At 52.4% G+C, this 70,114-nt stretch overlaps 1 protein-coding gene across 4 annotated transcripts; it reads right to left on the bottom strand.

Moving 5' to 3' along the window:
- Window positions 1–21,226: 21,226 nt before the first annotated feature.
- Window positions 21,227–36,478, bottom strand: LMO2 (LIM domain only 2). 4 transcript variants are annotated; one of them, XM_070071915.2, is made up of 4 exons: window positions 36,175–36,334; window positions 35,251–35,470; window positions 29,081–29,296; window positions 21,227–22,267 (listed from the first exon to the last, which is right to left on the bottom strand). In XM_070071915.2, the coding sequence occupies exons 2-4, from the start codon at window positions 35,289–35,291 to the stop codon at window positions 22,048–22,050; spliced, it is 477 nt and encodes a 158-aa protein (XP_069928016.1). In that variant the 5' UTR covers window positions 35,292–35,470; window positions 36,175–36,334; the 3' UTR covers window positions 21,227–22,047. The 4 variants fall into 4 exon arrangements, with proteins under 4 accessions (XP_069928016.1, XP_051681896.1, XP_051681895.1 ...); XM_051825936.3 differs by lacking the exon at window positions 36,175–36,334 and adding an exon at window positions 35,709–35,865; XM_051825935.3 differs by lacking the exon at window positions 36,175–36,334 and adding an exon at window positions 35,594–35,755.
- Window positions 36,479–70,114: the final 33,636 nt, after the last annotated feature.

Below are 70,114 nucleotides of genomic sequence, written 5' to 3'. Positions count from 1 at the left end.
CCCAATTGACCACAACAGCCGGAGCTACGCTGATCCGAAGCCCGGAGCCAGGAGCTTCTTCCTTGTCTCCCACGTGAGTGCAGGGGCCCAAGGACTTGGGCCATCTTCCACTGCTTTCCCAGGCCATAGCAGAGAGCTGGATTGGAAAAGGAGCAGCCAGGACTTGAACCAGCATCCAGATGGGATGCTGGCACTTCAGGCCAGGGCTTTAACCTGCTGCGCCATAGCGCCGGCCCCAGGGATGTGGGTTCTTAGCCACTGTGCCAGACATCAGCCCTCATCTGTGTTTCTAAGATGAGGTCGCTGAGGGCCCTGGAGACAGGGTCCTAGGCAAAGGTCACGCAGTGCCATCTGCTCTGGGTCTGCCCCTCACCCACTCACTCTCCGATGGGCCCCTTCTCCCTCTGGGACTTGATGGAGGCGGCAGAAGCTTCACGGGGGTGGAGCAGGTTCCACCTCTTCCCTGCAGCTTCATGGCCACGGTCATAACCCACGAGAGAGCCTTTGCAGAGGCTCTCTCGCAATATCACAGCCTTGCCCCGCACTCCTTGGGAGGCATACAGGAGCAGTAAGGGCAAGCAGCGCCCCTGGGCAGGTGGCAGGAAACCAACGGGAAAAGGCGAAGGCTCCGAGCCGAGTCGGCTGCAGGTCTGGCCTGCCCTGGGCCAGCTTCTCCTCCAGCTCCGGCCGCGGAGATTCTGCTCTGGTTTAGTTTGGAAGAGGGCGGTTTCTGTCCTCTTCCTACCAAGCATCCCCTCCCTTGGTGCGCTGGGGTCCCAGGTGCGCCCAGCCTGGTCTCTCATGGGTCCGGGAGCCAGGTCCTCTCAGGAGAAGGCGGCACCAAGGAAGAGGAGGGCCCGCAGGACGGCAGGAGTGTGTGTGTGTCGGGGGGGGCTGTTTGATAAACCCGGGTCTCTTCCCTGTGGGAAGCAGGGGCCCCTGGAGGAGGAAGCGCGCGTGCGTGGTGTGGCTCAGAGGGCAGGTGTGGCCACGGAGGCTGGAGGGTTTTCCCTGATTCGTCTGGGCTCCTGCCCTCCCCCACCTCCATGGTTGGTGGATTTAGCCTCAAGAGACTGAGTACAGCTCTGTCCTCTGCTCAGGGACGAGTGTGCAGAGTCTCCGGCTCCCAGCCCTTCTGCAGAAGCTGGGATATACGTCATGCTTCCCTCTCCTGTGTTCCCACTCAGCGGATGAGTGAGCAGTGCAACATTGCTTCTTCTTTGGCAGAAGATGGAGAGCAGCGAGAGCTAAGCCTCTGTGGAGCTGGGATTGGGGCAGTCAAGTATGGCTATCCAGGTTGGGCACTGCACAAGTGCTCCTTGTATAAGAGGGCAGCATTCACATCAGAGACATTCTGAGAAATGTTTGTATATTTTTACAGGAGAGGGATGATTTGCGTGTTTTTATAACCTCCAGCAGATGGCAGTAAAGTATCTTGTTTTTTAAGAGGTCTCCTGGATCCTATTTGGCTTCCACTCACAAAGGAAAAATGAGTCCATAACCAAACCCAACAAACCCAAGAGCAGACTCACATCATCTAAAATAGCTGCTTCTGGGGCCGGCTGGGGCTCACTTGGTTAATCCTCCGCTTGCGGCGCCGGCATCCCATATGGGCGCCGGATTCTGTCCCCGTTGCTCCTCTTCCAGTCCAGCTCTCTGCTGTGGCCCAGGAAGGCAGTGGAGGATGGCCCAGGTCCTTGGGCCCTGCACCGCATGGGAAACCAGGAGGAAGCACCTGGCTCCTGGCTTTGGATTGGCACAGCGCGCCGGCCGTAGCGGCCATTTTGGGGGTGAACCAACAGAAGGAAAATCTTTCTCTCTGTCTCTCTCTCTCTAACTCTGCCTGTCAAAAAAAAAATTAAAATAGCTGCTTCTCAACAAGAGACCACTTTGCTAACTGTTGTGCTGGTAGACACTTTAAAAAATGTCTATTCCCTATTGTTATTAGTATGCTAATTTAATATTTCAGACTGCATTTCACATCTGCTGTTTGTTTGCTGAGCCCAAAAGGCATTGCTGAATTCCCAACTGAAATCTACAAAAATTTTCATTATTATATGAATCACCATCAAATTATATGTGCCCAAATCATCCACAAAAGAACTTCCATGTGCATCAATTAGAGTTTATCACTGAAAGATCGGGCAGTTATGTATTGGAAATTGCTTGTTGCTGTGGGCATCCTGTTAGTAAAAATAGTCATACCTGAGGGTACTGAGCAGCTTGCCCAGTGTTTTATTTTGTGTGTTACATGCATGTGAGTTTTAAGACAAAATACTACTTTTTTTGCTCAGATACTACACAGGAATTTTTGAAGTGACTTTTCAAATCAGAAAACAGGAAAGGAATAAGAGAGAAACAATTAGAGCATTTAATACATTTTTGGAGAAGAATGGTGAGGCAAAGGGTGGGAATTTACTGTTGATGTATTTTTTAAACTTATTTACTTGGGGGCCAGCGCTGTGGCGTAGCACGTTAAAGCCACAGCCCATGGTGTCACCATCCCATATGGGTGCTGGTTTGAGTCCCAGCTGCTCCTCTTCTGATCCAGCTCTCTGCTATGGCCTGGGAAAGCAGTAGAGGATGGCCCAAGCCCTTGAGCCCCTTCTCCCATGTGGGAGACCCAGAAGAAGCTCCTGGCTCCTGGATTTGGATCAGCCTGGCTCCGGCCATTGCAGCCAGTTGGGGACTGAACCAATGGATGGAAGACCTGTCTCTCTCTCTCTCTCCCCCTCTCCTCTCTCTCTCTCTAACTCTGCCTCTGAAATAAGTAAATAAATAAATAAATAAAATCTTTAAAACATAAATACATAAAATAAAGTGATTTATTTATTTATTTGAGAGACAGAGAAAGAGAGAGAGAGCAAGCTCTGATCTACCGGTTTACTCCATAAATGGCCAGGGCTAGGGCTGAGCCAGGGCCCAAACCAGGAGCTAGGGTCTCAATGTCCGTCTCCCACGTGTGTGGCAGGCACTCAACCTCTGAGCCACAGCACAGCCTCCCAGGGTCTGCATTCGCTGCTGAGGTCAGGAACCGGAGGCCAACATCGAACCTGGGCACAGCTGTGTGGAGCACGGGCATTGTAACCAGCACCTTAACCGCTGGGCTAAATGCCACCCGATTGCCGATAGCTATGTCAAGGATAATTTGAGGGAAAAGCAATAAACTGAATTTTTTCTCTCAAGTTACCTGACTATGTAATTTGAATATCTAACAATGAAACACTCTAGTTGAAAAGTGTCTACAAAATATATATAAGGGGGCCAGCGCTGTGGCGTAGAGGGTAAAGCCACTGTCTGCAGTGCCGGCTTCCCATATAGACGCCGGTTTGAGCCCGGCTGCTCCACTTCCGATCCAGCTCTCTGCTATGGCCTGGGAAAGCTGTAGAAGATGGCCCAAGTCCTTGGGCCCCTGCACCCATGTGGGAGACCTGAAAGAAGCTCCTGGCTTCAGCCTGGCCCAGCCCGGCTGTTGCAGTCATTTGGGGAGTGAACCAGTTGGTGAAAGACTTCTCTGTCTCTGTGTCTGTTTCTCTCTCTCTCTCTCTCTCTCTCTTTTTTTTTTTTTTTTTTTTTGACAGGCAGAATGGACAGTGAGAGAGAGAGACAGAGAGAAAGGTCTTCCTTTGCCATTGGTTCAGCCTCCAATGGCCGCTGCGGCCGGCGCACTGCGGCCGGCGCACCACGCTGATCCGATGGCAGGAGCCAGGTACTTATCCTGGTCTCCCATGGGGTGCAGGGCCCAAGCACCTGGGCCATCCTCCACTGCACTCCCTGGCCACAGCAGAGAGCTGGCCTGGGAGAGGGGCAACCGGGACAGAATCCGGCGCCCCGACCGGGACTAGAACCCGGTGTGCTGGCGCTGCAAGGTGCAGGATTAGCCTAGTGAGCCGCGGCGCGGGCTCTGTTTCTCTCTCTGTAACTCTATCTTTCGAATAAGAAATTTGTCTTGAAATTAATTTTCATCAAATTTAACTACTCTCAGTATAGGTAAGAAGTTTTCATAAATTGTTTATTCGTGAATTTTTACTGATGATCAAAATTCTATTCCTCTGCCTTAGCCACTTCTGTTTTTCTCTCTACTGTGAATTCAGGGATGGGAATGAAAGCCGGGCAAGGCTGGGCAGTGTTTATCACACAGCGCTAACAGCTGGGGAAATGGGTTTCAGCAAGAGTGTCGACAATCCAAAGTTGAAACGTGCCGTGGAAGAGACGGACTGGGACAGAGGTGACAGGAAATTGAGAAACAGCGTAATGTGCACCAAGTCCCCAGGACTTGGCTTTTGGCAAGGAGACACCTACAGGGAACAGTGTTCACGTGGCAGGATTTTCCCCAGATTTCACAGTACAATGGCACATGGACACCAGATAATCTCATACATTTTTAGGCAATGAAATGTAAAACCCAATAATTAGAATTTATAGTAAAGGCAACTGAATTGATCAGTTTTGAAAAAGGCAAGAAATTCTATGTATTATTCTTGATCCTTTGATACAATCCTTGTTATAAGCCATGTAGAATAGACAAAACTATTAGAAGTATGGCCCTCCAAGGAGCAAAATGTTTCGTAGGTGAGTGCCAGGTGGGGCGGGAGCGGGGGGGCTGTCCAGCGGATAAGAAAACAAAGGAATGCACAGGCACATTTATAGAGGGCTACTTGGAGCAATCCAATCTAAAAGAAGTTGGAGTCAGCAATGCCCCAAGAATGTGTAAACATAACGGATGGCAACAGAAGATTCTTGAAAGAAAATTCTGGGGTGTTCTATACTTTTTGTTCTGTATCTTTAAATTTGATCTCCAATGATGCAGGAAAAAATCTGTTTTGACAGCACAGAGGTTTTTTTACTTATCACTCAAGACTATATAACCACTCCTTTCTTCCAACCAAATGTTGGTGTGTATTGAAAAGGCATTTTCTGAACATAAAACTTAAAATCATGTTGAATGTGGAATGGGAAAATTGAGCAGATGCCCTTTCTGCTACTAAAACTTAATTAGAAGCCTATGCATTGCATGCTGATGATGTAGATAAAGCTGCAGACTCCAAAATGCAAGTCAGACGCAGCCTTCTGAAGACATCCTCTTGAAAATGCAGCGCTCAGTCCTACCTAGATGTGATGACAATGTTAATGCTATAAGCCAGATTAGGAATTCTAAGGCACTGTATTATCATTCCCTTGGATGCATATGACCGGTCTAGAAAATGTTTCCAAAAATTAGCTTGCAGTATTTACAGGAAGCTACTGTTGCTCTTCAACAAACCATAGAGTGTCTCCACTCCACAACTTCTCCAATAAAACAATTCCAGGGGCCAGCACTGTGGCGCAGTGAGTTAAAGCCCTGGCCTGCAGTGCCAGCAATCCCATATGGGTACCAGTTCCAGTCCCGGCTGCTCCTCTTCCCATCCAGCTCTCTGCTATGGCCTGGGAATGCAGTAGAAGATGGCCCAAGTCCTTGGGCCCCTGTACCCGCATGGGAGACCCGGAAGAAACTCCTGGCTCCTGGCTTCGTATCAGCGCAGCTCCGGCCGCTGCGGCCATCTGGGGAGTGAACCAGCAGATGGAAGACCTCTCTCTCTGTCTCTACCTCTCTCTGTAACTCTGTCTTTCAGATAAATAAAGTTTAAAAAAGAGAAAAACAACCAAAACTCTATTAAAAAATAAAACAGTACCAAAGGAGGGAAAAAGATTCCTTCCAAATGATAGCTCCACGATCAATCCACCTATGACCCAAAATCTATTTCTATTTTTCTGTACTGGTGACAACAATGATCTTTGAAGAACTGTTGGGGAGGAGTGTGACAGTCTTTTCAATGTCTTAAACCAGTTTTTCCCCTAATTTTCCTGTGCATACAGAGCACCAGGGCATCCGTGCAAAATTGCAGAGTCTGATTCAGTCATTCGGGTTTGGGCTGAGTAGCTGCCTCAGCTGCCTTTTTGTAAAGTGCTCTTTTTTTTTTTTTTTTTTTTTTTTTGACAGGCAGAGTTAGACAGAAAGAGAGAGAGACAGAGAGAAAGGTCTTCCTTCCGTTGGTTCACCCCACAAATGGCGCTACAGCCGGCGCTGCACCTATCCGAAGCCAGGAGCCAGGTGCTTCCTCCTGGTCTCCCATGGGGTGCAGGGCCCAAGCACCTGGGTCATCCTCCACTGCCTTCCTGGGCCACAGCAGAGAGCTTGACTGGAAGAGGAGCAACTGGGACAGAACCAGAGCCCCAACCAGGACTAGAACCCGGGGTGCCGGAGCCACAAGTGGAGGATTAGCCTAGTGAGCCACAGCGCCGGCCGTAAAGTGCTCTTTTTAAGATTTTACTCATGCAAAAGGCAGAGGCAGAGAGAAACATCTCTCATCTTCTGATTCACTTCCCAAATGATTGTCATAACCAGGCCAGGCGCTGGGACAGAAGTACTTGAGCTGTCACCGCTGCCTCCCAGGAAGCTGGAATGGGGAACGGAGCTGGGCAGCCCCGTACGGGACGCAGGCCTCCCGAGCAGCAGCCTAACCAGTGTGCTCCTGCCCTGAGTCTGCGTTTTTTTTAAGATGTATTTATTTGAAACATAGAGTGACAGAGAGAGAGGGAAAGACAGAGATGGAGAGAAATCTTACATCCACTGGTGTCGCTCCCTGTCTTCGTGGAGGAACGACACAGGACCCTGCGCTGTTCTTTTGTCTGCTCGGCCCTCCCCAGGTTTGCTGCTGGTTCTTCCCGGGTTGGCTGCTGGTCCTTCCCGGGTTGGCTACCGTCCCTTCCACCTCCGTGGAAGGGCGGTTCCCCCTGCCACATTCCCCACTTCCGCGGGGTAGCAGCACACCGCCGGCCGGCTCTTTCGGGGGCTGCACAGGTGTTCCTTTTAGATGTTCCCCTTAGATGTTCCTGGTGCATGTTGTCTCTCTCCTCCTTTATAGTCCTCTTCACCAATCCGTGCTCTGCTACCCACACGCCGAGTACGCTGCTCTCCCCCAATCAGGAGCAGGTCCTACAGTTTATTGGTTGAACTGGAGGCAGCTGCGTAGAAGCTGTTTCCCTTCTCAGCGCCATATTGTGGGAGAGCAGATGCATAGAATAAGTCTTAATTCCAGTAACTTAGTCTAGTCCGAGTTGCTCCTCACAGATCCCCCTTTCTTTTTATTTTTGGCGTTGATACGCGCCTGTCTTCGGTGCCCCGCGGCACACACTCTGCTCTGCTTGCTGGAGTTGCCCACAGGTGCTTACAAGTCCTATCAATCAGGCAAACCGAATCCGGGTCCTCTCTTCGCCATGTTGTGAGGAGGTTTTTAGGCGCTGATGCGTGCCTGAGTTTGGTGCCCTGCAGCGCATGCTCTGCTCTGCTAGAACTGCATGCAGGTGCTTACAAGCCCTACCAATCAGGCAAACCGAATCCAAGCCTTCTCATTGCCGTCTTGTGGGGAGACTTATTAGTGTTGATAACGTGCCTGTCTTCGGTGACCTGCAGCCGCCCACAGGTGCTTACAAGTCCTATCAATCAGGCAAACCGAATCCAAGCCTTCTCATTGCCGTATTGTGGGAAGACTTTTTGATGTTAATTCGTGCCTGTCTTCGGTGACCTGCAGCCGCCCACAGGTACTTATCGTCTTACTAATCAGGCAGACCGAATCCAAGCTCTCTCACTGCCGTGCTGTGGGGAGGCCTTACTTTTCTCTATTTCTCTACCTCCGGGCATTCCTATTTCTCCTATTTTACTTCTATCTACCAGCATTCTTATTTCTCTCATTTTACTTCTAAACTTCTGTTTCTCTTATCTTCGCGGCTTCCCGGCGCCCGCCCCGAGGCTGCTTCTCGGCGCCTCACCGCCCCGCGGTGGCTTCCCGGCTTTGCGCCACTTCAGCCCGCGCTTCTCTCATCTGCGCGGCTTCCCGGCGCCCGCCCTGCGGTGGGCTCCCGGCTCTGCGCAGCTCGGCTTCGCGCGCACACTCCGTGGTCTCCACGCCCTTCGCGCCCACACCACGGCCTCGCGCCAGCCCCGCGTTCCCTATCTATTCACGCCCCGTGCTCTCTCTGCATGCGGCGGCTTCCGCAAGTCACACAGCGTAGCTTACATTTCCGCCACCACCGGCATTCAGTCCAAGTTCCCCGGACTAACCTGGAGAATTCCAACCTGGCGGCCCACGTCTCTGCCTCTGGTTCCAGATTTTCGCCTTTTGCTCCCCAGGCTGACTTGAAGAATTCCAAGCTGGCTTACGTCTCCGCCTCGGCCTGCACTCACGGCTTCATCCTCCCTAACATTTTTCTCTACCCGGTATGTTTCCCTAAGTTTTCTTCCAACAATATTCCTCCCTCATTTCTCCTGGCCTCTCCCCACAGTCCGTATCCAAGTCTAAGTTTCTTATAGGTTTCACTTTCACTTTCAACCTGCAGTCCGTATCTGAGTCTAAGTTTCTTCTTGCTTTCACTTTAAATCCTAACTTCTTTCCCACAGTCCGTATCCGAGTCTATGCCTAGGCTTTCGATAGCTTCTTCCGGCACCTTTTCCATCCGGCTTTCCCCTAGGCTCTTTGCTAGTCTCTCTCTCCGGTATTTTCCACTTCTTCCCGTTTCTTCCCTCCTAGGTTTCCTATCCGAGTCACGGCACCATTATGTTGCTCCCCCTCTTCATGGAGGAACGACACAGGACCCTGCGCTGTTCTTTTGTCTGCTCGGCCCTCCCCAGGTTTGCTGCTGGTTCTTCCCGGGTTGGCTGCTGGTCCTTCCCGGGTTGGCTGCTGGTCCTTCCCGGGTTGGCTACCATCCCTTCCACCTCCGTGGAAGGGCGGTTCCCCCTGCCACATTCCCTACTTCCGCGGGGGAGCGGCACACCGCCGGCTGGCTCTCTCGGGGGCTGCACAGGTGTTCCTTTTAGATGTTCCCCTTAGATGTTCCTGGTGCATGTTGTCTCTCTCCTTCTTTATAGTCCTCTTCCACCAATCCCAACTCTGCTACCCACACGCCGAGTACGCTGCTCTCCTCCAATCAGGAGCAGGTCCTACAGTTTATTGGTTGAACTGGAGGCAGCTGCATAGAAGCTGTTTCCCTTCTCAGCGCCATATTGTGGGAGAGCAGATGCATAGAATAAGTCTTAATTCCAGTAACTTAGTCTAGTCCGAGTTGCTCCCCACACACTGGTTCACTCTCCAAATGTCCCTAACAGCTGGGTCTTGGCCGTCTGAGTCTCCTACGTGGGTGACAGGGCCCCAAGCACTTGGATCATCATTCTGATCCACTTGGGAACTGGATTAGAAACAGAGTAGCAAGCCCTCAAACCAGGACCTGATGTGGGACTTGGGCAGCCCGAGTGGTGGTCTAACCTGCGGCACCACAGTGCCCACCCCGCATCCCACATCCTCTTTTTCACTTTTCCTAAGATTATGTCATTTCTTTGAAAGGCAACGTTGAGAGAAAGAGAGATTGAGAGATTGAGAGAGAGAGAGAGAGAGAGAGAGAGAGAGAGAAGAGAGGTCTTCCATCTACTGATCCACTCCCCAAATAACTACAATAGCCAGGGCTGGGCTAGGCCAAAGCCAAGAGCCAGGAGCTTCCTCCAGGTCTCCCATGTGGGTGGCCGGGGCCCATCCTCTGCTGCTTTCCCAGGTGCATTAGCAGGGAGCTGGATCGGAAGCGGCCAGGACCCAAGCAGCTGTGTGGATTTGCGATGCCGGCTGGCAAGCTGTGGCTTAATCTGCTGTGCCCCAACGCCGGCCCCGGGAGAGGATTTGTAATGGGCCTCTAGACAGATTGCTGCAAGGACATCTATGGCACTAATGGAAACAGGATTTTTTAAAAATCACACATCTGTCTCCTGGATACTAAGGCAGACTAACCTGCAAGACTCAGGGACCGCCTCCTCCTCCACCGAGGGTGGGCATCAGCAGCTGCCTCCCAGGTGGACTTCATCAGTATGGAAATGCAGAAGGGGCGGCCCCAGCCAGCTGTAGGGACAGCCCAGGGTTCTGCACTCACTTGGGTGTTTTCAGCCCTGGGCCTGGTGGGGGAAGGTTTGCTGGGGTCTCCCGCGAGGACTCCCTCATCACCAACAGAGGCTCAGAGCCATGGGAGGCCTGACCCGCACAGGTTTATGGGAAGAGGCGGATGGATTAGAGGGCGGAGCCGCAGGGCCGCACCTGGAGGCAGTCCCGCACGCTGAATTCACAGAACTCACAGTAGGAGCCTGGGCATCATGTGCATGCCCAGGGATGCCTCGGGATGCTGTCTTCCAAGCAAGCTGCAAAAATTGGCAGGGGCCCTTCTGTGTGCTTTTGATGTGTCTGGAATTCAAATCGTCTGATTCTAAGATGCAAGGACATGGGAAGCACTAGGCTACCTCGTAAGGATGGGAAGACAGCAGAGGGCTGCGGCCCATGTCCACAGAAGTGGTGGCACTGCCACCATCCGTGAGCCTCAGGGCTGGTGCCCGTCCTCGGGGACATTAAATTAAAAAGTAATGCGGCCGCTCATTCCTTTCTCCCCTACTCCAGGCAGTGAAGAATGGGGAAAATGGAACAAAACCCTTGACTGAAACTGATCTGTCTTTTGAAAAAAATGAGACCAGCTCGCTCAGAAGTGCCATTTGAATATCTGGTGCCATCGCCACTGGCTGTCTCGGCTTGGAGATTTGTCTTGGTTGGAGGATGGCGTCATTATTTCTCCGAGGTGTGATGGCTGGGAGGCTGCTTCCACAGCAGCAGGAGACCTGGGGAGCCCCAGCCCCAGCTGCCTCTGTTATCTGCCGGATCACAGGGCGAAATTTCCACTAGAGAAACTGATAAGCAGCTTCTAACTTTATTTGCTCAACTCGAGTGCCCTTGTTATTTTATTTATGTATTTGAGCCCCGTTATCCGTGGCACAGCACTCTGGGCAGGGCGTGCGTGTTGTTTGCTGGGATTTCCGGTTTGCTCGCTGTGGTGCCCCCCTGGGGAAAAGGAAATCGTTGGTCTTTCCCTTCCAGCTTCCCGCATCCCTGATTCTTCTGTCTCATTGAACCATCCCCGGATGGGGAGCCTTCGCAAAATTCCAGGGTACCTTGCTCTCCTCTTTCCTACAAAAATCACTATTTATTTATTTATTTGAGAGACAGAGGGAGAGAGAAAGCTCTGCTGGTTCCTTCTCCGGATGGCCACGATGGCAGGGGCAGACTGAAGCCAGCAGCCAGGAACTCAGTCTAGACCTCCCGCACAGGTAACAGGAACCCAGCTACTTGAGTTGCTGCATTGCCTGCCAGGGTCTGCATTAGCAGGAAGCTGGAGTCAGGAGTCAGGACCTGAACCCAGGTCCACTGGCGTGAGAAATGGGCCCGCCCCCTGACCAGGGTCTCAACTGCCAGTCCAGGTGCCTGCCCTAGTCACGATCCCTTAGGATAAATTTGGCAAATTGAACATGTTGAGTCTCCTTTAACCTAATAGTTTTCAGAATGTGAACTTGTCAATAATAATTGCAAACAACTACATTTACTATGTGAATATTTGGCTCTGATGCTATATTTATTTTCACAACAACGTGGATAGGCAGGAATTATTATTCAAGTTTTACAATTATAAGAAATAATTTATAATATGCCTTGTTTCTGCTACAGGGGTACCATGCACAGAGAGACAAAAAGGGATAATGGATGGATAAAAATTCATCAACAACATGTTCCCAGATCCTGCCTGTTTCACAGACTTAAGAATTTAGGGCAGAGGCCGGCGCTGTGGTGTGGTAGGTTAATGCAGTGCCGGCATCCCATATGGGTGCCAGTTCTAGTCCCAGCTGCTCCACTTCCAATCCAGCTCTCTGCTACAGCCTGGGAAAGCAGTAGAAGATGGCTCAAGTCCTTGGGCTCCTGCACCCACGTGGGAGACCTGGAAGAAGCTCCTGGCTCCTGTGCAGCTCCGGCCGTTGTGACCAATTAGGGAGTGGACCAGCGGATGGAAGACCTCTCTGTCTGCTGCTCCTTCTCTCTCTGTATAACTCTGACTTTCAAATAAATAAATAAATCTTAGAAAGAAAGAAAGAAAGAAAGAAAGAAAGGGAACAGCTGAGACATGAACCGGTGCCCACGAAGGGTGCTGGCGTTGCAGGCTGCGGCTCTACCCACTGTGCCACAGTGCCGGTCCCGGTGTCCGTTATCTTCCACGAATGCCATGTAGGAATGCAGTCAGGAATCCACTGTGCGATGTTCTGATTAACTTACAGATCTCCTGAGACAGGATCACACCCAGCTGGCACTGAGAGCATTATTCCTTCCTAATTAGCCGTTGCTGTATCTGAGCTGTCACACCTGGGCCGGAACAGCCCAGCGGGGGCAGGGTGGGGTGGGGGGGTCCTGGTGTGCCCAGCAAGGCTGACAGGTGGGCCCAGGTCAGCAGCAGCCCCGGGGAGGCTGTTGGTCCCCAGCGGCAGTTCCCTCCCCGGGAACACCTGCCACGCACTGGTGGAGGAGGTATTCTCTCCTTGCCACGTGCTCTTTTGGGAATGAGAATTCAACCAAAATGTCCATTGCGACTCAAGGTCAGGATTCCTCATGGAAGGAAAAAAAGGAAAAGATCCTTTATAAAAACAAATAGCCCCTCGAAATAACCAAGAGTTGCACCTATTGCAATCCTGAAGAGATTCTTCAGGAAAATGAAATTGTATCTCCTTAGGGCCTGCTTGCTCACGCTTGTGCACTCTCTCGCTTTCTCTCTTGCTCGCTCTCTCTCCCTCTCTTTCTCCCTCTCTCTCTCTCCCTCTCCCTCTCTCTCCCTCTCTCTCTCCCTCTCTCTCTCTCTCTCCCTCTCTCTCTCTTGTGTATGTATGTGTCCTGAGCAAGGTAAACTGTTCTTGTATCCAAAAAAATCTTTTTTAAGGACAGAAAGTGAAGGCTGGGCCAGCTCTCTGGCATTTATTCTACTACCTTGCGTTGCCACTGAACGGGGTCAGGTGCGGGGTGGGGCCGGGAGGGCCACTCTGTGGGGCCTCCTTTGTCCACACAGTCTGGGGAGTCAGGTGTCCAGCCTGGCAGATCTGGAGGTGTCACCTTATCTGCATCCCAGGGAGGACGGGATCTGGGAAAGCAACTCATACTAACCCAACTCACGCGAGATTAAATTATCACTCAGCATGCACTTTTGACATTTGGAAATCAAATTATCCAGGGAATTGGCCATGCCTCGGGCCAGCTCTTCCTGTGGGGAGCCCCCGGGGGAGGCAAACTGCGGCAGGGAGAGGCTTAGAGAGTGTCCGAGTTGGGGACTGAGATGTGTGACAGCCACTCTGCAAAGTGCTGCATATATGCTGTTTACTTGGGTCCTCATACAACTATAATATTCTTTTTATTACCTCACACAGTACCTGAGGCAACTAAGACGCAGAGAAGTTGATTAGATTGGCCAGTGTCACACAGCTATTGTGTGTGACAGTTCCATGGTCCAAATGTACAGAAAACGGTATATTCAAGCATCTCCTAGCTCTGCCCAGTGGGGGCTCATATTTAGTTTTTTTAAAAAATAAGACTTGTTGGGGCTGGCATTGTGACACAGCAGTAAAGCCACTGCCTGTGATGCCGGAATCCTGTGTAAGCACTGGTTCAAGTCCCGGCTGCACCAATTCCAATCCGGCTCCCTGCTAATGTGCCCAGGAATGTAATGGAAGATGGCCCAAGCGCTCCAGCCTCTGCACCCACATGGGAGACCTGGATGGAGTTCCTGGCTCCTGGCTTCAGCCTGGCCCAGTCCTGCCAGTTGTGACCATTTAGGGAGTGAACCAGTAGGTGGAAGATCTCTCTCTCTCTCTCTCTCTTTCAAATAAACAAATAACTCTTTAAAAATAATGATAAAATAAAATAGGATTTGTTGAGGTATAACTTACATATGATAAAGTTTCCCCATTTTGGACCGGCGCCACGGCTCACTTGGCTAATCCTCTGCCTATGGCGCTGGCACCCCACGTTCTAGTCCCGGTTGGGGCTTTGGATTCTGTCCCGGTTGCTCCTCTTCCAGTCCAGCTCTCTGCTGTGGCCCGGGAATGCAGTGGAGGATGGCCCAAGTGCTTGGGCCCTGCACCCGCATGGGAGACCAGGAGGAAGCACCTGGCTCCTGGCTTTGGATCGGCACAGCGCGCCGGCTCTAGAGGCCATTTGGGGGGTGAACCAACGGAAATAAAGACCTTTCTCTCTGTCTCCCTCTGTGTGTCTAACTCTGCCTGTCAAAAAAAAAAAAAAAAAGTTCCCCCATTTTGAGTGTTCACTCAATGAGGCTTAATGAACTCACAGTCGAGTAACCAGGACCACGCTTGTGAGACCCAGCAACCCCCATGCCTGGTTCCTAACAACCATTGGTTTGGCTTCAGGCACTGTAGTTTCTCTTTTCAAGAATTTCAGGAGAATGGAAGTGGTCTTTCCCTTGCTTAGTGCAGATGCACCCGTAGGGCTCCCCCGGCCCTTGGTTGCACAGTAGCTATAGGGTCCAGTCAAAGCTCTGGCCCATTTTGGTCAAGCTGCCGTCGACTGAGCTGTAAGTGTTCTGTACGCACTCAGGCCCCAAGTTCCCCGACCAGACACGTGTTCTGCAAGTGAGTTCTCCCAGCCCAATACTTTCTGGAAGGGGAGGGGTTTGGTTTGCCTCTTCCTACTGAGACAAGGAAAGTCCTGGCCCAGGGTAAAGGATTTCTTACACTGCGAGTGGGGATTCGTGGGCTCGGCGTTTATTGTAAATTCAGAAACTGGCTAAGTGGCAGCTGGAGCTATTTTGCTCTCTGGGGAAATTTTGTCCTGTCTCATCTGGAGCCCAGGCAGAGAATGCAAACTTGTCTGACATCTTCAGTGTCTGCGGCAAGACTGTTCTTCCCGGTCCACCCTCTCCCAGGGGACAGGGCCGGTGCTCTGTCTAACCTCCCCCTGCCAGCAGCCCTCCTGTGCCCAGGGGCCGCTGACCCCACCACCAGCTTGCTGCAATTTTCTAACCACTATTTCTGGACCCAACATTTTCTAAATGCATCTCTCCCGGCGGCTCAGTTTTGCATTTGAGCATCTGCGGATGGGTCTTCGTCATCATTCAGTGTTGTAGCTTATGGTTGGCCTCCAGCCGGCCCCAGCTTAACCTTGTCCGGTTCAGCCTCTCGTTCTGTGCGTAGAGCTGGGTCTGACTCGGCTCCCCGTCCACTGCCCAGCAGTGTCGGCCCTGCCCCCCATTCTCGTCATCTTGTTTTCATGACAAGCCATGGGAGGTAGAAGCAGAAGGGTCACACTCTGTCCTAATGACCCCAACTGATTATATCTATATTCAAATGAGGTTTTCCTTTCCTCTGTAGCTCGGTTCCTCTAATCCAGCAAAACCTCAGAGAACACAGCAAGTTGTGTTCACGTAAACACTAAGACAATATTTCTTTTTAACATTATTCATTTATTTTCATTGCATTGGAAAGGCAGAGAGGTAGGGAGAGAGAGACTGAGAGACCGAGATCTTCCATCTGCTGTTTCACCCCACAAATGCTTGTGAGCTGGGGGCTGCGCCAGCCCAAAGCCAGGAGCTTGGAAGCCAGTCCAGGTCCCCCCTGTGGGCAGCGAGAACCCAACCACAAGAACTAGCACTGGCCGCCTCGTAGGGCGAGCATAGGCGGGGAGGTGGAATTGAAAGTGGGGCCGGCGCCGTGGCACAGCGGGTTAACACCCTGGCCTGAAGCACCAGCATCCCATATGGGTGCCGATTCTAGTCCTGGCTGCTCCTCTTCCAGTCCAGCTCTCTGCTATGGCCTGGGAAAGCAGTAGAAAATGGTCCAAGTGCTTGGGCCCCTGCATCTGTGTGGGAGACCCGGAAGAAGCTCCTGGCTCCTGGCTTCAGATCGGCACAGCTCCAACAGTTGCAGCCAACTGGGGAGTGAACCATCGGATGGAAGACCTCTTTCTCTGTCTCTACCTCTCTCTCTAACTCTGTCTTTCAAATAAATAAAATAAAGCTTTAAAAAAAAAAAAAAAAAGTGGAGCCAGGACTCCAGCCCAGGCACTGCAGTATGGGACAGGGCATCCCAAGTGGCCTTCAACAGCCCTGCCTGAAGCCCATCCCTAAGACAATATTTCTTCAACAAAAACTATGCCTGAGATGGTTAAAAAATGAAATAAGCCATCTTGTTGTAGTGGCTCCTAAGTCATTTTACCTACCTCTGGAAAATTCTGGAATCTTATAATCCCCTGTGGATTGATACTCTCGTGTAACACAGTACAATAACAAGTGGATGACCAGGAAAATAAAATTTTAAAAGACATTGCCTCTCTTCGAGGCCAGCTCTCTGCTGTGGCCCGGGAGTGCAGTGGAGGATGGCCCAAGTACTTGGGCCCTGCACCCCATGGGAGACCAGGAGAAGCACCTGGCTCCTGCCATTGGATCAGCGCGGTGTGCCGGCCGCAGCACGCCGGCCGCGGCGGCCATTGGAGGGTGAACCAACGGCAAAGGAAGACCTTTCTCTCTGTCTCTCTCTCACTGTCCACTCTGCCTGTCAAAAAAAAAAAAAAAAAAAGACATACAAAAGAAAAAGGCTAAATTTAATATCCTTATACAAATAGTTACCCTTTCTGGTTGCTTATCAAAGTTTCTAAATGTATTTAATTATACTTTGATGCCCAACAAATTACCCCAAAACTCAGTGGCTTACTTGACACACTGGTGATTTCTCTTAGGTGATTGCCATGGGTCAGAAATCCGGGAGCAGTGGGTAGGTCGGGGCGGGTTCCCATGAGGCCGCATCCAGCAAGACAGCTGGGGCTGGAGCGTCTTGGCGTCCAGCGGCTCTGTCCCAGGCTTGGCCGGTGAGTGCCGGCTGCCGGCGGGGGTCCTCAGCTCCTCTTCCCCACCGGCCTCTCCAGGCCGCACATCTTTGTGATCACTTGTTAGTGACCCAAGTGACAGCATGCGTCTGTGTGACCTAGCACATTTCCTGCTTTCTGCTGTATCGTCCCAGGTGGACGCGTCGGTCCTATTCCATGCGGGGGGAGGTGAGAATCGCTGGGGACCTCTCAGAGGGAGATCCTGCTCCTATTTTCCATACTTAGCTGTCTGGACCAGATGGTGACTACCAAATGCCTAGAGATAACCCACCCTCGGTTCCCCCTTTTCAAAGGAGGAAACAGATCCTCCCCAAGACACGCTCCCTATTAGAGGCCGAATCAGCGCTCTGGATGCATGATCTTTCTGGGACACTGCTCTCACGGGCTCCGGCTGCACTCACGGGGTGATGGACGGGGAGCGTTTGCCTGGAGCTGCTCAGGAATGAATGAGTGGGGAAGGAGGGATGGGCTGATTCTCCTGGGGTCACCATACAGGATAATTCAGGGAGCCCGGTTCAAAAGCATCACAATGTGACAATGAAAATTGACTTGATTGGGCTTCAAAGATTCTATTAACTCAGAGAAATGATGATTTTTTTTTTCCGGAAGAATTAATACGTGGCCACTGGTAGGAAACGGAAGTGTCTTCAGTGTTTGGAAACCTCTTTTCACTCAATCTGAGATGTGGAAACAAAACACAGCAGCTCCGACACAGGCCCCGGGAACCCTACACACCTCCCGGAGCCAGAAGGCTTGATCTCCGCCCTAGTCACACAGGAAATGTAGAAACCGTAGTGAGCTCGCCTTATAGGCTGAGAAACACCCCGCTGCAGAGACTGGCAGTGAGTGGATTCAAGCAGCGAGTCCCTCTGCACCCCTGCCCATTGTTCACGTTCGGTGGGGGGCGTGTGGAGGGGGCGCTGCTTGCCTGCGGTGCGTTCTTCATGGCTAAGGTCAAAAGTACAGGAAAACTGACAAGCAGACAGTAGTGTGCTACCAAGGGCTGCTCGATCTTTCTCCTCTGCTTCTTTCCTTCTTCAAATTGCACCTGTGTGTTCCTGGGCTTTTGCTCTCTGTCTTGAATCTGATTTGCTAGTTACTCTCAAAATTGCAAAACATTCCATCAATTCTCTCCTATTTATCTACCCAGCCTCTCTCTTACCCGGTCATCCTGTAACTATGCATCCCTTCTTGGCCATGTGTGCAACATTGGCCAAGGAGAGTGATGATATAGAATTTATAGGTTGATTTAAGATAAACCCTTCTTCCCAAATGAAGTCTAATTTTTTTTAAAAATTTGTTTATTTTAATTTGAGAGACAGAGAGAGTCAGACAGATTGTCCATCCACTGGTTTACCCCCAGGCCCCAGTGCCCACAACAGCCAGGCTGGGCCAGGCTGAAGCCAGGACCCAGGAACTCCATCTGGGTCTCAAATATGAGTAGCAGGGACTTCAACCATCACCTGCTCTCCCAAGGTGCGCACTAGCAAGAAGCTGGACTCCGGGGTGGACCCAGGCCTCAAACTCAGGCAGTCAGTCTGATATGGGACACAGGGTCCCAAGCAGCATCTCAGCTGCTGTGTCCAGTGACCGCCCTGCACCCTGACCGCTCTATTTTAACTTTGTATGAGTCCAAACTTGTCTCCAAAAGCAGTGGTTCTACTACAGTCACCCAAGACAGCAGCTGAATGGCAGCAGAAGATGTTAATGAGGTGAAAGGAAGCAAAACACTCCAACAAACGGCTGACCCAGAGCAAGGGCCTGGGAAGGGCGCGGGGGCCGGCTCTAGGCACCTGCTTCCCACATTCGGGCCGGGCCTGGCAGGGGAGACTCCGAGCTGGTGCCTCTCCAAAACTCCTTACACAACCTCCCTCTTCAGGGAGCTGTGGGCTAGACATTTGGGCTCCAGGACTGCCTGTGCATCCATAATTCTGTAAGATGGTGCCACTGGCCAGTGGAAAATGTTAGTCACTGTTCTGTTGAGGATGGTAAATGTACTGGCTGCTTTCCTGAATCTTCCATGTGGTGCACTACAATAGAGATGAAAATATAAAGCTTGGGACCAGCACCGTGGCATAGCGGGTTAAGCTGTCACCTGCAGCTTCGGTTTCCCATATGGGCGCTGGTTCAAGTCCCAGCTGCTCCACTTCCAATCCAATTCCCTGCTAATGCATCTGGGAAAGCAGAAGAAGATGGCCCAAGTGTTTGGGCACTTGCACCCATGTGGGAGACCCAGAAGAAGCTCCTGACTCCTGGCTTCGGCTTGGTCCAGCTCTGGCTATTGTGGCCATTTGAGGAGTAAACCAGTGGATGGAAGACTTTCTCTGTTTCTCCTTCTCTCTGTACCTCTGCCTTTCAAGTAAAATAAGTAACTCTTTTTAAAAAAAATCTATTGGGACCATTGTTTGGTGTAGTGGTAAGATACCTCTCAGGACAACTTCATCCCATAACAGGGGACCAGTGCTGTGACACAGTTGGTTAATTGTCTGCCTGCAGTGCCGGCATCCCATATGGTTGCTGGTTTGAATCCTGGCTGCTCCTCTTCCAATCCAGCTCTCTGCTATGGCCTGGGAAAGCAATAGAAGAAGACCCAAATGCTTGGGCCCCTGCATCTGTGTGGGAGACCCGGAAGAAGCTCCTGGCTCCTGGCTTTCTTTCAGCTCAACTCTGGCCATTGCGGCCATTTGGGGAGTGAACCAGTAATGGAAGACCTTTTTCTCTGCCTCTACCTCTCAAATTAAAAAAAAAAAAAAAAGCATCCCATATCAGAGCACTGCAGTTCAAATCCTAGCTCCACTCCTGATTCCAACTTCCTGCCAGTACCACCCTGGCAGGGGTTGGGGGGACCAGCAGGTGATTCCTAGTTCCCGGCTTTGGCTTGGCACAGTGCCGGCTATTGTGGATGTTTGGGGAGTGAACCAGCAAGTGGTAGCTTGCTCTCTCTCCCTCTCCCTATCCCTCTCCCTCTCTCTGTCTCTTCCTGGGTAGACAGCATTTGTCGGCCTGTGGAAGCATTACTGACTCTCGGGTCGAATAGTGACCATCGCCATTGCCAAGCTTGAGCAGGAGCCACCACATCTCTACAGCTGGCTAGAACAGGTCGCCAAACCCTGTCCCCAGAGCCTCTGACTCAGTCTGTCTGAGATGGGCCTATGGGCTTACATTTTTTTAAAGACTCACATTTTGTTTTTAATTTGTTGTTCGAGAGGCAGAGAAACCAAGAGAAACAGAGAGAGCTCCATCTGCCGGCTTCCTCTCCAAACGCCCGCCAACAGCTGGGACTGAGCCAGGTGGAGCCAGGAACCCATCCAATCCAGGTCTCCCACATGGGTGGCAGGAGCCCAAGTACTTGAGCCACCACGGCTGCCTCCCAGGGGCTGCATTAACAGGAAGCATAGTCAGGAGTCGGAGCCGGGAATTGAACCCAGGTACTCTGATGCGGGACGCAGGTGTCCTAACTGGCATCTTAACTGCTAGGCTAAGCACCCAGCCCCACATCCATGTTACTAGGTTCCCAGGTTCAGGGACCACACTTTGGGAAGCACTGAGTTAGAACAAGCATCCACTCGCTGGCAACCCCTGCCCACCACCTGTGCTGCTGGCACGCAGGCTAATTGGACTTGTCTTAAATAGGCCAGTCTGCACAGTCATATTTCCTCCTCCTAGGGTTCGGCATACCAGAAGTGTCGTCTTGCGATTTCTCCTCTAGCAAAAATCCAAACGCCTCAGGGATGGAGATTTAAAGGCGTCTCACACTCAATTAACTGTAGCTTTAGTTGGGTATTTCTGGCCTTGATAATTAGACACATCTCAAGGTGTCTTTCAATATTTTTATGAAATAATTGACAAGCATAACCTTCATGTAGGTTTGTTCTTTGCTCCTGACTCTTGGGTGAGGGAGCTGAGGTGACGACCAGCAGGTGGCGCTCTGAATCAGTTCATGGCGGCAGCCCGGCTGGGGGTGAAGGCAAACCCGCACAGGGAGGTGCCTGTTAGAAACCCTCCAAGTAAGGTCCTCTTAACCACTTGTCATAAAACACCCTGAGACACACGTCTCGGAAAATCGAAGTGTCAAGCTCAGCATCTTTGCCACATTTCAAACGAGGTAATTACCTTCTCTCCCAAGGGAATCTGTTTTATGTATTTGCGTCCTTTCTAGGTTACACGTTTCCCAAAGGCAATGAGCTTGCCTTCCACTCCTTCTACACAATGCTGAAGAGAAATGCACATTTTACAATAACAATTTAATTATTCTCCATCCCTCTGAGCTACACGATGACCTGTTATATAATTGCCGGTAATACAGCAATGGTCCTCCCTCACAGCAGCCCTTGCAATACATGCAAGTTTTTATTTGACCTAAAAGGAAATTGTTATTTGCGTCTCCTCTACCAGAGATGAAGTAGACCATTTTCCTGTCACCCCAAATTATAAGTCATTATCAAATAAACACTGCATTTTAGTCCATCATTTTTATTAAGTCTGCGGAGTTGTTTTCTTTTTACTACACACAACAAATACTTTGATATAATCTAAGATAATAAAATAGTTGAACAACTTTTTTTTTTTTTTTAAGATTTACATTTTGTATAGAAACGATCCTTGGAATCCCAGCCCTCAATACGAAGGTGTCTAAAAACAGTGATTCATTGTCTTACATCCTTGCCTAAAAGTTGTGGTTTCCATCGTCAACTGAAATGCATCTCCATGCAGATCCCTTTGGGCCCAGAGGGAACGGCTTGGGAAGGTGGCCAAGAACAGGAGGATGGCCACTCTCCTCTCTGTCCTTGCCCGTGTTAGGACAGGGATTGGAACAGACTTGTCACAGATCCAGGAAGGAAAGAAATCAATTGCACATCCCAAGTCTGCAAGCATCAAGGTCACCCCAAGCCTTTACACCGAGCGCCCTCTCTGTGGTGGGAAACTCCCCCAAGGCGGCCCCTGCCTGCTTGCCCCCCAGACGCTCCTCTCTTCACTAATCATTGTCAGTTACTAGGGAGAGGCCGTGGCCGGAAACTCTCCCCAACGGCTGGTCCTCTGTCACCAGTCTCAATCCTTGCCACAGGTCCCTCGAGTGCCATGTCTTGTTGGCCAGGAAGGTCCCATCGTCTCCCAAGAAATGCCTCACCCCACCCGCAAATCCCCAAAGTGCCCAAGAGTGAGGACCCCACGGAGACCGTATCTTCTGGGAACGCCCCCACCCCAAAAGATGCAGGGGGGAGAGGGGGGCTCTGTCCTCTGTCCCTGCCTCGGCCTCAGGGCCCGCGAGGACCCCGGCCTACATCATCCCGTTGGCCTTAGTCCACTCGTAGATGTCCTGTTCGCACACTATGTCGGAGTTGACCAGGAGGTATCTGTCGCCCACGCAGAAGTGCTTCTGGCAGGCGGCGCACTTGAAGCACTCCAGGTGATACACCTTGTCTTTCACCCGCATCGTCATCTCGTAGGCGCGGATGCGCTTGTCACAGGACGCGCACAGACCATCCTGGCCGAACAGCCTGGCGGGAGAAAACAGAGAAGCTACAAAGACGCAGGCGGGGACGAAGCCGGGAGGGAGGCTGAACTTCCACCAGGGTGGCAGGAAGCTGCGAAGCTTCGGACCCCGGGGCGGCGGCCGGGCGAGGTGTCTTATGGGATGCAGAGGGGACTCTGGCTCCTGCCTCGGTGCTTGGCATAGCTGCTAACTGTGCTGAGCTCTTCCGTGCCTCTGGCTGCTCCCGGGGCCTGGACTGGGCTGAGGCACAGCCCTCGGGGCCCCTTGGAGGGAACAGACCGGAAACGGGTGCAGTGAGCATCATGGTGAGCTTCCCACCCTCGATCATGTCATCAGCTTATAAACCCACCCAGGGGGTCGGACTGGCCTCGAATCCCTCCCTCAGCTACAGGGCCCTGCTGCAGGGAGCCTGGTGCAACACTCGCGGTGCAGGTAATCAGGCCTCGGAGACCACAGGGCAAGCTGTGCCAGCATGGTGAAGGGCAGCTCTGAAGTCCCGGGCCCTCCTGTCCCTGGGGGCAGGAGCCTCTGGGGAAGCCGCTCTTCCCACGTTTATGTCGGGTCTCTCCCAGGCCTCAGCTGACCGGTCATTCACTTTGAGCAGTACTGAGGGCCGGGGTGGGAGAGACAACACCGCAGGGCTCAGCACAGTGGTTCTCAAAGCGCTGGGATGGCGACCAGCCGCATCAGCACGGCCTGGGAACTCTGTTAGGGACGCAAAGTCTCAGTCCCCACCCACCAAGCCCACGCGGTGCTCCGGGGAGGAGGCCTAGGGCCTCTTCCAGGTGACTGGTGCAGGGGAGGGCTTGAGAATCAGCTCGCAAGACTGGAGTGACACAAGAGGCACTTTCAAGAAGCCCATGGGAAAAGCAGTTGATGAAAAAAGTATGCATGGATTTCTTTTTTTTTTTTTTTTTTTTTTTTTTTTTTTTTTTTTTCTTTTTGACAGGCAGAGTGGACAGTGAGAGAGAGAGACAGAGAGAGAAAGGTCTTCCTTTTGCCGTTGGTTCACCCTCCAATGGCCGCCGCTGCAGCCGGCGCACCGTGCTGATCCGATGGCAGGAGCCAGGATCCAGGTGCTTTTCCTGGTCTCCCATGGGGTGCAGGGCCCAAGCACCTAGGGCCATCCTCCACTGCACTCCCTGGCCATAGCAGAGAGCTGGCCTGGAAGAGGGGCAACCGGGACAGAATCCGGCGCCCCGACCGGGACTAGAACCCGGTGTGCCGGCGCCGCAAGGTGGAGGATTAGCCTATTGAGCCACGGCGCCGGCAAAAAAGTATGCATGGATTTCTAAAATAAATTTTTTTAAAAGAATTTTTATTTGAAAGGCAATTGCTGGTTCACTCCCCACAATGGCCTGGGCTGGGCCAGATGGAAGCCAGGAGCCTAGAACTCCATCCTGGTCTCCTACATGGGTGGCAGGAGCCCAAGTCCCTGGGCCATCTTTGGCTGCCTTCCCAGGTGCAATAACAGGGAGATGGAGCGGAAGCGGAGCAGCCGGGGACTCGAACCCGTGCTCATATGGGATGCCAACATTGCAAGCTACAGCTTAATCTGCTGTGCCACAATGCTGGTCCCTGGATTTCAAAATGTTGATGCACCCAAATATTAATTCCAGTTTTCCAGGAACTTTTAATTTTCATTTCATTTGAAAGGCAGAGAGACACACATAGAGATTTCTCATCTGCTGGTTCAGTCCCCAAATGCCCACAGTAACCAGGGCTGGGCCAGATCGAAGCCAGGAGCCAAAACTCCATCTGGGTCTCCCATGTGAGTAGCAGAGGCCCAAGTCCTTGAACCATCATCCTCTGCCTCCCATGGGTCACAGAAAGCTGGGCTGGAAGTGGAGGAGTCGGGACTTGAACCAGGCATTCTGATATGGGATGCAGGCATCCCAAGCAGGGACGTAGCCCAAGCATCAAACCCTCGCCCCTCCAGAAACTTGGTGAAGTGCCCTCGTAAGCCCTGGAGCCAGAAGACCAGCCCCGAGTCCCTGAACGACCCCGCTGCGCCCTCGGATTCCTCGGTGTGAATGAAACGGCAGTGATGGCGGCACCCACCTCAGGGACTGGTGGAAGGATGAAACAGCGCATGTCAGAGCTCCCGCAGTGAGGGGCCACGCCCGCGCGGACTGTGCGCCAGCGCTGCTCCAACAGGCCGCTTCCACGCATGGCGGGGGGTTTCGACGTGAAAGCTTTAGGAAGGTTTTAAGCGAATGCCGGGTCTCCTAGGAAGCTCTTACTAACTTCAGAATACCGGAGAGTCAGCTGGTACATTCTGAGAGGTTGCAGGGGCACATGAGGGCGGGCGACAAGCTTTGCAACATTTGGGGAAAATGAGCAGCCTGGTGAAGACGCAGTCTCTGAGCAGGGAGCTCTGTGTTCAGAGTCAGGACCGGCAAGTTCCCTGCGAGGCCCGCTCTCCATCTGAGGATCTGAGCACGTTCGCGGCGCCGCCCGGGAGCTGGCTCATTAGTGGTGGAGAACGCGCATGCCAACGCAGCAGATGGTGGAGCCGCAGGTACCTGCCACACTGGAGGTCACCGAGTGGAAAGACGGTTCTGCTTTCCTGACTGTTCACTAAGTCGAGCTGGGGCCTGAGCAAGGGTAAACGGCTGAGAAAACAGTGTGCCTGGACCGACTCCAACTGCCTGGGGTGCGAGAGCCGTAAGGAAGGAGGCAGCTTATTAAAGGGGAGTCAGGGGGTAAATTACAGCGCACATCAGGCAGCTAATGAAGGGAAGGGCCACGGGCTGACATTTGGGAGACAAGTGCAGGTCCCAGCATCACCTCCGGTGGACCAGGTGACCGGGGCCAACGCCACGGTGTCTCCAGGTTTCTGTGCCTCAAGCTCTAATGCAAGGGAACTGGAAGAGAAGGCCCCTCTAGCCTCCTCCTGCTCAGGTATTCAGAGCCTCTAATAATCGTGAAAATAAGCCAGGACTTGACACTGAACTTGGGGCTCCGGCACCAAACCTGGGTGTCTCAGGCAGAGCCTGGGGTGTAGATTTGTGTGCACCTGATTTACTAAGGATGTGTTTTCAGAGGACACCTGGGAGGCGGAGGAGAAAATGGACAGAGTAGGGGGAAGTCAAGCCCATTTGGAATCTCAGGCAACGTGACTGAGAGGCGAGTTTTAGCTCCGGGACCCCTGGAGTGTAAGTTAAGCCTCCATGTCATCCTGGCACAGGCAGGGATGCAGGCCTCTGGGACCTAGAGTCTGCCATTGTTATGGTCAGTTTGCAGGAGTGATGGAGCAGACAAAGCACTCTTCAGAAATGCCGTGGGGTGGTGGGCATGTGGGGCTTGGGATGCTCACATCCCACACAGAAGTGCCTAGGTTCAACCGCCTGCTCCTCTTCCCATTCCAGCTTCCTGGTGAGGTACACCCTGGAGGGCGGCAGGTGATGGCTCAAGTATTTGGGCCCCTGCCACCCATGTGGGAGACCCAGATGGAGTTCCAGGCTCCTGGCTTCAGCCTGGCCCAGCCTCAGCTGTTGCAGGCATTTGGTAAGAGACCCAGCAGATGGAAGATCTCTGTCTCGCTTTCAAATAAGATGAAAATAAATAATTTTTAAAAGGTTAATGGAAAATGGAATTTAAGATCATTTTATTTTGGCACAGAAGATTTCTGAAATCCATGCATATGAGGTTGGTCTTCAAACAGTTTATAAGAATGCATATTATGAGAAAACTACACAGAGTTCAAAATTTTTTGCACCAACATAAATGTATATTCTCATTCCATTTTCCAGAAACTTTGCAAAGAATCCATAGGGCACTTCTGGCTGTAATAGCTGAAGATACTGGCTGTTGAAAGTACAAGCAGCAGGGGTGGTGGGCAGGGATACCACACAAAAATTGGTGAGAGAGAGAGAGAAAGAGAGAGATATCCAGGGGCCAGCATTGTGGCATAGCACATTAAGCCTCTGCCTGCAAAGCTGGCATCCCTTATGAGTGCCAGTTCCAGATCCAGTTGCTCAACTTCCAATCCAGCTCCCTGCTAATGCACCTGGGAAAGCAGTGGAAGATGGCCCAAGTGTATAGGCCCCTGACAACCACATGGGAGACCCAGAATAAATTCCTGGCTCCTGCTTCAGCCTGGCCCAGCCCTAGCCGTTGAGGCCAACTGGGGAGTGAACCAGCAGATGTAAGATGTCTGTCTGTCTGTCTCTCTCCCTCTCTCTTTCTCTCTCTCTCTCTTCTTTCTACACTCTGCCTTTCAAAAAAAAAAAATGTTTAAGAGAGAGGGAGAGAGAGATCCAAGGGGATCCAGGCTGGATAGCAGCACTAACAGCCCCTGTTAGACTGCCAGCAGCAGGATTGAGGTTCAGCATAGGAGCCTGGGGAATACGTGAGGCCACACGTGTCTGGAAAGGACCAGAACGGCAGGCCAGCCACAGAAAGTCACCTTGGGGCAAGAAGGGCTGGACCCTTCAGAGGACGCAATGGGTCACTCCTCCCACGGCTTTGTCCAAAGGCCCCGCCAGGGGCTGGGTGTTGTGCGCGGCCGTGAAGCCACTGCTTGGGACGCCCGAATCCCCTGTCACACTGCCTGGGTTTGAGTCCTGCCCCGCTCCTGGTTCCGACTTCCTGCCTCTGTGTACTTCAGAGACAGCAGAACCTGGGTACCTGCCACACACGTGCTACTGTGTTCCAGGCTTCTGGCTTCAGCCTGGCCCAAACACAGCTGTTACAGGCATTTGGGAAATGAGCTGGTAGATGAAAGGACTCTGTCTACCTTTCCAGTAATAAATTTAAAACATTTTTAAACAGACCCCACCAGATATGCTAAGAACGCAAGTAAACAAGTCCACAGCGAAACGACCATCCCTGAAGCAAAGAGTAATCTTTTCTCCACTGTCAAGAGGTGTCACGTCTTAAGCTCTCTGCTGCCCATTTTAATAACAATAATATAAATATTAAAGGATGGCTGTGGACGCCCCGGCACCAACACGGAGTTAATTAACATGTTGCCGAGGAATCTAGCGGGGAGAAGAATTATTTCATGTCACCAAGACACAAGTTAATTAACATTGGATTCTCCCAGCCTATTTTTTTCTCTCCTTTTTGAAAATGGAAAAGATTAACAAGCCCAGGCAGCACTGGCTCTGTTCTCGAATGTTATATAAAACCGTAGAGATAGTGAGAAGCTGGGGCTCTTTGACCTTACTGCATCTGCGCTTCATTTAATAAGATTCAAATGATTTGACAGGGATGTCGGCAGGGGCCCGGTGGGACTCGTGTACCAGTCTGCTTTGTGACTGATTTGGCAAACAGGGAGTGAGCAGAACCACCTCTGTATCTATCCCCGATCTATTTTCTTGTGGCTTTAAAAAAAAATAAAATGACCAAAATTATCATCACAGGCACTGAAAAATCCCACTTCTTCTCTCAGAACTGCCAAATTTGCAAGGACTTTATCAGAGAATTTGAGCGGAAGGGAAAAGCCTGTTCCACTGGTCTATGGGTAGACAGATGAGCTTCCCGTGTCCTCATGTTTTCTCATGCAAAATGCTCTGAGGGCAGGTCTGGGAGGAAGAGCTGGCCTAGCAGCCATGGGAACTGGAGTTGAAACACATTTCCACGGGCTGTGGGCTCCTCCTGTATTAGGGCTGCCCGCTCCGTGGACTCCGGGCCACGGGAGGAGGGTGCAAAACCCACAGCTGCACAGCTGAGCAGATCCCACAGCCCAGGGCACAGATGCGGAGTCTGCATGGCAGCTGGTGTGAGACAAGCAATGCTGGGGTGTTCCAGGCAAAGACGCTCGCTGAGTCCTGGAAAGTTCACACAGCCAAGATCGAAACCCAGAGCCTAGGAGATGTCCCCAGCGCCTGTCCCCCTGGGATTTCAGGGTTCCCGCCCTAGCCCTCTCTTCTTCCCCCTCCTTGCTAATCTGACCGACCCGAGGGAAGGTTCTGAGAGCAGCTGATGAGGACTTGACATGCGTGCACCAAGCCAAGGACTTTACCTGCTCCTCTTCCTACTACTGTGATCCCCACTTCACAGATGAGGAAACCGAGGCTTAGGGAGGGTAAGGAACCTCTCCAAGCCACATAGCTGGAACGCAGTGGTGTCAGGCCGCAAAGCCACTACGGACCCCAGCACCCTTATGTCTGTTGACCATCACCTTGCTACCATGGAGCTCCACGGCAAGAATATGCTTTGTTCTACCTTTACCTTCCTTATCACACAATTTTGGAGTCATATCAAAGAGTATTTATAACCTATCTATGTTTCCAGGTACTGAAATGAGCTCCTGGGGCCGGCATCATGGTGCCAGGAGCTAAGCAGCCACCTGGAATGCCGGCAGCGCCAGTTCAGGCCCCGGCTGCTCCACTTCCGAGCCAGCTCCCTACTAATCTGCCTGGGAAAGCAGCAGAAAATGACCCAAGTCTTTGGGCCCCTAGCACCCACGTGGGAGACCAGGATGGAGTTCCAGGCCTCCGACTTCAGCACGGTCCAGCCCGAGCCATAGGGGCCGTTTGGGGAGTGAACCAGCAGATGGAAGACCTCTCTTTACCTCTGCTGCCCTGACTTTCATATCATAAATCTTTGGGGGAAAAAGAGTAAAATAAATTGAGCTCCTAAGAAGCCACCCCCTAACTTATCCATGCAAATACCCCCAGCTCCTGTGGCAGTTCTGTGTGCCCCGCCCCAGCCTTTTCCCAGGTCTGACCCCTAGGGGGAGCCGCTGAGCGCACTTTGGTGGTTCCCACTCCCTGGGACAGGAGGAAGTGGCCGTCAGCGTCCCGGGCAGCACTGGGGGACCAGCTCCCTGACTCAGGTGTCCCCAGAGGGGCGGCGGGGACCCTACCTGAGATAGTCTCTCCGGCAGAGCTTCCGGCCCAGCTTGTAGTAGAGGCGCCGGCCCACCTCCCCCAGCCGGCACCCGCACAGGTCACAGCTCAGGCAGTCCTCGTGCCAGTACTGGTCGATGGCCTTCAGGAAGTAGCGGTCCCCGATGTTCTGCTGGCAGCCGCCGCATGTCAGCAGGGACGGGGGGATCTGCAGCACCTCATCCACGGGTTCCCTGGAGAGAGGCGGAGCGTCAGGGACGGGTCAGGATGATGGAGAGGGGCATGAGCGGGTGAGGGGAGTCGGCCAGCGATCGCTCCGGGCCACACCGGGAGCCTCATTCTGGTGCTTCCCGGTGGCAAAAGCAGAAAGGACGTGGACTGCAGAGGCCCGGGCAACCTCGGGTTCAGACACAAGAGCTTGGGCCTCACACCCCAGATCCTATTAGTAAACGCAGGGAATCAAGGTGTCCAGGGCAACTGCAGGCGGCGCTGCTCCCTTCCCACGGCCGCACCCTTCTCCTTCCCACCCTCCCGTCCTACCTCCTGGTGGGTCTACCTGCAGGCGGCGCTGTTTCCTTCCCACGGCCAGCATCCTCTCCTCCTCCCTGCCCTCCCCTCCTACCTCCTGGTGGGTCTTCACAGTTCTCCTCCCTCCCCCGCCCATACCCAGGACCCAAGGGCACTGCCTCACCCCAGGGAGAGCCGCCTAGGCAGGGCGCTAAGAATCTGCAAATTCCCCCAGGGAATCTGGGTGTCAAGCTCTATTTGCAAACTCCCAACTGCACAGAAGCACACTTGGGGAAGAAGGAGGAAGCGGGGTTCCAAATGATGCTAGCTTGATTTCTCTTCCCAAAATAAAAATTACACCAGACCACTGTGGGGATGCTCCTTATTTTATTATTATTTGGAGTAGTACTGTCACAGAACTTCTGCTTCCCAGCTTTCTTAATGAATCCTTGGAAGCAAATTCCAGATTTTTTAATATGTTTATTTTTGTTTATTTGAAAGAGAGAGTCTTCTAGCCACTGGTTCACTTCTCAGACGCCACAACAGCCAAGGTGGGCCAGCCTGAAGCCAGGACCCAGGAGCTCTACCCAGGTTTCCTACAGGGGCGGCAGGGACGCAACTGCCTGAACCATCAGCGGCTGCCTCCAACGGTGTGCACTAGCAGGAAGCCGAATCAGAAGCAGGCACTCCAACATAGGTGCGGCTGTCCCAAGCAGCAGCTTAACCCACTGCACCACAATACCAGCCCCAAATCCACTGTCAAGCTTAAAATGGACATCTTTCCTCTCATGAAATTTGTACAACAGCAAAACCCACTTGGATAAAGTTGATATGGGAAAGCGCGGGGGAGGGGACAAGAACCATCCAACAGAGAGTAGAAGGCAATCGAGCAGATGCTGAAATCTCATCCAGGCAATCTGTCAACAGGGAACCAGGGACACCTGTTCTTTCATTAAAAGGCCACACGTAGAGGCCGCTGCTGTAGCGTAGCAGGTAAAGCCATCACCCGCAGTGCCAGTATCCATATGGGCGCCTGTTCAAGTCCTGGCTGCTCCACTTCCAATCCAGCTCTCTGCTGTGGCCTGGGAAAGTAGTAGAAGATGGCCCAAGTGCTTGGGCCCCTGCACCCATGTGGGAGACCCAGAAGAAGTTCTTGGCTCCTGGCTTTGGATCAGTGCAGCTCTGGCCATTGCAGCCATCTGGGAAGTGAACAGTAGATGGAAGACCTTTCTCTCTCTTTCTCTCTCTCTCTCTGCCTCTGCCTTTCTGTAACTGCCTTTCAAATGAATAAATAAATAATAATAATTTAAAAAGCCACGTGTAGGGGCCGGTGCAGTAGCGTAGCAGGTTAGCTACTGCCTACAGTGCCAGCATCCCATATGAGTGCCAGTTTGAGTCCTGGCTGCTTCACTTTTTTTTTTTTTTTTTTTTTTTGACAGGCAGAGTGGACAGTGAGAGAGAGAGACAGAGAGAAAGGTCTTCCTTTGCCGTTGGTTCAGCCTCCAATGGCCACCGCGGCTGGCGCGCTACGGTCTCCCATGGGGTGCAGGGCCCAAGCACTTGGGCCATCCTCCTCTGCACTCCCGGGCCACAGCAGAGAGCTGGCCTAGAAGAGGGGCAACCGGGACAGAATCCGGCGCCCTGACCAGGACTAGAACCCGGTGTGCCGGCGCCGCAAGGTGGAGGATTAGCCTAGTGAGCCGCAGCGCCGGCCCTGGCTGCTTCACTTCTGATCCAGCTCCTGGCTAATGGCCTGGGAAAGAGGCAGAAGATGGCCCAAGTGCTTGGGCCTCTGCTCCCACGTGGGAGACCCAGAAGTTCCTGGCTCCAGCTTGGCCCAGCCCCAGCTATTGCAGCACTTGGGGAGTGAACCAGCAGATGGAAGACTCCCCCCGCCCCCTAACTCTGCCTTTCAAATAAAATAAATAAAATAATTCTTAAAAAAAAAAAAAAAAGGCTTCCTATTCATTTTGCTCCCCCGGAGTCTGGACTTTTTTGTTTTACATTTTGGGGGGGGGGGGGTGGAGAAGGGATAACAGTGATGTTTAATTTTAGATGAGATGTTTTACATTTTAAAATAAATAACTTTGGGGCCCGCACTGTGGCATAGTGGGTAAAGCCACTGCTTTTGGCGCTGGCATCCCATATGGGTGCTGGTGTGAGTCCCGGCTGCTCCATTTCCAATGCAGCTCTCTGCTAATGCACCTGGGAAAGCAGTAGAAGATGGCCCAGGTCCTTGGGCCCCTGCACTCCTGTGGCAAACCCAGATGAAGCTCCTGGCTTCTGGTATCGGCCTGGCCCAGCTCTGGCCGTTTCAGCCATTTGGGGAGTGAACCAGTGGATGGACGACTTCTCTCTCTCCTCTTCTACCTCTCTGTAACTCAAATAAATACATAAATCTTTTCATAAATATATAAGCCAAAAGAAAATAAAAGGAAGTGGAAGAACAATTCTAGCACTAAATGGGACACAGGAAAATCTTAGCACTTGTTGGTTTGTGATCATGAACAAGTGCTTTGTAGAACCTTATTCAAGACAAATCAATTTTTTTTTCAAATCTGTTATGCTTTTAAAAATGGACCTTCTTCCAACTGTGAAATTCCCAAAGGGAGTTTACTCCTGGGTACTTTGGAGGAATAAAGCTGAGACTCCTATTTCCAGCAGGTGCTATATCACCAAGTGACCTTGAGTCTTAATTGGCCGGCGCCCACAAAGCTGAGCCCGTGGCACTTCAGCACCATGCGGCCGGCTCAGGCGCCCAGCGTTCAAAACACACTTCGACAACCTCAGGTGCCCGTATCAAGTATCCCCTATGACTATTTAGAAAAGTTAAGTCAAGTTGGAGTTGTTCTAAAAACAAGGAAAGCCAAGCCCAAGCCAGTGTCTGAAAACTTACCAGAGAGAGAGAGAGAGGACACCCTGAATGTTTTAGGAGTTCCCCAAAGCCTGTCTGGTTTCCTTTGAGGACATCCATTCTCCTTTCTGAAAAGTGACTAGCGCCCCCCCACCCCTCTCCCGAACCGCGTCTCTTACTTCCCCGATCCTCGGCCACGCTGATGCTGCCAAGCTACTGAGGAAGAGGAGAATTTGCCCTTCGCTGAGATTGGAGGGAACTGTGCTTGTCACCCACAGGGAGGCTGTGGGGGCCACGGGTTGCACAGCAGACGTGGAGGCTGTGGGGGCCACGGGTTGCACAGCAGACGTCTCTGCATTCGTGAATTCTGGCTGAAGATCTCCCCAGCACGCACCTGGGCAGGTATCCGCGATTCGGAGATGCTGATCTTGATGACCTAAGCTTTGTTTTTTTTATCATTTATTCCTATTTCTACTCTACAATTTGTAATGAATTCACCTTTTTTTTTTTTTTTTTTTTTTTTTTACAGGCAGAGTGGACAGTGAGAGAGAGAGAGACAGAAAGGTCTTCCTTTGCCGTTGGTTCACCCTCCAGTGGCAGCCGCGCTGATCCGAAGCCAGGAGCCAGGTACTTCTCCTGGTCTCCCATGGGGTGCAGGGCCCAAGCACTTGGGCCATCCTCCACTGCACTCCCTGGCCACAGCAGAGAGCTGGTCTGGAAGAGGGGCAACCGGGACAGAATCCAGTGCCCCGACCGGGACTAGAACCCGGTGTGCCGGTGCCGCAAGGCGGAGGATTAGCCTATTGAGCCGCGGCGCCGGCCCTAAGCTGACTTTGGGCAAGTGCACAGCAAGGCATCTGGGGGGATTGGGAGTCTGGGCAGATGCAAAGCAGAGGAGCCCCGGTGCTGGCCTGAGATGAGATGGACAAGGGCAGGATAGGTATTGGCTCCGTCCATCGTCTCCTAACAAATGATAATGACACCACTGGCTCTGGTGGACAATCCAGCAGACAATCCACCACTAATTGGATTCACCCTCCAATTAGTATTTATGTTCCCCCAGAGTCTTTCTGGAGTATTACACCTGCATACCACCACCACCACCACCTCAGTTCCGGCGAATTTTTTGACAATCTTTGAGAGAGGAGCGGGGTGCAGGGTGTGTGTGTGGGTGTGTGTGTGTGTCTGCAGCACTTTCTCAACTAGCCTGTCCATCTCACAACAACCTCTCTTCTCAGGCAACCAGGCAGCAGAGCTAAAGAAGTGAGGGAACTTCAATCTCCTAACCTGAGCGGCTAAGCACCAACTTAAAGAGCAAACATCCTGCAAGGAACGGAACCCCCAGATTTATCTGCTAATAAAAGGATTAGTGCCTGGGTTCTGCTGATGGAAAAGGCATTAGGCACCTCGCCACGCAATTCACTCCCTTTATGGTACCACTATGGTCTTGCCCAGCCTCTGAGAGCTCAAGGCTCAGCTGTCACTCTAGGTTCATGAAAAAGTGAACAACCTCCCCTCCCAACTCTTGATTGCATAGATCCATACTGTTCAAAGGGAACCTTAGTTACTTTCCGCCCAAAGGCCGGGTTTGTTTTGTTTTGTTTTTGTTCTGAGACCCAATTGTGATGGTTAGATTCTGTTTGGATCCTGGTACTTCCTGTGCTATGAGAACACGATGAGCTTTTATGCTGCTAAGGGAGGATGAACTCCAGGTAAATAAACACCATAGGAGGCTGAAATGGAAGTGGGGTGGGGGTGGGGGGAAAAGCAGGAAAGCACAATTCTTTTCAAGCAGGAAAAGAAAAAACAAAACAAATGCCTTTTAAAAGCGCAAATGGACAAGTTATTAACCAGCTCCTTTGGTCTTGTGTAACAAATCCCTTCAAAGGATTAGATGGGGATTTCAAAGGAATAAAAATTCTCAACACCAGACAGCTAACGACTCTAACAAGGGCATTCAGGGAGGGGAAGATGAGAGCTTAAAAACCCTAGTTGCCCACATGAAAAGCGGAGGAGGGGCTTGCGGGGACACACCGGGATAGGCGAACGGTCCAAACCAGCGCTTGGCTCAGCCAACAGGTGCGGCAAACGCCCCTAAGAGCTCTGATCCCCTGACCCGGAACAACACACAGACACACTAAGTGGTGCACTAACTCTAAAGACACGCATCCCCCTGCCTCCCCGAGCCGGGGTCCCTGCGCCCAGATTAACTCCGGATTTGGCTGCTCTAGAAGTCTCTGGAGGCCAGAGCGGGCTCCGAGGTGGACGGTCGGACCCCCTTACCGCCTGTTCCCCGCGTGCCGACACTCGGTTCACCTGCAGATCGCGAAGGGGGCCGTCGGGGACCCCTAGAGGCCTCCCCCCGGGGATGTGTCCCTTTCCAATACCAAATGGACAAAGAGAAAGGGGGCCAGAAAGGGGCGATCGGGGAGAAGGGACCAGAACCAAGCCCTGGGTGCTCTCAGGTCTGCACCTGCGCGGCTCTGAGCCCCCCCCCCCCCCCCCCGCCCATGCCTGCGCCGGTGCAAACTTTCTGGCCCGCGGTGGCTTTGGGGAGCGTCTCGAGCGACCTGGAAGGGCCCACGGAGGCGCGGGATTCAGCCCCGTCCCTACCGCCCTCCTCCCTGTCCCTCTCCAGTGCCTCCCGGAGTCACCCGCGAGGAAGGGAGAGTCCCGCGTAAGGCAGAAGGGGCCAAGGACAGGCTGCGGGCGCGCACCTGGAGCCGCCTCGCGGGCCGCCCGCGCCACCCCGCCGCTCCGGGGCGCAGGGCCGTGGACGCCATGGGGGGGCAGGGACAGGGACAGGGGCAGGGGCACCACACTTACTCGGATGGGTCCAGGCTCTTCCTCTCGATGGCCGAGGACATTGGGGAGGGAGGCGGCGTGCCGGGCGGCGGGGGCGCTCCCTTTGTGGCGCGGGGCTGGCCGGCGGCGAGGGCTCGGACCCCCTCGGATGCGCGGGCGCCGCCGCTCCTGAGCCTCCTCTTGCTCCGGCGCTCCGGCGGCGAGCTCGCCCCTCCGCGCTCAAGGACAGTCACCGCGCTCCCTTCAAACGCCAAAGAGAGAGAGCGAATCACCGGGCTGCGGGCGCGCGGCGGCCGAGGCGGGGGCCGGAGCGCGCAGCCTGGCCCCGGGCGGCTGCAGCTGCCGCCGCCGCTCAGGACTTAACCTTCCATCGCGGTCCCGCCGCCGCCGCCGCCGCCGCCGCCGCCCGGTCCCGCTCGCGCGCTGGCGCCGCCCGCCGGGATGGTGCGCGCCCGCCCGGCCGCCCGAGCCCCTCGCACCTCCGGCCGGGTCGCGGCGCGCAGCTCGCCGCCGAGGGCAGCCCGGGGGCGGCGGCCTGGGGCGGGGAGGGGCCCGTGCGTCTCTCCCCGGGCTTCCTCCTCTCTCGGGAAGGTCTATTTTCGCTCAGCTTCCCTCTGTCTCTGGTTTCATTTCCTTTTTCCTGATCACGATTCAAATACAATAGAAGGAAATCACATTTAAAGAGACAGCTGCCCGCCCCCCTCCCCTTTTATTCTGCCTTTTTTTTTTTTTTTTTTTTTTAAACGGGGCTCCTGGGGATTAGCAATACAAACAGCAGCCGCATCAGGACTGACTTGGTTTCTTAAAGGGGCCAGCGTCGGGGACGCAGAGTGGCTCTGGGATCACCTCTCCTTGGAGAGGAGGCTCGGCTGCCCCCTGGATCATCGTTCAGGGTTTCCCCTCTTCCGCGAGTCCCCGTTGGCTTTAAGGCTCAAAGTAACCCACCGGGCAGCTCAAGCAAGGCAAAACGACCAAAATGGGAAGCAGGCACCCTCCACGAAAGCCGCCGTGACGAGTACCTTCGCGCCCGTCCCGGGTTCGCGGTCCCAGGTCCAGGGGCGCGCGGCGCAGCGGTGCCCCGGACGGCGCGGCTCCGCGGGCGCCGGGCTCGTGGCCGCTGGAGCTGTGCGGGCAGGGACCGCACGCCGGGGCACGCCTGGGCAGGGCTGGGGGCAGTTAATCCCCGCGGGTCCCTCTCTCCATCTGCCAGCGGCAGAATTCCCTCCCTGGGCATCTGGCGGAGAGCATACGCCTGCGACTCAACTGTCTCCCCCCCCCCCCCCCCCCGTAATGCGTTCCCAATGATCCGATCCAGAACATTCCCGAGGTGGGGCAGGCGAAGGAAAAGGAGGCCGACTCGATTTGAGGGTTCGGGTTCACCCCCAACCTCGAGAGCGAGTTCTGGACAAGCGAGGGGCGCCGAAGGCGGGAGGAGAAGGCTGCCCTGGCCCAGAGGCCAACTTGAAAGCTATTGAAAATGTCTGCGTTCAGACGTTCAGATGTTCAGACGTTCCCGTAGGCCTGCTTTTGCTGGAGGCCCGTCATAAAGAGGAAATTACCAAGCACTTTCGGAATCCATAGTTTGATAGGAACAGTAGGGATGAAGGTCACAGGCATTTTATTCCCATTTTAAAGATGGCACTGAGGAGCCTGGATGAACTCCCCCTGAGGCGGCAAGCAAAACCAAGCAGGCTTGGTTTTCCCTGTGCAGGGCCAGATCCTCACTAGTTTTCCACAGCCCAACTAGAACGCACTGTGGCCTGTGTGCCCTCGGCGTGTGTCCTCCCTGTGCTCCAGGGTTGGGTCTCTAACGGGTATAACCAAAATCTCTCGCGCGGCTGTCTACGGAAGCCTTACGCACCCCTTTGGGTCCAAGTCAGGTCTTCAGTACATAAAGGGGTATTAAACAAAACTAAACAATTAGTTTTAATTGTTTAACAAGTCCCTAGATTTTGTAGGCAGGCCTGAATTCTGTGATACACATTTAACCCACCACCTTACTTTCATTTCTGTAAGAATTGAAAATAACCAAATAGGTTGTGATGAACAGTTCACCTGTTCACCAGCGGTGGTTAAATGCTGGGACTTGGGGGTGGTGTGGGGTGCAGGGAGTTCACTTCCCACATGGGAGAGCCAGTTCAAGTCCCCTCTGCTCCACTTCCAATTCAGCTCCCTGCTAAGGCACCCGGTAAAGCAGCAGAAGGTGGCTGAAGTCCCTGGGCCTGTGCTACCCACATGGGAGCGCCGGCCAGATGGGGGTCCTTGCTCCTGGTTTCCACCGCTCTTAGTTATCAGCCAGTGTAGCCTAAGAAAATTGCTTAATCTGGGAGTCAGTATTGGATAGAGCCACCGAAGCCAGACTGTATTCTAACCCTCCCTTTACCATCTAAGTGCACCTGGGCTAACAGTAGGAATTTAAGCTCCCAGCACCCGCACCTGTAAAATGGGAATGACAGAAGCTATTGCATAGGTTATTGTGTGGATGAAATCAGTGCTTCCAAGGTATGGCACATGGATTTCTGATGGAGTGAAAGTGATAACAGGTGGGAGACAGTGTATAGAAAGTACCTGGCACATATTAAGCGCACAGAGAGGCGGCTGCTATATCTTCATAAGAGACACTGTTGAGATCACTTACAAAGAAGTTTGAGGGGCCGGCATTGTGGTACAGTGAGTTAAGTCCCAAACTGTGTCACTTGCATCCAATAAGAGCGCCATTTAATGTCCTGGCTACTCCACTCCGAATCCAGCTCCCTGCTAATGAGCCTGGGGAATCAGCAGAAGGTGGCCTGAGTACTTGGCCCCTGCTACTCACGTGGGAGATCTAGATGGAGTTCCAGGCTCCTGGCTTCAGGCTGGCCCAGACCTGGCTAGTTGAGGCTATTTAGGGAATTAACCAGCAGATGGAAAATCTCTCACTGTCTATCTCTGAGTCTTTCCTTGTCTCTATAACTCTGTCTTTCAAATAAATAAGTATTTAAATAAATAATAAAAGAGCTTGAAATTAAATTTAAAGGTGAAATGGGGGTTAAATAAGAATTTCCTGGGGTCAGTGCCGTGGTATAGCAGGTTAAGCTGCTGCCTGCAGAGCTGGCACCCCGTATGGAAGCTGGTTTGAGTCTGGCCCAGCCCTGGCCCTTGTAGCCATTTGGGGAGTGAACCAGTGGATGGAAGATCTCTCTCTCTCCTGCTCTCTCTCTCTGCCTTCCAAATAAATAAATAAATCTTTAAAAAAAATAATAATTTCCCACCCAAATCATAAAGCTGTTCCTTGTTGTTTTTTTTTAAAGATTTATTTATTTGTTTGGGAGGCAGAGTTACAGAGAGGCAGAAGCAAAGAGAGAGCGAGCGAGCTCTTCCATCTGCTGGTTCACTCTCCAAATGGCTAGAATGGCTGGAGCTGTGCTGATCTGCAGCCAGGAGCCAGGAGCTTCTTCTGGGTCTCCCACACAGGTGCTGGGACCCAAGCATGTGGGCCATCTTCCACTGCTTTCCCAGGTGCATTAGCAGAGTGCCGTATCACAAGCGGAGCAGCCAGAACTCGAACCGGTGCCCACATGGGATGCCAGCTTTACCCACAAAGTCATAGCGCCGTCCCTGATGTTCCCTATTTAAAAAAAAAAAAAAAGGAGGAGGAAGGTTCCTTCACCTCACCCTAAGTAAAGTCTTTTCCACTGAATGGTCATTATCTCAGAGACTAGATACTGCCTTTGCATCTACTTGCTTTTATTAAATCTGATAAGTTGCTACCTTCCTGGCTGCCAGTTTTGCATGGGGTTCAAATCCATTGTTAAAATAAATACATCCTTGAGTTTCAAGAGGTAACTTCAGAACAGCCGACTTCAGGGCATAAAGTTTCCTTTTAATAATATCCTTCTGCTTTGACCCGAGCGCATAAAGAAAAAGAGATTAGTGAATATGACTTTGGGTCAGTTTCTTATCTTTCACAAGTCTTTGGGGAGAACTCCCTTAGAGAAGGTGAATATTTGAAATGGTATCTACAGATTTCAATTTCACACACAGTGGCTATAAGAAATAACTGCCTGCCGGTGGGATTTCATTTCTATTCAACGGGCAATTAAATCGCTCAAATTTAAGTTTAACATTTAGAATCGAGCCTCAAAATGTGTTTTTATTATGAATAATTTTAGAGCAATCGTGACCTTGTATCCCCCCACAGCCACCCGCATGTGCCGTCTGGGGAAGAGAGAGCGTCGCTAGGAGGTGATTGGGACATTTGGGAATGGTTCTGGAAGCAATGTGTACCTGGCCGCTGCCCAGTGGGATTGAAATGCAATGCCTTTTCCCTCTCCCCCCACTTCGTGCAAATCTTAAATGCCAGAAAATTCTAGAAAATCCCCAAGTTTTCTCGGTGTGCTTGCTGAATCTGACACCCAGTGAATGACTTCCTTTCCCCTGTGGGCATTTTCTATTTCTTTTGCTTATTACAGCCACGATTGTTTTCTAGGGAAGAACAGTTTCCAATGACTACAGCTGCCTTCCTACGCCAAAGTGGACTTCTGATAGAAATGAAAATGCAAATGTCATTGGGAAAAAGCCGACAATGACAACGTAGAGCTTTTTTTCCTGAAACCATTAGAAGCCAAATTGCAACATAAGCCTTGTTAGTTGTGACATCCCCACACAGGAACAGAAATCAGGAGCCAGCGTAATGTGGCCTCAGCTCCTATGCAAAATTCTTTATTCAACTGTCACAGGCGCCTGGCTCCCAAACTCATCTCAGAACATCTCAGGGCTGGTTGATAGATGTGTTTTCTCAGAACGTTAGACTAACAACCTTAGTCATAAGGAAATCAGCTTTCCTATGCCATAGAAAAGAGCTCAAAAGAAACTTTAAAATACTACTGTATATCAACTGAGACTTAGGGCAATGGTTATCATCTTCAGGCAGACATAGCTCGGCTGATTACTAAGCTGTGTGACTTGGGGGAAGTGACTTCACCTCTCTGAGCTTCAGTTTCTATATCTGTCAAATGGAGGCGCCACGTGAGTGACGTTCAGCGTGTCCAGGACTAGGGTAAAGGCAGCTTTGCGGGAGTTTTCAGAGGGTGCAGTGGCATATGCGCCAGCGCCTTGCACAGTGAGGGTGCATCGTAAAAACCCAGAAATGACAGCTGCCTGCTGTGTTAACCCCACCTTTCAGCAGTCCTCACCACTGTAGCAGGAGGTATGATCTCCCAGCCAGTCGGGACATCTGCCTAAGAAAGGGGAGACTGCGTGGAAGAGCTGGCGAGAGCCCGGGGCATCAGTGGGCCTCAGGCTTAGGGAGCCTCTGTGTTCTGGCCTGAAATGCAGAACTGTGTGCCTTCGAGGTCCGAGCTCTGGGTGGGCAGCTCAGGGCTCCGGTGCTTCCCTGCCCCTCCGCCTGCCTCAGCCACTCCTTGATTTGTTTCATCTGATTTCCCCCTGCCCATGGCTCACTCGCTCTTGCATTCTTCCTTTCTTTAGATTTATTGTATTTATTTGCAAGGCAAAGCAAGAGAGAGAGAGAGAGAATCTTCCATCTGCCGACTTACTCCTCAATGGCTGCAAGGCCTCGGGCTAGGCCAGGCCGAAGCCAGGAGCCAGGAGCTCAATCCAGGTACCCCACTTGGTTAGCAGGGATCCTAGCACTTGAGCCATCACCTGCTGCTTTCCCAGGAGCACTGGCAGCCAGCCGGATCGGAAGCAGAGCAGCTGGCACTCAAACCTGGAACTCCGATGTGGGAGGCCGGTGCATCCCAGGCAGCAGCTTAATGCACTGCACCACAACACTGGCTCCCGCACTTCCCCATTCCTAAGAGAAGAGGCAAAACAAAGTGCTGAGAACTGTCCCCAGCCGTCACGATGCCAGCAGAGTTAAGCTCCTGGCCTGTCCTGGGAGAGGGTCCTGGGAAAGGTGATGCCCTGGCTTGGAGTAGCAGGAGCTGGACGCACCGCCCTCGTGGGCTTCACCTACCCCTGGCCCAGCCTGGCTCTGCCTTGGTTGACCCGGAGCGTGTTGTGCAAGCTCTGCGTTGGAGCCTCCATGTCTGTAAAGTGGGAATATTCGCAGCGCCCATCTCCTCGAGCTGTTGTGAGGATTCTGTGAAACATACAGGGTGCTTGGCAGAGTAAGCTCCCACGGAAAGTGGAATGTGAAGACATTGTAACATACTTGAACACCTGACGCTAGCACAACTGCTTTGATGGACAAGGCACGTTGAGACTACAGAATCAAGAGCTCCTTCTTCCTCCTTGGCCTCCATCAGACCCTCCTCCACTTTCTCTCTTGGATACTGGACACTGGACTTGTTTGCTGCTTCAAGTTCAAGGTGAGAGCCAGGGCAGGGTGGACTGACTCACTGAGTTGTCTTTGACCTCACCATCTCTCTCCTATCTGTAACTACAGAGACACCCACCTGCGTGACAGACACCCACCACAGTGCCTGGGACCCTGAAACAGCGCATGTGAAACCTAACCTCCTTACTATGGCCTAGAAGATTATCTAAACACGCCTCTGAGGTGAGCAGGTATCCCACTGATTTTACCCCAGTCCTGAGCCTGCTGAACTTGACTACTTTAGTGCATGGCTGGGTTATAATAAATACATATTTGTCGAATGAATGCATGCACCAGTGGCAGTCCTGGCCCCCTTGGCTGAAGTATACCTGCGTGACGCTCTCCGTATGAATGGTGAGAAGGAAATGTAAATGTTTTTAATTTTTCTTGAACATCACTTTTGAGTGGAGCATAAGGGCCCAGCTACCACTCAGATTCAGGCCCAAGAGGCCAGCAATGTAGCACAACAGGCTAAGCTGTGGCTTGCAATGCCAGCATCCTGTAGCGGAGTTCTGGTTCAAGTCCTGGTGCCTCACTTCTGATCCAACTTGCTGCTAATGCGCCTGGGAGAGCAGTGGAAAATGGCCCAAGTTACTTGGGTCTGTGCCTCGCACATGGGAGACCTGGATGGAGTTCCTGGCTCCTGGCTTCAGCCTTGCTCAGCCCTGGCTGTTACAGCCATTTGGGAAGTGAATCAGTAAGTGGAAGATCTCTCTCTCTCTCTCGCTCTCTCTTCTCTATTTCTCTCTCTGTGTGTATGTGTGTGTATGTCCTTCTTTCTGTATCACTTTGCTTTTCAAAAAATAACAGTAAAAGCAAAAGATTCAGGTCCAAGAGTTTGCTTTGAGGAAGAGGTCAGCTCTTGGCTCCCAGAAACACTGAGACACAGGTGATGGTGTCAGGAAGCGACAAGGCCACCCTTGGGGGCCTGGCTCTCCGTGGCAGGGCCCCTGCTCCCAGCTCTTTGAACGCAGGTGATCATATGGATGAAAGCACAGGCTCTGGAGACAGCAGGCTTCTGTTGGATCAAGTCCTGCCTCCTCTAGCTATGTGGCTTTAGGCAAATTATTTAACAGCTCTGAGCCTCAGCTTCATCATGTGCAAAACAGGGATAATAATATCTTCATCATAGGGTCGTAGGAATAAAATGAGATCATGCGTGCCAAATGCTTAGCACGGTGATCCACGTGGAGCAAGCACCCGAAGGGTGGCAGCTATTACTAGAATTCATTAAGCAAAGAGAGTCTCAGAGGAGGGCTGTCAACCAGGGCAGGCTTCGCTGGGCTTGGGGGGAGAGTGAACCTGCAGTTCTGCCCAGGTGAGGGCTCGGCCCAAGCAGGGTGGGGTCAGCACCCCTGCCTGAGGGGCTCTTGCCTTACCTTACCTTTCCTGCTACGACACCTTCACAGAACAGGTGGGTTAGGTTCACAGAGGCCTGGGCTAGTGTCATGTTCGGGAAGACAGCAGAAAAATGGGTGCCAGGAGGCTTCCTGGCCGCTGGCCTTTCAGAACCAGAGATCCGTGATCTGAGACACGGCACCCTGGCCAGGCCTGCCATTGAAAGAAGTGGGGGAGGATGGGACAAGGCTGTGGCTTGGCACGTGGGATTTGCCAGCATTTGTGCCCACGGAGGCCACAGAGCCTAGCGGGGGAAACGAGTCTATGTCTTCTGATGACACCTGCCCCACACCTGTCTGCACATCTTCCCAAGCAGCGAGCCTCAGCTGGAAGGAGCTGGGGTGGAACATGGGCCACTGTGCCCCCACGGCAGAGGGAGGCACCTGCTCCTCCAGCAAAACCGCAGGAAGAGCTGCTTGCTTCGTGCCGCGGGCTTTCTCCGAGTCCCTTCACTTGCTGCTCATGGGCCCTGCTGCCAAAGCATCCCGTCTGGGGCTGCTGTAAGCTTCTCCCTCACCACCCTGCTCAAGAGCTTGCAATGGTTCCCTATTGCCTGTCACCATCCCCAGGTCGCTTAAACTCTCGGGGCCTCCGTATCCTGGTTTTTAGAGAGGGAAGAGGTAGACTGGAAGATTAGCATTGAAGCCCCAGGTGTGACGCCATCCTCCCAGCAGATGCAGACCTAATCCCCTGTGCTGCCATTGATGGCTTCCTATAACCCTGCGCACCCCACTCAGCCAGCTTTCCATCCCTGAGGCCTAGACCCCAAGCCTTCCCAGCCAGCCCTCCTCTCTGATTTCAAACCCCGGCTTGTGCCCATTTCTGCATGCTACCTCCGGGGATGGGGAGGAGGTTGGGGGTGGTCTTCAAAAATCCACAGGAAATGTGCATTATTGTTTAATTCCAATTTCCTACAGTTTAAAAAAATGATCAGTTTGTTGATGGGGGGTGGGGGAGAGAAAGAGAACGAATTAGTTCCCTTCTACTTGTTCACACCCTAAGATGCCTGCAACAGCTGTGGCTGTGCCAGGCCAAAGCTTGAATCCAGGAACCCAACCCAGGTCTCCCACATAGGTGAGAGGGAACCAAGCGCTTGAGCCATCACCCGCTGCCTCCCAGAAAGCACACTGCCAGGAAGCTGGAATCAGGAGCTGGAGTCGAATCCAGGGGGCCAGCATTGTGGTGTCGCCCATGAAGTCACTGCCTGTGGTGACGCCAGCATCCCATATGGGCGCCAGTTTGAGTCCCAGCTGCTCCCATTCTGATCCAGCTCTCTCTGCTAATGTGCCTGGCAGAGCAGCAGAAGATGGTCCAAGTGCATGGGCCCCTGCACCTATGTGAGAGACCCAGAGAAAGTTCTAGACTCCTAGAGTTCCAGGCTCCTGGCCTTGGCGTGGCCCAGCTCCAGCCACTGTGGTCATTTGGGGAGTGAAACAGCAGAGAGAAGAACTCTCTCTCTCTCTCTCTCTCTCTCTTTGTAACTCTGCCTTTCAAATAAAAAAAAATAAATAATTTAAAAAAAAAGAATTGAATCCAGACACTTTGATATGGGATATGGTCACCGCAACTGGCATCTTAACCACAACACCAATTATCCACCCCCTGACAGATTTTTGGAAGTGCTCTTGTACTCTTTTTTTTTTTCTTAAAGATTTAGTCATTTATTTAAAAGGCAGAGTTAGAGTGGAAGAGGCAGAGAGAGAAAGAGAGAGAGAGGTCTTCCATTCACTGGTTCACTCCCCAGATGGCTGCAATGGCCGAAGCTGGGCCGATCTGAAGCCAGGAGCCAGGAGCTTCTTCCGGGTCTCCCACGCGGGTGCAGGGGCCCAAGGCCTTAGGCCATCTACTGCTTTCAGAAGTGGAGCAGCTGGGACTCGAACCGGCGCCCATAAGGGATGGCGGCACTGCAGGCTGTGGCTTTACCTGCTACACCACAGCAACTGGCCCCACCCTTTACTCTTTTGTCTCCATCTGGGATGTCTGCTTTGTCCAAGTTTCAAAGCTCTCCTGCTAGAGTAGCAGAGTGGTGGAGAGTAGAGGTTTTGAGATAAATAAATCTGGCTTCAAGTCTCTGCTTCACAACTTACTATCTGGGGAATATGAGGCAAATCTCTGAGCTTCAGGGCTTGTGATGATAAAATAGAGACATGATAACTGCAAGGTTGGGACTAGCGATTGAGATAAAGTGTGCAGCGGGCAGAGCACAGTGCCTGGCACACGGCAAGTGCTCGGGGAATGGCGGTGAGCGCAAACGGCCCCGTTCTCCTTGCCTCTCCAAGTCCTGACCCTCGACCTGGGCCAGGCTCCATCTCTCCTTCCCTGCAGCTTTCTCTTTCCCCCTGAGGCTCCTGGTGTTGGTCTCTGCCTAAGTCCTCGTAATTCCTGGCTCCAGGCCTACATGGGGGTCTTACTGCACTGTGACAGTGCAACGACTTTGTGCATGTGCGGCTCAAAAGAGGCAAACTTACACTTCCCGGAGAAGAGAAGCCGCGATTTCCATCGTCACTAGTTCCGAGGATACGGATAGAAATGTGAGACACTCAGCGATTCCTTTCGAATCCAAGGCTTCAGATAACACATCTGTGCCATCGACGGCCCAATTCCTAGATTCACTCTGATAGTCACAAAGACCCGAAGGCCTCTAGATGGGTGCAGAGTGTGTCCCCGGGGTCAGTCCTGAGGAGAGCTCACGCTGTTATCACAGACCTCTTAAAACCTGGCGACTGAAGCCAGCAAGCTCTTAGAAGAAAACATGGGAGAAGTGTTTTGTGACGCTGGATTTCGCAGTGCTTCCTTGGATATGGCACTAGAGGCACAGGCAACAAAGGTAAAAATAGATAAATTGCGCTACATCGAAATGTAGAACTGCCGTGCAGCAAACGGCACAGTCGACAGAGTGGAAAGGCGATACACAGGCTGGGATGATATACTTTCGAATCACACATCTAAGATCCAGCACAAATAAAGAGCTCCCACCACTCAACAATAAGAAGCCAAACAACCCATGTTAAAAATGGACAAAGACCTGGAATACGATACACAGATGGCCAATAAACACATAAACAGATATTTGATATCACTGATCATGAGAGAAATGCAAATCAAAAACGCAGTGAGACACTATTCCCACTCTTCGGGTTGGCTATGATAAAACAGAACAAAACTGAAAGTAAATGTTGGGGAAGATCTGGGGGAACTGGAACCCTTACTCATCACTGGTGGGGCTGTAAAATGGCCCAGGCCTTACAGAATTGGTCAAAAAATTAAAAATAGAATGACCAGGTGATCCAGCCAATTCCTCTTCTGGACCTGTGCCCCAAAGAATTGAAAACGAGCACACAAACAGGAATCGGCACATTCAGACTCATGCAGTACTACCCACAAGAACGCGAAGGGGGAAGCAACCAAGTGACCAGCATCAGAGGAATGGGATTGTTAGAGTGGCGTGTGCAGTCAATGGAATAGCATCCCACCTTAAAGAGGAAAGACATTCTTTAAACGCTGCAACATGAGCAAACCTTGAAGACATTAACCTTGTGACACGGGGCAGTCACAAGAGGACACAGGCTGTCTGATTCCTCATCTACGAGGTTTCTGAACTAGTCCAGTGCATGGAGCCAGAGTGCAGCGCGGGGCCTTCCGGGGGCTGGGGGCAGGGGAAGTTGACAAATGGGAGCAGCATTTCAGTTGGGGCTAAGAACAGTTGTGGAGCTGGATGGCGGTGACAGTTGCATAATACGAACATGCACTGAATGCCACCGAGCTGTGCGCTGGGAACGGCTAAAAGGTAAATCTTACGTTATATGGATTTGACTCTACGCACCAAAAGCCCAGTCAGAGTTAGCGACTGTTCTGGGGCAGCTGTACTGCACGCACAGGCGTCTGTGTCAGGTCAGGCAGTCCGCAGCCACGTTACAACCCTCCCCTCAACTGAAGACAGCCCCAAGACTCCAAGACCCGCTTCAGGACCCCCTGTAGCAACCCCCCGTCCCCTTAGCCTTGGTGGACAGAGCCAGTCCCTGACCTCCAGATGCCCTTCCTGAGGGGGGGCCCACTTGGCTCCAAGGAGAGAGAGAAAGCGTGCAGTTTGTGACAGGATAAAGCAGGTTCCTGAAGGAATTCACCCCGCGCGTGTATCCGCCCTCCGGGGGAATCAGAGAATTAGAACGCAGTTGGTAAGGCTCCACGTGGCGGTTGGAGGATGGTGGTGGGAGGAGGGGGTGTCTGTTCGGGGGGCTCCCTCTAAGCAGAGCATGGCCCCTTCCCCAGGGCCCCAGGGCTTGCTCCTGGCCAGCCCGGCTCACCCAAGCCTTTGGGCTACAGTGCTTTCTGGGAGGCTGCCTTGGGTCATATCTTGCCAAAGAAGAGCTATTTAAAAAATATTCCATTTGTATTTCCTGCATGGCCCTCCATCTGGAAATAGCTTTTATCAGGCAACTTTTGCAAAGCGAATGAATCTAGAAGGAAGTCCTGGCAGGCTTCTGCCAGCTTCTCTGTCGCTCCAATAGGTCATTTCCATCCTACCTTCCCAAGGGCCATGCGATTGTGACTTGGCTGTGGGAAACAGGTGTGGCGTGCAAGGGCACCAAGCTCTGGGCCCTAAGGGTTCTGTTTAACAGAGAACACCCACAAGGCAGTCAAGAGTGATTGTATAATAACCTGGCAGATTCCTAGCCCCACTTTCCCTCAGCTCAAATGTTAGCTTCCTCAGGGAAGTCCTCCAGCACCTGCCTTGGCACCCCACGGCTACATTGGGACCCCCATTGTCTGACCTCACCCCAAGTTCACATGCCGATCTGTCAGTGCACACCTTGCGATTGCTAAGAGAGACCTGGCTCCCCAGACTGTAAGTTCCCGTAGCTCAGAATTAAACCCAAGAGCCTAGCCCGGTATAGGGCACACAATAAATACATAGCGAATGAAAGAGCCAACTCATCAAACCCGTCTTACCTGCCTCTCCACCAGTTACTGCAAGTCCAGGTTGAAAAATATCTTCTTTTCGGACTGCTATTGCTGGAAGAAAATGAGTACCCTCCGGTGTAGTAGGTGGCTGGAAGTAGAAAAGAGAAAAGAGAGTGGGGGAAAAGGCAGCCTTATCTGCAGCTAGAGAAATGTTTCCACAGGTCCCTGATAAACCAGGGAGAAAAACCCCCTGGGCTTTCTGATAGCCGGCTGGGTGGGGCAGGCGGAGCGCTGGCCTCAGGGCAAAAGAGATGGATTCTAACGGTTTCTGTGCTGGTGGAAGAGGCTGCTTCCTGCCCAACTTTTTTTCCCCCTTCACGTAGCAGCCCAGCTTGTGAATGTGAAGAAGTGGCCCTTCTGCAGCCAGCAGGGTGCGGGGGCTGGTGGACCGGGACTCGGCCTCGGCCAGAAGCTCCAGCCCAGCCCGAGAAGCCGGATGCGCTCCGAGTCTCCGCAGTGCCCCATGAGTTCGCGAGGGCTGGGGGCCAGGGGCCAGGTCACTGCTCGACAGGAGAAGATGGCAGGCCGCAGCCCTTCCAAATCTCAAAGCTGGCTAAGCTGGACGGCGGCAGGATACTTACTCAGTGAGCTTCCTCCCTTGTAGGAAGGGCCTTTGAGTACTGATATTTATTTATTTATTTTTGATAGGCAGAGTTAGACAGTGAGAGAAAGACAGAGAGAAGGGTCTTCCTTCCGTTGGTTCACCCCCCAAATGGCCTCTACGGCCAGTGCGCTGCGCCGATCCAAAGCCAGGAGCCAGGTACTTCCTCCTGGTCTCCCATGCAGGTGCAGGGCCCAAGCACTTGGGCCATCCTCCACTGCACTCCCTGGCCACAGCAGAGAGCTGGCCTGGAAGAGGGGCAACCGGGACTAGTACCCGGCACCCCAACCAGGACTAGACCCTGGGGTGCCGGCGCCGCAGGCAGAGGATTAGCCTAGTGAGCCACGGTGCCACCCATTGATTTTTTTTTTTAAGAGAAAGAACTTCACTGGGCAAAAGTCAACAGAGGCCCCCATTACTTGGTTTATCTTTTGAGCGATTCAGACAAAGGAATACAGCTAGGGTTTAGAGGGGCCTATTGTTGAACATAACTGTACCTTTCATTGAGCATTTAGTATGGACCAGGCATTTGATAGGCTTTGTCTTGTTTAGTCTTGTTGACAGCCTTCTGAGGTCAGTAGAAGTATTAGGCAATTTTTAAAAAGATTTGTTTATGTATTCAAAAGGCAGAGTTACACGGAGAAAGAACTTCCATCTACCGGTTCACTCCCTACCTGGCTGCAATGGCCAGGGCGAAGCCAGGAGCCAGGAGCTTTATTTAGGCCCCCATGTGAGAGCAGGGGCCCAAGCACTTGAGCCATCTTCCACTGCTTTCCCAGGCCATTAGCAGGGAGCTGGATCAGAAGAGGAGCAGCTGGGACTAGCACCGGCGCCCATGTGGGATGCCGGCATTGCAGGCAGCGACTTTACCTGTTATACCACAGCGCCGGCCCCACTACTGCAATTTTACAGATAGGGAGTCCTAGGGTCAGAGAAGTTCCATCACTTGCCCAGGTCACACGACTGCGTGGATGTAGGAGATGAGGTTTAAGCCCAGGTCTCCAGCACCTCACCTTAATCACTATGCCAGTGTTTTTCAAATTTCCTGTTTCATGTTAACCCAGATTCTTAGGGCTATGCCAAATCTGCCAGACCTGAACCTCCATGGCCTTCCCAAGGGCTTTCCCTGAATATCCAATCCCACGTACCCTCCTCCGCAGACACACCTACCATTTTCATTATACTCACCACTGTCTAGTATTTCTTTATTCATATACGTGAATATCCCCCTTCTTCTCCACTAAGAGATAAATTTCAAAAGTGTAGGGACTGACCATTCAAGGGTTTAAATCCTGGGTTGTGAATAGGAGGCTGTTCCCTAGTAAGTCCTCGCTCCGTGTTGATTAAACGAATTAATAGACACTGTCCAAGCATGCATCAGGCATTACGGGTCAGATCTCAGGTTCTGGGGGAAGAGGCCCATCGTAAAAGAATGGTGTGCTTCCCCAGGCTGCGGGAGGGGACAAGCTGCCACCCAGGCCACGTCGTCCCAAGGAGTGCACAGCAACACAGCCAGTTGGCAGGAGAGGCAGGTGCACATCGTCTTTTCTTCCAGAACCCTCGTCTCTTACTTGGAAAGTCAAAATGCACATGTAGATAACCGGCCAACAGTGAGGTGCTGCCCAAAGCTGCCATCAGAGTGGATTTAAGGAGAGCTAGTCGGGAGGAAGCAGGGATGGCTTTCTGGAGGAAGCAGAACTTGACCTTCCCTCTTGATGAGTCAGTACCTGTGGACGCCCTCTGTGTCAGGCTTGTACCGAGAGCTTTGCACAGAGTGCTTTCTTTGGTCCCTACAACACCCTAATGAAGTAAGGATTTTGGTCCTGATTGATGGGTGAGGGAACTGGCTCACAGAAGGCTCACTGGAACTTGCTCAGCTCCCACAGCCCCTGTGGACAGAGCATAGATTAACAACCAGCGATTTCAGACTGGGTTGGTTCTCTTAACCAACCCAGCAAACAGAGCAGGTGTGTCTGGGAGGAAACAGCCCTAAGGGGCTGGTTGTGGGGTTGAGGACTGGAGGGGCCATTCACAGGTAGTGACAAAATAGAACACCTAACGCTATTCCAGCGAAAGGAAACTAACTCGTTTCTCCTGTTGAAAGGCATGGGATGTCAAAATGCATCGTCTGAGCCAGTGATGAACCACAAATGGGCAGAGAGGAGGGTCTGGGTGAGGGGCCCACTGATGTCTGGGGATGGGGAGCCTGGTCCTGGGGACAGGATCCCACCTGCTGAATATTGCTGAGTTGGGGTGAAGGGAGGTCAGATTAATTTGAGTGATCTATTCTGGTAGGGGCCAGGCTGGGGTAGAGGCCATCCAAACAAGTCGGGGGGATTGCCTTGCCTATGAGTTACCAGGTTTTAGCAGAAGCCAAGTGGGGCTGGGGCATCTGATTGTTTCGGCCCTGGTGGATGTTAGCACTTAGGCTGAATGTCATTTTACTCTAAGGAGTGCCCCTGTGCACCCAAATCTATTTGCCCAAAATTCATTCCCTGACATTTGGTTCACCAGGCCAAGACAGCATTTTGCTAAGACAATTGGATACAGACTGCACCAATTTTAAATAGCCATCTCTCTATGTGAAGTCCACTGTAGGCAGGAAGATCCCCCCTGAAAGAAGGTCACCCCAGACTGCAGAAGACATGGAATCCTAGAGGATCTGTGGTACCAAGGTGTAAAATCTGGCTTGGGTTTGGTGGCACATGCATTGGGCTATTTGGATGGCTTTGCCTACAATATTTATCCCATACAGCAGGATACAGGATGTCCCTTGAGGGTACACGTGCCCTGGGTATCTAGCAAGTCAACTGCCTCCCTGGCAGTGGAAGCGTCGAGTGCTGCTGTCTTTGCAAGTACAGAGCTGTGGACCTTTCTCGCTGTTAGTTTTCCTTGCATGGCCACTTTGTGAACCCTTAGTCCAACTCCTCTGCCCCATATGTCACACTTGTATCTAGAGCAATGGGTAGGAGGATGGAACTGCCACTCGTGGGGTTCATTCACCAAAAAAAAAAAAAATGTTAAGAAGGTGTCAGAGTGGGTGGTGTGCAGGTGAGTGTAGGTAATTAGAACTCCAGGAGGGAGGTTCCCCCCGGGCTTCTAATCTCACAGACCTTTACTGTAAGGGGGTAGGGGAGTGCTGTGCCTTTGGTCATGCCATGTGGGCCTAGAAAGACACAAACAGACATGCACATTTGGACAGATGCTTGATCTGCACTCACGGGCCGGGGACCGGACTTGATGAGAGCAGTTAGCATCCTGCCAGTCTGGCCCAGCATAGGCTAGGCTAAGACCCAGAGGTGTACAGCAGCAGTGTTCGGTGTTGGTGGTTTTGTGGTATGCGTGGAGGGGTGGCCAGCTCACAGTGGGAGAAAGCAAGCCCAGCACCATATGAGGTCCCGCCCCTGGGATGGGGCTTTAGCCATGTGTATGTATAATCAGCGTGGGGCTAGCCTTAGCCTTAGGCTTGTGTTGGGCAGCCCAGGAAGGGAAGCTGTGGTCACAGTGAGAATGATGTAGGGGATGGGCAGGCCAGAGCTTTGGTGGTCTACCAGTGACCACCCCTTTCACGTATTTGATACATGCTGAGTGGGGGATCGCCGAAGGGAAGAAGTCTGTGCTCTGGCATGGGGCGCCTCGGCAGACACTGTGGGCATCTGGGTGGACTTCCCGCAGGATGCAGAGTTTGGCTGAGGTCATCCTCCGGGATGCAGCAGCTGGCTAGACGGCGGCCGTCACCTGCAACGTGGTGGTGGGCTCTGGGCCAGCGCAACTCTTGAGTCAGATACAGGACCAGCCCGTGGAGGTGTGGGCGATTACCAGGAAGGCTATCGCAAAGATGCCCAGAGCAGAAGGGCAGCTGGAGGACACAGTGAGCGTGTGCCGGGCTCCGAGCTGGGCACCATCACTGTGATAAAGCTAGCTTCCTGGGAAGCTGGAAATGCAGCACCCACCTTCCTTTGTGTTTGTCCTGATGGCTGCTCAGGATAATGCCATTTTCCTGGTCCATGGAATTGTGGGAGAGTTTGACAATTCCAGCCAGGGATGGCCTCAGGGGTGCAATATTGTCCAGGTGTCCTGGCAGGGGATGAGAAACCGCAGCCCAGAACCCGACCATCAGCCACAGCAGGCACAGCCGGCCAGCGATGGCCTAAGACTCCGCAACCACATTTTCAGGTTTTTCGGCTCCCCAGTAGCAGCATGAAGGCCGGCCTGTTTATCACGAGGGGAGGCATCCGTACAGCTGGAGAGACCGCCCGTGCTGCAGCATCTGTGGTGGGGAATAGAGAGCTGCAGGTTTGCTCTGTTAGGGTATTGGTATTGGTGGGCAGGAGTTCTTTTTTTCCCTCCAAGATCCACATGATGATAGATATCAGTCCAGATGCAAATACCTCTGTCCCCTGTTGAACAGACCCCAAATCTGCCAGCCTTTAAATTGATCATGATTGGCGGGTGCTTTAGGGGGTGGTAGTGGCTGCTTTCCAGGCTGGTAGAAGCACCCTATCAGGACTTCTGCTGTTTCCTCTGTGGCCAGCAGGTCCTGGTTACCATCTGCCCTTTGGGCACCAATTCTTTGGGAATTGCACTCCGATTGAAAAAGGATAGGGACATGCATTTGACCTAGTGGTGCGGACAATAGTTAAGACTCCCAGATCTAATCTCAGAGTACTTGGCTTTGCTCCCAACTACAGCTTCCCACCAATACAGACCCTGGGAGGTGGCAGCAGTGATGGCCCAAGGAGCTGGGTTCCTGACACTCATGGAGGGACCTGGACTGAGTTTCTTGCTCCTAGCTTCCGACAGGCCCAGCCCTGACCATTGTATACATTTAGGGAATGAGCCAGCAGGTGGAAATTTCTCTCTTTTCTCTCTGCCTCTCTAATAAATTAATTTTTTAAATAATAGAAAAAGAACAGAAGAAGGTGGATGGGAAGAGCATGGGCCATGGATCAGATATGGGACTCCGTGGCTTGGAGCCTGGCTCTCCATCAGAGAGCATTGTCTTATAGGCAAGGGTCCCCCAGGGCAAGCATCAAGGGAAAGCAGCAGCAAAGAAAAGAAACTGATTTGGGAAACCACAAGCCACTTTGTAGCTTTGAGAGAAGACCCACTGTTGTGGTATCTACAGCGCGTGGTGGGAGAAGAACCAGCAATAGACCGACTGTGTCCGCCACGGCCGGGGCAGTCCGGGTGGCCCAGGCAGCCTGAGATAAGGGACCCCTTTTATTAATTTGCCACCATGAATGCAATCCATTTCCTCAGTCATTCTGCTGACAGCAACATGTAGCATCCCAGCTTCTCCTTCTCGACGTGCACTGGGTAGCAGAAGACCACATCCAGGGTGGGAGGGGACATGACCCAAGCAGCATCACGCCACGGAAGGCCTCGAATGCCAGTCTCCGTGAACGCAGGTGTGATGAGCTGTGAGTCTGCTGAAAACCTGCAGATCCTGAGACGTGGAAGGCAACGTGTTTGGGCTGGGTCGGGGTGGCTGGATGCAGCCACTACGCGACAAGCTTCAACACTGGAGAAGAGTTCAAAGACAGCCGGCCTGGGGACAGAGAGAATGGCTGAGTGACGAGGTCGGGAGGGACCCTGCAGCATGACTGGCCGAGACGTGTCCCCAGGAGACAAGACTGGTGCAGCCGGGAGACACTGAAGTCATTGACAGCAGCTCCCCACCCCCACCCCTGGTAGAACTCATAAATGCCTCCTACGCTTGTCCAAGTACGTTATTGCACCATCTCATTTGTTCCTCACAGTATGCCTACAGGGCACGCGTTCCTCACTCCTCTGCTTGAAACTCTCCGAAGGTTCCCTTTCTGGCACGGGGGAAAGCCTAAGCCCTGTAACGCGCACTGCCCCGCCACCCACATGTCCTCCTCTGCCCCGGCCACATAGGCTCCTGTTTGTGACTCCCCAAACTCTAGCTCAGGGGCTTTGCTCTCTTCTTTTGCTTTGGAATATTCTTTCCCACGTGTCAGTTCACCTGAATAAAGCCCTCCCACCCTGGCTACTCCCTCCCTGCTTCCTCCAAAGCACCCACCCCTATCAATCAATCACACTGTCTGTTGAGTGTCAGCCTCCCTCTCTGGTTGGAATGCTCCATTCAGCCAAGAGCAATGTCTGCTCACTTCCATGTAGCCCCAGTGCTGGGAACACCTCCTGCCCCAAAGCAGGTGTCCAGTAAGTTGGTACTGAGTGGTTGGTGTTGTTGTCCCATGTGAGCTCTGGTGTGAGTCCTGGGTGATCCAGCCCCAGTCCGGCTCCAAGATAATGCACCTGGGAAAGCAGCAGACTGTGGCACAAGTGCTTGTGCTTGGGCCCCTGCCACTTGTATGGGAGACCCATATGGAGTTCCAGGCTCCCGGATTCCCCCTGGCCATTGTAGCCACTTAGGGAGTAAATCAGCAGATGGAAGACCTCTCTTTCTCTCCCTTTCTGTCTGTAACTCTTTCAAATAAACCTTTTTAAAAGTAAATAAATGTGGGCCGGCGCCGCGGCTCACTAGGCTAATCCTCCGCCTTGTGGCGCCGGCACACTGGGTTCTAGTCCCAGTCGGGGCGCCGGATTCTGTCCCGGTTGCCCCTCTTCCAGGCCAGCTCTCTGCTGTGGCCAGGGAGTGCAGTGGAGGATGGCTCAAGTGCTTGGGCCCTGCACCCCATGGGAGACCAGGACAAGCACCTGGCTCCTGCCATCGGATCAGCGCAGTGCACCGGCCGTGGCGGCCATTGGAGGGTGAACCAATGGCAAAAGGAAGACCTTTCTCTCTGTCTCTCTCTCTCACTGTCCACTCTGCCTGTCAAAAAAAAAAAAAAAATTAAAAAAAAAAGTAAATAAATGCTTACTAAATGGGTAAATAAAGTGTGTGTTATCCTGACTCGACACCTGGTGGTCACCAAGGCCAGGGTCAGAGAAATCTGACCATACAACCTGTACCCTTTGTCATCACAATAGAATATTCTGAAGGTGTTCTGGGGTTTGTGACTGAGAAAACAGGTCTTTCATAGGGACTAGGAAACAAATGGGTTTGGGTGACAATAGGGGAAAGGTGGTCAATTCGCCTGGGACTCTGCTCACTTTTGAGCTCAGTTGGCTGTCAGAGTCCAGGAGCAGCTGTTTGGGCATTTCCTGTTTGGCTGGTGCTATGTTGGGTACCAACATAAAAATCAACAAAACTTCACCACATCCTTGAGGTGCTCACCATCTTAGGGTGAGGTGTCAAGGGCACACTCTCTGAACTCATGCGGCAGCAGCGATCACAGCCAGCCAACAGCGTGGGCATGGGGGCCGGTGCTGTGGTGTAGCAGGTAAGGCAGTGCCGGCATCCCATACGGGCACTGGGTCGAGTCCTGGTTGCTCCACTTCCAGCCCAGCTCTCTGCTGTGGCCTGCGAAAGCAGTAGAAGATGGCCTGGGTGCTTGGACCCCTGCACCTCTGTGGGAGACCCAGATGAAGCTTCTGGCTCCTTGTATTGGCCTGGCCAAACTCTGGCCATTTCAGCCATTTGGGGAGTGAACCAGTGGATGAAAGACTCTCTCTCTCTCTCTCTCTCTCTTTCTCTCTCTCTCCCTACCTCTGCCTCTCTGTAACTCTTTTAAATAAATAAATACATCTTTAAAAAGAGCGTGGAGAAGGGCTCACAGCTGTCCCTTGGGGCTGGGCCCCGGCTGGGCAGCAGCACCCACTGTGCTGTGCATTTGTTCAACAGAGACCCCGGGCAGTCACACAGCACTGGACAAGGCAATGACACGGCAGATTCAGAAGCAGGTCAGCCAGGAGCCCGACCTCGAACTCACGGAAGTGAGGGGGAGGTAAGCACAGCCGTGAGCCGCAGAACCACGGGCCGGTTTACAGCCCAAGACGTACCGACCGTGGTCCCATGAGGCGACATTCCTATTGCCTACAATGTGTCTGTGTTTTAAACTCTTATTATAAAAGAGTCAGAAAGGTTAATAAATGATTAAGTAAACAAGTTACAGCAAGTTAAGGTTACATTATTGTTTGAAGAAAGGAAACTATTTATTTACATATTTAACATTGCCTGAGTGGGGAGAGTTTGGAAAGTGCACAAGGAGCATGGCCATGGCCTTGGCCTTCACCCTGGCTCCCGGCTCACTTGCTGACTCACCCCTGGCAACTTGCAATCCTGCAAGCTCTGTTCATAGAAGAGCAAGTCCAGGGGTGCCATGATTCTCTTGCACAACCTACGCTACCTTTCAGATAGGTTTAAATGCACAAATACTTACCACGGTGTTACAACGGCCCACAGAATTCAGTCCAGTAACCTGCCATCTGGGCAATACCACCTGGCCTAGCTGTGTAGCAGTCTCACCCAACGGATCCCACGAGGTTCACACTACGTCAAGGTCACCCAGTGACGCGTTCAGCAGAGCATGCCTCGTCATTAAGCAGCACATGGCGTGTACTTCATGCATGTACTCACTCATTTATCAGCTAGAAAATGAGTGCCTGTCGCAGCCACGCCCTGCTAGGCTCTCGGCAGAAACAATGAGCTAACCAGACTCTATCCCTGCACTCAAGGATCTTACAAGAGTGGCAAGGCAAATCATTGTAATAGGTAACATCACCAATAAGGCTATCAACAAGGACAACGATACACTCGGGCTGAGAGCCAGGCATCATCTGCACGACCATAGCTTATTTCATGTGTTCCTCACAGCGACCCTATGGGACCCCTCTATTACCCACGAGAGGATGACTTTCTGGGAGCGCCAGGGAGAGCTCACTTTTACCAGATGAGGTCAGGAAAGCCTTCCTAGGAAACCTGACTTCTCAGGACAAACCTAAGGAAGGATGGGTTTTCTCCAAGCCAAAGTGCTGGGGCGAGAACCCGGAATAAGGAAAATGTAACATCTGGGGAGGGCGCCGTGTTGCAGCAGATTAGGCCATGGCTGGTGATGCCGGCATCCCGTGTGGGAGCACCGATTCGAATCCTGGCTGCTCCGGTTCCAATCCAGTCCCCTGCTAATGTGCCTGGGAAAAGCAGCAGAAGATGGCTCGAGTCCTCCGGCTCCTCCCATTCACGTGGGAGATCCACATGGAGTTCTGGGCAGTGGGTCAGTGGATGGGTGATCGCTCTGTCTCTCCTCTCCCTCCCCTACCTCACATAACTTTACCTTTCCAGTAAATAAATACATCTTTAAAAAAGAAAGAAAGTGTACTCTCTCTCTCTCTACTTTAAAGGGAAGGTGTGAGGAGTTAATGAGATAAGATACGTAAAACCCTAGCACAGTGACAGCTTGTTCAAATGCTTGTTCCCGGTCCTCTGGGGAGGTGGAGACTGGCGGCCACTTTCCAAACCACCTTGGATTTTAGAGCCGCCCTTCAAATCCCAGGCTCGGTGGGAGCCCTGCTTCTCGGAGGCTCCCTCCGTGGCCACCCTCCGATGGCCCCACAGCGGGGAGTCCCTGTGCTCCCGTTGCCTAAGGGACTTCTGCAAACACACACAGGCACAGTTGCTGGGGAGATGGTGGTAGCCAGCAGCCTCTCTTTTGGATCAGAATAATTGAGCGGTCTCCCTCTGGGGCTAGCGTAGAGGAACAAATTAGATGGGTAAATTAGCAGTTCCCGAGGACATTAGCAACCGCCAGCTCAGCCAGCAAGCGCCTGACTCACCGCAGGGCGGCTCAGCCCGGGGATGGGCGCTTCCTCCCTTTCAGAGAGGAGAGGGGGAGGGGGCGACGCTACAGGGAAGGCTGGAGGGCTTGCGCCCCCTTTGGAATCTTCTTCTTTGAAAAGACAAATTTAATTACCACCTCTTCTGGCTCCTTGAGGAAGACAAAAGTTCCCTCGCAATCCCCCGTTCATTAGAGAATTAATGAAGCCCGGAGCACCAACGAATGACGTCATCCTGGCGGTTTCCCACCCCCCCCCCAATCCGGGCTGCCCCGCCCCGCGGATGCCTTCTGGGCTAATTGCCCTGCGTCGCACCTGTTCCTTCTCGGGAGGCCCCGGCACCCCCACACCTGGTGCTTGTGCCACCTCCTCCCTCTGCCAGGACACCCGCAGGCCCTCGTGGACAGTAGTCTGCTCCAGGGCCAACAGACTGTTTCCTTGGCACCGCTGCTCAGCCGGTAGCTGTTGTCTGGGAGTATGGCGAGCTGGGCTTTTAGGGGAGCCGTCGCCCCCCACAAAGCTCTCTCCTGCTGGAGGTGCTCTGGGCAGGTCATCAAGCATGGCCGTCCACCGTGTTCGGCCAGACAGCAAGCCCCAAATGCAACTCAGGGCTTCATGCTCTGGCTCAGAACATGGAAAAGACCCACAGTCGTCAGCTCTGGACCCTCCGATTCCAAGAAGTCATCTTTGACCCTGCTCCCCATGGCCCACGTGGGTCCCTCTCCCTCCCAGGGCTCCTCCCTTTCACCTTCTCGCCTGCGCCATGAGCCAGGATTCACCCCTCCCTCTTGCTCAGCACAGCACCCCGTTATCCCGGCTACAAAGCAGAGGGGAGCTGCAAGCTGTGCCAGAAAGTCCAGAGGCTCACTCACATCCACCTGGATCGGAGTCCTGGCTCAGCCACATCTGAGCTGCACAGACTTAGATAAGGTGCGCGGCCTCTCAGAACTTACAGCCTCGTTTGTAAAACCAGGACAATGGTACCCACTTGGCAGAGCTGTTGAGTGGATTAAATGAGATAACACCAGGAAAGAGGCTGCACGAGTGCCAACATTGTGTAGCACAGACAGCAAAGTGCTACCCAGCAATGATCTCCGTGTATGGATCTGATCATCTCTTAATCACGTCTTTGGATCTTCATTACGTATTTTTTTTTTAATTTTTTGACAGGCAGAGTGGACAGTGAGAGAGAGAGACAGAGAGAAAGGTCTTCCTTTGCCGTTGGTTCACCCTCCAATGGCCACCGCGGCCGGCGCACTGCGACCGGCGCACCGCACTGATCCGAAGCCAGGAGCCAGGAACTTATCCTGGTCTCCCATGAGGTGCAGGGCCCAAGCACTTGGGCCATCCTCCACTGCCCTCCCGGGCCACAGCAGAGAGCTGGCCTGGAAGAGGGGCAACCAGGACAGAATCTGGTGTCCCGACCGGGACTAGAACCCGGTGTGCCGGCGCCGCAAGGTGGAGGATTAGCCTAGTGAGCCGCAGCGCCGACCCTTCATTATGTATTAAACTCTTCTCCCTTCATTCTTCTCTGGAACCCTTCAGGGTCTGGAACAGTTGTTTGTGTGAATGTCACTCCCGAATAGTTGGTTCCTTATTGGTTGAATAAAAGAAGATGCTGGCCTCGCTTCTCCCCTAGGCTCTGGTAGCTGCTCTGTGGGCCTGTGCAGGCTGTCCTTTCCCTGTGTCCCGGAAGCCCTGGTCTGCAGGCCATGGTTGCCATTCCCCGAAATGGCTGCGTCCCCATGTCTTGTCTGTCAGCCACCTCCTCCGCCTGCATCACCTGTCTGCTAGGCCAGGCCTGATCCTGATCCCGATCCTGGGGTGACAGCTCCCAAGTCTCTTCCAAGCATGAGCAGCCCACCCCAGTCCAAAGATGTCTCTTATAGCTGATCTGTGGCAGCAACTCCTACCTTCCAATTAGGAGCCTGTCAACACCCGGGCCATCACTCTTCCTGCAATGGTTGACAACGCACGCACCTGCCAAGGCTGCTCCGGGAGAGCCAGGCACGGTGATTTCCACCCTGGTGGTGCTGCTCAGCACACGAGTGGGAATCGAGGTGAATCTGAGTCTAGCCCAGCCTCCTCCTTCTGCCAGGAGGCGTCTGGTTCCTCTTTGCATCCACAGTGCCAACCTCGGTGCCTAGCACCCTGCAGATAATAAGCAAACACTTGCAAACGGAGAAGGCCAAGGACACGTTGCTAGCTAGCAGATTTGCTTTCTCAGTGTCGGGGGATGCCTGTTCATTTCTGTCTCTCCTACATGCAGATGAGGAAGCTAGCTCATGCCGGATCTTTCAGGATGCTTTCTGTCTTGTCCTTGTATGAGTGACAATAAATCTGCACCCGACAAGAGTGACACCTGGTCCCTTTGTCCTCCCTCTTGGATCTTCTCTGTCCTCGGATCCCAGCGAGGCTCTCTGAAATTCAAGGCCATTTTCAGAAACCGGAGTGGGTGAAGGAAGTATGACACAATCGAACATTTCTCTTATCTGGCAGTGTGGTCTGGTGGTTTGCGCAGGGGCTCTGCCAGTCGGAAGTCTGTCTTTCTATTTCTGGCGCTGAAGGGAAACCGGGTAACAGCAGTCTTTGCGCCCTGCTCACTCTCGCTTACCCTTTCTCTTGTTCCCTGTCATGAGCCTGCGTCCAACCAGCCGGACCGGCCCATGCACAGCAGTACCTCAGCCAGGAAAGGAAGTGTCCCGCCCTTGGCACCCTGCCTCAGCCCTGGCCGGGGCCAGGGCTAGTGTGCTAAATCCATGGAAGGTAATGCAAAGAAACCTGAGTCGGAGAGGACAGGGGGAGGGCCTCGGGGCTGTGACTATGAAGGGGCGGTGAGGACTGACTTAACCACTTCAGACAAACCATTTCTCCTGCTTCTGCTTGGGAGCCTGCGATCATGAGACGCTCTGGGGCGCAGGGAGATTTAATGGGCTGAAGAACGCCCTTTGTGGGTTGGCCCTAGGTGCGGTGGTTTAGACACCGCTTGCGACGTCTGGGTTCAAGCCCCGGCTCTGCTTCCAATTCCGGCTTCCTGCTGATGTGCATCCCGGGAGGTAGCAGGTGATCGCTCAAGTGCTTGGGTGCCTGCCACCCACATGGGAGACCCAGATGGAGTTCCGGACTCCTGGCTCTGGGCTGGCCTGGCTCCAGCCGTTGTGAGCATTTGGGGAGGGAACCACCAGATGGAAGAGTCTCTCTCTCTCAAGCAATTAAAATAAAATAACTTCAAAAAACCAAACACTTAAATTTCAAATAACCTTTAAAAAAGAACCAAAAACAGAAAAGGAGGAAGAAGGAAGTTAATCTTCTTTCCTTCCAAGGAGCAAATCCAAAAGTGAGGAAATGGGCCAGTTATTTGATGTGGGACAGAAAAAGTGAGGGAGACCCTGTGTGATATTTCAAGAAAAATAAAAGGAAAAAAGGAGAAAAAATTCATGTTTTCTAGGGCAAAAGTCAGCCTTTGCTTTTTAAATATGCTCTGTATAGGGGCCTGTGTTGTGACATAGCAGGTAAAACTGCCACCCAGCTGCTCCACTTCCAATCTAGCTCCCTGCTAATGGCCTGGGAAAGCAGAAGAAGATGGCCCAAGTGCTTGGGCCCCTGCACCCACGTGGGAGACCCAGAAGAAGCTCCTGGCTCCTGGCTTCAGCCTGGCCCAGCCCCAGCCATTGTGGCCAGTTGGGGAGTGAACCAGGAGATAGAAGATCTCTCTCTCTCTCTCTCTCCCCCTCTCTCTCTCAGTTACTCTCCATTTCAAATAAATAAAGAAATCTTTAAAATAAATAAAAAAATAATAAAACTTAAAAAAGAAAGGATGCTCATAATCCAGTAGTTCCCAGATTTTATGAAGCGATCCAATTATCTTTAGAAAACAGAGAGGGGAGATCTACATAGGACCACACAGTGAACTCATCAATGCCTCTCAGACAAGAGAAAGGGGGAGAAAGAACCAGAGGGACAGCACATTGGATGCGATCAGAGAAAGCCACAAAGAAGAGGAGGGCGTTAAGGCCAGCTCTTGTGACTGGCAGAGCACTAAGTGGTACAATGCGCTAACGGTGGGATCTGGGACCTTTTCCACAGTGGCTCCGGAGGGGCCTCCGCAGGGCTTCTGGTGCCCAACCAGCTCAGTGGAGAGAGGAGTAGAATCTCCAGGCAGTTCCAGCAGCCTTGAGGTGGCTGGAAAAGTCTCAGCCTTTGATCCGTCAGATTCGCCCACTAGGGCCATGCAAAACTCTTAGGCTCCATCTAGATGGACTGGGGCAAGTTTAGGACAAGTAGTCGCTGGGCAGGAAGCTGCTTCCTCGCTCACTGCACCCGAATGATCTGTAGGTCTCAATTCCCACCACTGTAGTCGTCGGAGCAACCAGGATGTGCTGAGATCTTGGGGCTGTCTTCAGGGCAAGACCTTGCAGACCATTCAGATGGGAGAATGAGATGCCGTTTGCCCTGGGCTAACTCTTTCGGGGAGCTCAGAGGCGCTCCAGGTTAATTGTAAGTGCATTTTGTAGTCTTGGGCGCTGAAGAGGGCCCCGTGTTCATGTCACAGAAAGGCTCGCGGACGGTGCCATCCGGGGTGCGTTAAAGGAGACAGCAGCGCTGGCAGAGGGGTGCTAGTTCGCTGTTAGAAAAGCCTGGATTCGGATTCTGTCTGGGAGCCTCACTCAAACAGGCCACTTTCCCCACTTCTGCTTTTCCTCGTTCATGGTGACCGTAACACTCTCTTAAAGTGGCAGTGAGAATTTCATAAGCTAGGCAAAACGGATGCTTTTTGGCATTTAGTAAGCTGCAATCTATTTCCCCTCTATCTGTAAGTGCACGCTGAGCCTTAATTTTTAAATATTAAAAAGAAGATTCCCGAAGGACAGGTGTTTGGCTCAGTGGTTAAGAAGCTGATTGAAGAGGCTACACCCCACAGTGGAGTCCCTGGGTTCGATTCCTGGCTCTGGCTCCTGACTCCAGCTTCCTGCAAATGTGGACCCTGGGGGGCAGCAGTGATGACTCAAGGAATCGGGTCCCTGCCGCCCATGAGAGAGGCCTGCCTTGAATTCCCAGCTCCCAGCCTGGTCCTAGCCATTGGGAGTTCACAATAGACATTCCCAGGGAGTTGCTCCCAGAACTATTGGGAATGCAGGAGAGAACAGATGGAACTAGAGTCCCCGCAAAGCAGGAACCAGGGGAACTAATCAGCTCCTGCCTGGGTACCTCCTCTGTGAGTCTGTTTTTCTCTGCAGGCTTGCTTGGTTTGGAATCCACAATATCCACGTACGAAATGAAATGGCTCAACCTTGTGGTCTACAATGTGATCTCTCTTTTATCTAAACTTCTACAGTTTGGAACTCTAAGTCCTCATAATAAGCAAAAATGAATTATGAACCAAAAATTCTTTTTAAAATTTTATTTATTTATTTGAAAGAGACAGAGAGACAGAGAGAGAGAGAGAGAGAGAGAGGGAGATCTTTCATTCATTGGTTCACCCTTCAAATACCTACAACAACCAGAACTGGGCCAGGCTGAAGCCAGGAGCCAGGAACTCAGTCTGGGTGTCTCACAAGGGTGGCAGGGTCCCAAGTGTTTGTGCCATCTTCATCTGCTTCCTCCCAGGGTGCATTTGCAGGAAGCCGGATTGGAGGCATAGTAGACAGGACTTGAACCAGGCACTCTGATACGGGATGCAGCATCCCAAGCAGCGACCTGGCTCTGTCTAAGCCCTTTGTAACTTCAGAACCTCTTCTCCCCAAATATGCACTATAACGTGTCAGGCTGCGTTTGCAGCTTGCTTCTGTTACTCACTAGTCAGGGAACCGAGGGCTCATTCCTGTACCTTTGCATGACTCCATTCTGTTACCTAGAAAAGGCGGGTACTACAATGCCCGCTCACGGTGGGACGCAAGGATTCAACGCATTACCATACGCAATGGCACCCATCAGACAGTGCCTGAACACAACAGGGGCTCAATAAATACCAACCACGATGCTTATCTTTATAGCTGCTTTCACCAGCTGCCAAATAAGAAATGGATTTCTCCCTTTTTTCCTGATAGCTGAATGTTTTTAAAAGATGCTTTTTTGGGAAAACCACCACTGAGCAATTCCCCAATTCCTCTGAAACGGATGATGGAGGGCCTTGCCCATGTAAGTGGGATTAGAGCGATACAGGGTCACGGCCCCCATCATGGGCTCCCGAGAGCCCATCATACTTCTGCTTGCTGTCCGCATGCTGTGTTCAGGTCTGTTCACGGACTGATTAGCTACAGACGCATCCGCATTAAAAGTGATTTCATCTCCCCATCTATAAGCGGCACCCGCTTTTCCACATCACAAGGCCACAGTAGGGTCTCAATATTAGAGCCTGAGAGAACCCCATGACACGTGACCGGTCCTTGCTCAGTTCACTTTGAAGGGGGCTGAATCCCCAGGCCTCACAGCCCGAGAGCTCCCAGGCTGCACCGCGTCCGGAGATGACCCAGCCACAGAGCGGGAGCGGTGGCGTGAGCAAGAGGGACAGGGGAGGGAGAAGGGGAGGCGCAGACCAGAACACAAAATGGCACTCTCTTTACCTCTCAGTGCCTCCACTGTGCAAAAGCCCTCCATGGCCACCTTAACCAGATGGCGCTTGGGTGTCGAAAGTCTCCAGAGGCTCCTGCTTGTAACTTGGGCACCTTAGCCCGCGTGGTGAAGCATGGCCTGCGTGCTTTCCACAGTGGCTGCACAGCAGGGATTTTCTTTGGTCCTCAAAACAGTTGTATGACGGTCATGCGAGATCACCATCATCTCCAGCGTCGTCAGCCAAGGGGCTCTGCCGCACACAGCACCGTGACCCTGGGGCTGGAACAAACACCCAGCTCCTACGCATGCCCACCACGCCGGCCGTGGGAAGGACCCCTTGGATCATCCACCCCCTCAAGCCCTCACCGTTTTCTGTGCCAGCTCAGAAGCTGGAAAAAGAGCCGAGCGATCAAGGTCAAGGCGAGGCGCACCTCTTTTCCTCCAGCAAACAGAGTCGGCACCAACCGCTCTTCCAGTGGTGTCTCCCACTCACCCGCTTCCTGCCTCCCTCCTCCATCAGTGGAAATATTCACGACTTCTCCCCTTAGGAGCTCAGAGGCTTGCTGCTGTTACTGCCGCTTCTCACAGGAGGCAGACCCCGCCTTTCTCTACAGTTAGAAACGTATCTCTCTCTCTCTCTTTTTTTTTTTTTTGACAGGCAGAGTGGACAGTGAGAGAGAGAGACAGAGAGAAAGGTCTTCCTTTGCACTTGGTTCACCCTCCAATGGCCGTCGCTGCCAGTGCGCTGTGGCCGGCGCACTGTGCTGACCCGATGGCAGGAGCCAGGTACTTCTCCTGGTTTCCCATGGGGTGCAGGGCCCAAGCACTTGGGCCATCCTCCACTGCACTCCCTGGCCACAGCAGAGAGCTGGCCTGGAAGAGGGGCAACCAGGACAGAATCCGGCCCCCCGACCAGGACTAGAACCTGGTGTGCCGGCGCCGCAAGGCGGAGGATTAGCCTAGTGAGCCGCGGCGCCAGCCAGAAACGTATCTCTTTTCAAATTTGTTTTATTTTAGAGACAGACAAAGACCTCCCAGGTGCTGGTTCCCTCTCCAAATGCCTGCAACAGCTGCGGTTGAGTTGGGCCAAAGCCAGAAGCCTGGAGCTGAGTGCGGGTCTGCCCCGCGGGCATCAGGAGCCCAGTCACTGGGCGCGCGGCTGCTGCCTCCCAGAGAATGCATTAGCAGGAAGCTGGAGTCCGAGCTGGGGCTGGAACACAGGCTCCCTGATAGGAGGCGCAGGTGTCTCTAGCGGTGTCTGAGCTGCTGCACCGAATGCCCGGCCCTGGAAACCTATTTTGAATACAGCGGAACAGGGTTTTGATTTGATTTGTTTTTAAAAATTGTACAGTGTTTTCCTCCCTCCTGTAATTGTGCGGCACTTGTTGGCACTGCGTCACTAAGGACTTAAGGAAAGAAAGTGGGTGATTTCCATGTAATGATGCCCATAAAAAAGGCTGAGAAATGAACCTGGAGCCGCTAAGCCCGCTGCGGTGCGTGCACATGGCCTCTGTTTCCCTGATTTGTGAGCACGAGAGTACAGCCTTTTCCTGCGGATTATTTCTAGCCTGTGTGTTTTCTCCACAGCCAGGTTTGCCTTGACCTCCGGGGTGAACCTTGACAGAGTAATCTTCTCACCAGCACTTCCGTGATGCCAGCAATCCTGTCGTGAACTCAACAATTAGTTATAAGAGCGAGAAAGACATTCTCCACGCAGGCCTCCCTTCCTGCTCTTAACTTCATAAAACTCCCTGACAGCCGGACAGTTGTCGATGTGTGTGCGCGCGTGTGTGCCTAAAGTAACTCCGATTAAAATCACATGTGAAGGGGCTGGCACTGTGGCATAGCGGGTAATGCCGCCACCTGCAGTGCCAGTATCCCATATGGGTGCCGGTTCGAGTCCCGGCTACTCCACTTCCAATCCAGCTCTCTGCTATGGCCTAGGTAAGCAGTAGACGATGGCCCAAGTCCTTGGGCCCCTTTATCCACGTGGGGGACCTGGAAGGAGCTCCTGGGAAAGTGAACCATCGGATGGAAGACCTCTCTCCCTCTCTCTCTCTCTCTCTGCCTCTCCTCTCTCTGTGTAACTCTGACTTTCAAATTAATAAATTAATCTTTAAAAAGAAATTACATATGAGATACCCGAAGGATGGGGCTGATATTGCGGCGTAGCAGATAAAGCCACCGCCTGCAACGTCAGCATCCCATATGGATGCCAGTTCAAGTCCCAGCTGCTCCACTTCTGATCCAGTTTCTTGCCTCTGCCACCCACGTGGGAGACATGAAAGAAGCTCCTGGCTTCTGGCTTCTGCCTGGCCCAGCCCTGGTCATTTTGGGAGTGAACCCGCAGATGGAAGGCCTCTCTCTCTCTGTGTTTCTCCCTCTCCCTCTCTCTCTCTGTAGCTCTGCCTTTCAAATAAAACAAAATCATTCTTTAAAAAAAGGCCCAAGTGAGAAATCTGAAGGGAAAAACAGAATAGTTGAAGTCATCATATAAGAGTGGTGGTATTAATGGAAGATGTGTCTTTCATTTTATGCTTTTTCTAAAATAACTGTTTTGTGGTTAAGTTGTTCAACTAGTTAGAATTAATATTGTTTAGATTAATTCAACAATAAAAATTTTAAGTACTTTACTAATACCTCCGATGTTTATTGTGCATCTACCATGCACCGGGTGTTTCTCTGGGTGCTAAGGATACAGGGTGAATAAGACCAGTTCTTGGGGCTGGCGCTGTGGCACAGCTGGCATCCCATATGGGCGCCCATTCGAGTCTAGGCTGCTCCACTTCCAATCCAGCTCCCTGCTAATGCTCCTGGGAAAGCAGAAGGTGGCCCAAGTCCCTGTGCCCCTGCACCCACCTGGGAGACCCAGAAGAAGCTCCTGGCTCTTGACTTCAGATGGGCCCAGCTCTGGCTGCTGCAGCCATTTGGGGAGTGAACCAGTGGATGGAAGATCTCTCTCACTCTCTCTCTCTTCCTATAACTCTGCCTTTCAGATAAATAAGCCTTAAAAAAAGAGTTCTTCTCACACAAGGATTTTGCTCAAATAGGGAGACAAGCCACAGGCAAGTGGTTCCGGGGGGCAGATGTTGGGCAGAGCAGTTAAGATGCTGCTTGGGATGCCGTGTTGGAGTCTTGGGCTGTCTCAGCTCTGCTTCCTACTCAAGTGACCCTGGAAGGCAGCAGGTGATGGCTCTAGTAACCCACATGGAAGACACGGATCCTGGCTTTGGCTTGGCTCAGCCCCAGCCACTGTGGGAAGTTAGAGAGTCAACTGGCTGATGAAAGATCTCTCTTTCTGTCTCTCTCCCTTGCTTTCAAAGAAATAAAAACAAACATTTTAAAAATAAGCAACTATATAGACTTTTTAATCAATATGCTTAACTAATTTTAGTGAGCATATACTAAGTGCCAGAAATAGTTGTAGGCACTGCGGATCAGCGTGATCAAAGCAGGCTAACACCCCTGCCTTCTTGGAGCTTACATTCCAATGAATGGAGTGATGATTTACTTCTGATTAGAATGAGCGTCCCAGCTGTGGCAGGAGTGCCCCCCGACTCAGCTCCTTACTGAAGTCTGTTCCCGCCTCCACCTGCCTGGAGAATACAGCCTGGTGTAAGAGCCGCCTGGGGTGTCCGGTGGTTCCAGGCTTGGGGGGAGGGATGTGGGGACCGAGTGTCCCATGAGCAGTCCCAGTCCACATGTGCGGCAGGGCATTGTTCTGGGAAGTCCTGATACAGAAACCGGCAAGGCCCTCCAATGAACGAGGAAACTGGAGCAGAGAAGCCAAATCCGGAAGCAAGCCAGCGCTGGGGTCCGCTGAGCCCCTGCCCCCACCCGCAGGGCTGCGGGTCCCCAGCCCCGAGGCTTCCTGCACAGCTACTTGGAAACAGCTGAAGGCACTTAAATGGAACTCCCAACCTTTGTCCTCAACCCCGAGAGCACAGGTAAGTATTTAGGTGCGTGTCGTATCGATCATGCCTCCCGCTGGCAGCCGGCAAAACGCCGTGAAGCGAGGCAGCCGCCGGTGACAAGGGAAGTCATTCTAATCCGCGCGCGAGCGCTGGACAATCAGGTTGACAAAAACCATTAAGTTGGCTGAGCTTAGAAATGCACTGTCAGAGGGAGCCGTGTAGAGAGTTTTCCACTCCATTACACCCAGGACAATAACCAGAGGCCAAGTGACAGGAAAGGGCCGGGGCCTTTTAAAGTTTCCTGTGTCCTTGGGTACACGAAAATAAATTCTCAAGTGTCTCCTTTTTGTAAAACATGGGCTCCATATGATCTCATTAATCAATGCACCAACCTGGAGCCCGCACCTATTTGTTGCATTTGACACTGGACTGAGAGGGGGCCCAGCGGGACTGGGAGCTGATGGGGCTGAGAAGCAGAGTCCCTGGGCTGGGGGAGGGGGGGTCTGGAGATCACGACCTCCCTTTCCTCTAGGCAGACTCACTTTGGCCATCTGTGACCCCCCCTTCCCTCTGCACGTCCCGCGGTTCTGCACAGCCCGGCCCTGCCTTCGCTTGGTGCTGTGGGGCAAGTCCCTGGCCTCTCTCTGCTCCCCTTGCCTGCTCTTCAGGAGGGAAGAACCTGAAACTCCCCCTGCACCTGGGCTCTGGGAACTGAAGGACCTCATGCTCAGAGAGCGTTTAGCATATGGCTAGCGCATGGCAGGTCCTTTCGAAAAAGGAGGCGTCAGTTGGAAATAGGAAGTGGCTTCATTTTTACTATAAATTTATATAACCACATAGCTGAAAGTTTGGAAACATCTTCAAAGACCTATTTTCGTAATAATTACTATCATGATATATTCCTTCTAGTATTTTTCAATGAATCCATTTTTATCACAGATATAATTGTCTACTATTCTTTTTCTATTTAGCTACTTATATTAAAATCACTTATTTATTTATCTCCAAAGAGTTTTTTCCTTATTTGAAAAGCAAAGAGAGTGAGAAAGAGATCTTCCATCCTCTAGTTCACTCCTCAATTGGCCACAATAGTTGTGGCCTGGCCAGGCTGAAGCAAGGAGCCAGAAACTCCATCCTGGTCTCCCATGGAGAAGGCAGGAGCCCTGATAACTTGGCCATCTTCTGCTGCCTTCCCAAGCATGTTGGCAGGGAGCTGGATTGGAAGTAGAGCAGCTGGGACTCAAACTGTTGCTCCTATATGGGATGCCAGTATTGCACACAGCAGCTTAACCCACTGTGCCACAACACTGGCCCCTAAAATCATTTATTTTAATAACTGCACAATTTGTCATAATTTACTTACCATTCTATAGCACTGCAAACTACTATTTTTTTATTTAGCACTACATTAAAATCATCTATTTATTCTTCCATTGCCTAATATTTAAGCAGCTTTCGGTTTCCCCCTGTTATACATAATGCTGGGCTAAATATTTC

The sequence above is a fragment of the Oryctolagus cuniculus genome, chromosome 1 (assembly GCF_051225735.1).
Source record: "Oryctolagus cuniculus isolate XC-2025 breed Fujian yellow rabbit chromosome 1, ASM5122573v1, whole genome shotgun sequence".
NCBI lineage: Eukaryota > Metazoa > Chordata > Mammalia > Lagomorpha > Leporidae > Oryctolagus > Oryctolagus cuniculus.
This window is presented reverse-complemented; position numbering and strand designations above follow the sequence as displayed.

Bases quoted from the DNA above. Each gene is read 5' to 3' on its own strand.
- LMO2 (XM_070071918.2), bottom strand. From the start codon at position 36,463: ATGCCCAGGGAGGGAATTCTGCCGCTGGCAGATGGAGAGAGGGACCCG. The intron at 35,471-36,174 runs GTGGGTTACTTT...TGGCGTTTGAAG, and splicing joins TGCCTTGCTTGAGCTGCCCG to GGAGCGCGGTGACTGTCCTT. The intron at 29,297-35,250 runs GTAAGTGTGGTG...GCCTCTCTCCAG, and splicing joins AAGAGCCTGGACCCATCCGA to GGAACCCGTGGATGAGGTGC.